Genomic DNA, 72,089 nt, shown 5'->3' with positions numbered 1-72,089 from the left:
AGGGAAGTTGTGGGTGACCAGGCCTGCAGGGAAAGGCAGTTAGGGGCAAACAGGCTGGCAGGGGAGCAGTTAGGCATCAATCAGGCTGGCAGGGGAGTGGTTAGGGGGTGATCAGGCTGGCAGGCAGAAGCGGTTAGGGGCAATCAGGAAAGCAGGCAGGTGAGCAGTTGGTTGCCAGCAGTCCTGGATTGTGAGAGGGATGTTCGACTGCCCGTTTAGGCCCAATCCTACTGGGATCGGGCCTAAACGGGCAGTTGGACATCCCTTGAGGGGTCCCAGATCGGAGAAGGTGCAGGTTGGGCTGAGGGACACCCCTCTCGTGCACGAATTTCATGCACCGGGCCTCTAGTATATCTTAAGCTGAAAGAATTTAGAGGATAGCTGAAGTAAGAAGGTCACTCTGACCTCCCCTCACCCCTCGCCCTTCTTCCCTGAAACAGGTCCTAAAACTTCTCTGTGAAAGATGCCCTCCCTGTTCCAGGAAGGAACACATTCTTATTACCAGAGATGGGGGGTTTGGCGGCAAGAAGTCTGTGCAAACAGACCTTGCTAAACTAGTCCTTCGTTTCCAAGTTACTTCTTCACCATGTACTACTCGTAGACAAAACCCCTTTGTCTTGTCAATTCTTCACAAATTTATTGCTTCTTTGTCTAAAAGGTATATAAAAGCTTCCTGTTTTGGTCACTTCTTCAGATCTTCATTCTCTTGCAAAAGCTCCCATATATATGTAAAAACTTAATGAAATGTGTATGCCTTTTCTTCTGTTAATGTCTTTGTAAGTGACATTTTCTGACCCGGCCAGCGACCCTAAGAAGGTAGAGAAACACTTCTTCTTTAAGCACACAGTCTCTACCACATACCATGGTAGGTAGTTAATATACGTAAATCCCTTGGAACAGTGCCTGTACTGGGTGAGAGCTTTGTAAATATTAGCTATTACTACTGAGTGTCCTACAAATGTATCTCAGGTCTCATGCTATCTGCTGGGAGATGGTGTCTTACCCTGTGGGATAAGAGCTTAATCGCCAGCCCCCAGTTTTACTTGTCTAACAGTACTTGGAAGAAAAGTCAGCATTAAAAATTCCCTGAAGTAGGTGAACACCAATTCCAGAATTAATAATCTCATTGGACAATTGATCACATCCCCTTTTAACTTATTTGATGGCATATGCAACAAACAATGATCAGACCCATGTCTAAATTAACCCTAACAAATCAACGGTTAACAGAAACTTTAAGATGGTCAATATAGTATCCATCTTGTTTTGTCTTGTAATTGTTTCTACCACAGTAGCAGATTTTTCTGTTGTGCTTTTCCCCCCTGCAGTTATATATTTTCCAAGTTCAGAGCAATCATGCTATCTTTAAATAATATAGGCCTAAGAGTTGTAACATCTTAACCCACATTAAGGTGTTAGAACTGTTTGTTAAAAGATAAACTGAGGCATAATCAACCTTTTAAAAGTTTATTTGAGCAAAAATTTATTTGAATCATGGAGTGCCAAATTAGAAATGGCTGGGAGTGCACCATAGACAGGAGCTCAGGGAAGACTTTTACAAGGAAGATACTTAGAAGCAAAGCAAGGAAATTATCTGATTGGCTATAGCTTAAGAGTCTGCTTTATCTGGAAAAGCCTAGTTGGCTATTTGTGATTAGATGTCCTCAGGTTTGATTTCTTAACCTTGAGTGATTTATAGGCTAAGGTTTTGGTTTGTTGCATATGTAGCCTACGAAGGCATTCGGGCCACCTCAATCTAATGGCCTCCTTGTTTAAGTAATTTAACAAAACAAATGCAGAAGTCAATAATGCCACTGCATTAACGGAGTGGAACTCAGACCCAGAAACACGACTCTAAACAGAACTCCCCGCAAAGGGCCTTACTTACGATGCATTGGACCCTCCATGCAAGCAGTGACTATAATATCAGACAGAGTCCCTTCCCCTCAGCATTCTTTAACTTGAAATGGTAAATCTTCCTTTATGAGGATATTAAGGTTCCACAGGTTTGGAATTCAGCAGTAAGGATTTGCTTTGATAAGCCAGGAATTGCTGGTCATGTCTAGAATGTAAGAAAACTTTTTATTTTGGCTTCTATCCTTTTAAAGATCATACACACATGCTCATGAGTGGAAGCAAGCATTCTTCTGTCCAGACTCTCATGCCCAAAAGAGAAAAGTTTAGATTGATGGCATTTCTACCTACTTTATTCATCAAATATTTATTGAGGAACTACTATGTCTCAGGCACGGTTGTAGGCACTGAAAACAGCAGTGGAAAAAAAGAATGACAAAAGTCCCTGCCCTCATAAAGCATACACTGTAGAGTGTATACATTATGAAATGTATACATTGTGAGGGAACTAAAGATAACAAGTGAGTAAAATACATAATGTGACAAAGAGAAAACTCTTTTAATAGGGTGGTCAGGGCAGGATTCACCAAGCAGGTGTAGTAAAGACCTCAAAGACATCAGGGCTTTTCAGGCGAAGGACCCAAGAGATGCAAAAGCTCTGAGGTGGGGCCTGCGTGGGGCGTTTGAGAACAGCAGCAGTGCCAGTGTGGCTGGAGCAGAGTGAGTGAGGCAGGTGGAACTGGGTGCACGTTTAGAGACATAAGGTCATGAGGGGAAGCACCCAAAGCATACTGGAGCTTTTTGCTACTGTAAGGATTTCAGCTTTTACTCTGCCTAATGGGAAACTTGGGAAGTTTTGAGAAGTGAAATGGTCTTGCTTACCTTTGAAAGACGGAAGGATCACTATTATGTTGAGAATAGACTAAAGGGGCAAGGGAGACCAGGCAAGAGGTTTTTCTCTTTTTCTCTAATTCGGGTGAGAGGTCATGGTGGCTTTGACTATGTTGATATTAGTGGTAGTAGTGAGAACTGGATGGATTCTGGACATGTTTTTTTTTTATCTATAGCCAACAGGAATTGCAGATGGATGGGATATGAGGTGTAAGAGCAAGAGGGAAATGAAGAATGACTCCATGGTTTTAGCCTGAGCAACTGAAAGGCTGGAGTTGCCTTTTGCTGAGACAGGGAACACAATGAGGCTTTTAAAAAGTTTGGAGAGGTAGAGCTCAGACTTGCAATACTAGGCATGCTAAATTCGAGGTACCTATTTATTAGCTATCTAAGCAGCAGTGCTGAATAAGCAGTTTGCTTTATGATTCTTCTGTGTCCTGAATACTATATTCCTGACAGCTAAGTGTTGTGTTTTTTTTTACAGTAATGGCACATACTTGAATTGCTACTCAGTATAAAACGTATTTATGAACATCTATAAGAAGTTCAGAACCTTAGCACCACTTTTAGAGAAAGCACACTAATAAAAGTAAGCATATAACTCGTGTGCTGAGAGAGTGCAGAAAGGGTCCCAAAACAGAGCTTCCTCGGTCCACAGCAGCTGCACAGGTCACCGCAGGGCAAACAGTGCAAGCTAAACTGCAGTAAGCTCTCAAACAGCGGTGGTTTTTAGGGTCTCCTGCACTCTTTGGTACTAAGTGTAAATCGGCTTCATTTTCAAGCACAAGGCAAAAAAATGTTTCTTGTGGCAGATATATGTCTATGTTTTCACAAAACTAGTTTGAAAGGCCTAATTGCAATTGACCCCTGGCAGGCATGGCAGTGGCACCAAGAAATGGAGCATGAAAACGGAAAGGAAGAAAGGTAGGGATAAATTTGGAGCAACAGGCATGAGGACATTTCAGAAAATACAAAACTCAGAGGAGAGGGTAACAATCCAAATGCTGTTGGGGGAGTCAGGTGAAACGCCAGTGAGGGCAGCCAGCCTCTCTCCCACACATGCACAATAACAGGAAGCGGTGGGGACTGCGGTGTCAGCAGGGCACAGGCGTCCTCCCAAAGAGAGTTGGGGTCCCCTGTTGTCAGGCAGGACTGGGTCAGTGCAGCCAGGTCTTGCCTTATTTCCAGGAAAACTAGAAATCTAGATATTTGTATGAAATCTGATTTTTAAATGTTAGTGTTTAGCTCACATTTTCAAAAAGCGCTCTGTAAGCCAAAAGGAACATTTCTGTAAACTGCTTTTGGTATGTGAGCCCCCACTTCCAAAGTCTAATTTATCCATTTACATACAAATAGTTTTAATTATTGACTAAACTGAACCATTAGACCCCTACATAGTTATGACAATTATGTACCCTACACAGGAGAAACCATTCTTTTTTTGCATATGACCTGCATTTTCTGCTTCAACATGAAGTCCTAACATCCTATCTAATAAAAGAGCGAAAGCAAAGCATAATACAATAAAAGAATCCTTAGCTTTCCAGGATTAAAAAAAAAATAAAAGTTATTGACTTTTGTTACTATTTTTCATAAATCTCAAATTAAAGTTAAGTCTATGTTAAACTAACTGTGATGTAGAATAAGGCAGTCACACCCTGCTTCTTCCAAAATAGATTGACACTTTGCAAGATTCTCCTGGAAATTGTTAAAGGATGTTCAGCTTCAGAAAATATAAGGCTGATGGGAAAGGATTAGTTCTGATGAGAACGAAGAAGTGGAAGAAGAGATTTTCATTATGATTAAGGCTAGTTTTCATAGTCTTTTCTATAAGTCATTTTCTCCATCATTCTATAAAGAAATCTCTATTGAAAAGCAAGAATATTGGACGATTGAATCGATTTGGTGAAATGCTTAAGCGTAGTTTGTTAGGATCTATTAAGCTGGCATAGCCTAACCAAGCTGCTATGACTCGAGAGGGGTCTGGGAAGAGTTCTGACTTCTGAGCAACTTTTCCAAGAGACTCTTGCCCTGTGATGGCTTCATTTCTGCTCATATAGATAGATCTGGGGGAGAAGGTCTTCATTATTTTGTTTTCTAAAATATTCGAGAGAACAGATATTCCCATAGTAGAGCAATATCTGAAAACTCTTATCATTAGCTAACACCGTAGGTGGGAGAGGGCAGGGAACTGAGAGAACAAGACCATAAAGTAATGGCAGAAGCTACAGAAGTCTGGAAAGGGGATGACCTGGAGGTTTGAGAGTGCCTCTTAGCTCTGCCTAGTGCTACCTCCAATCCCCAGGGCAGTGAGAGTTACAGGTGAAGTCTTGAAGTGACTTTTCATATGGTCTCAATGATGACAAGTCAAAATGTTCTCAGGTTGTTTTAGGGAATTGGAAAAAAAATCACCTATTACTTGAGATGAAAATAGAAAAAGATTTAGAATTTATAGACAGGAAGTAGCATTTTAGTCAACTTTAGCAACACCCCCATTTTATAGATAATTTCAAATCCTTTCAGAAAAAATGTTTAATGACTAGAGAAAAGATGTGTAAAAAGCTATGGAGGAAAAAGCAATGTTGGAAGAACTTGGCTCAAGGAAAGCTGACGAATGTTTCTTGGCCACTTACCCATAAATTCAGCACGCCTTACTTTGCAAAATTTGGGAAGATTTGCTGACATAGGACTGGAAGGGGTAAGTGTGAGGTTGGAAGCTGCTGGTGAACATTCAGCCCCTCTCACAAATAAGGAAGTTCTCACTCTGCTGTGGGCTCTGGTGCAGGTGCCAGCCAGCCCTGTGTCTGCTCAGTGATTTTTTTATTTGGCACTTTGTAAAACCTTGTAGGATTTCAGGATACTAGTGTTTCCCTGACTTACTCTTCATAAACAGACCCTGTAGACACCCTTTTGTACCAATTAGCTCAACATGAAACTCCTTTTATTTAAAAAAAAAAAAAGTGGGAGAAAGGTGTCTTTCTCTTTTTCATTGCTTTATCTGGTTAGAAAATATTTCTTTTTAGAGGGTCATCATATTATTTTATTAGATTTTGAATAGTTAGTCATCTAATGGGATCTGTGTTCTCAACCCACAACACCTTTAGATAAAGGGGTGTTTTCATCAAAAGATTGAACTTTCATAACTCAAGAAGGAAAAATCCACTAAATACCATGTTGCACATACTTTTTCATTTGTTTCAAAGATCTGAAATAGACAGTAATTTCTTGGTGCTGGACAATTTTTCTCTACCGAGTTAGATTACCAGCCAACATTCCCACTTACAAATATTATGGTACTTGAATGAAGCTCATCAGAAGTGTGTATTTCTATACCAGTTCAAATACTTTATAGAGCATTTCTTTGCATAAATCCCCTGGGCCTCTCTTCTCCTTCTCCTTCTCCTTCTCCTTCTCCTTCTCCTTCTCCTTCTCCTTCTCCTTCTCCTTCTCCTTCTCCTTCTCCTTCTTCATGTCCAGATGTTGTCTTAATAGCTCAGTAGTTACAGGAAGCAATTCTGTTCAGCAAAGATAGACACAAGAGGGAAGACAAAATGAGGGCCTAGCCAGGAAACAGCACCATGGAAACAGACATAGAGCAAAAGAAGAAGCAACCTTGGATTTGGTTCAGGTTGAGCCTGCTCATGGCAGGACTTTTATGGAGGGGATTCCTCTTTCTTTCCACTGCCCAGACAATGAGTGCAGAAATGCCACCACAGAAGCTGAAGATGGTACTAGTAGGTCAAATGGAACTGTGTGGGCATACCCCATGCCCACAGCAATACACAATCTATGGGTAAGAGTGAGCTTTGACATCAGATTTCCTTGTCACTGCCCATAACCAACAAGTCACTTAACTATTTGGAGGCTCCGTTTCCTTGTCTCTAAAATCAGGATGATAACATACCTGCCTCATTGGGTTATATGAAGACTCAAGGAGATGGTTCAGGAAAAACACATAGAACAGAGCTTGACACATGTCAAGGATAAAGCAATCACAGAATTCCTTTCTCTAAAGTATGTACTGGTATTGTATGACATGTTTGGCAGGTTCCTCACTCACTATGGATTAGGCAAAGAGGAAAGGATAATAGAACATTGGTATGAGAGGAGGGAGAAGGGAAAACTGGCTGGAATAGAACAACCCCAGTGAGAGGGAGAACACAAATAGCTCAGGCAGACAAAGAAGCAGAAAGAACCCTTAGATAAGGTAAGCCCCAGGCATAACCATGTGTATCATAAGAAAATCATTCCACTTTAGCATTCTAGTCCTACTGCTCTGTTTTGTTTTTTCATCTTTATTCTATGCTTAGCTATACCTGATGCATTTCATCATGTCCCTTCCTTCCTTACAAAAATGCCTATCTTGTTTCTCCTGCCTCCTCCTCCCTTTTTCTTGCTCCCTCTCTGCACCCATTTTCTTGCTCTTCATTCTTACCTCCACTATGATTTATTTCTCTTTTGCTGTTCTTTTAAAGTGTTGCTTTCTCAAAAAAGAAACTCTCTCTCTCTCTCTCTCTCTCTCTCTCTCTCTCTCTCTCTCTCTCTCTCTCTCTCCATGGACCTGGAAAAGAGTGTGGTGATTGTGTGGCGGGGGGGAAGGGGGTGGAGGTGGAAGAGGGCATAGAGGGGATAAATGGTGATGGGAAAAAAAAAAAAAGCATTGCTCTCTCTTGCCTGCTAGCTACTTTATTTTTGTTTCTTCCAGGTCATAAGACTATTTTTTCTTTCTCCAAAAGCAATCCTCTTTTCACTAACCACTTAACAAATTCCTTTTTAATCTTTTCTTTATATCCATTATTATCTGCCCACTGGTAGTTCATTATTCTTGGCTAATTTTTATTATTTGTGCCAGTTGGAGATACCAATCAAGGACACTCACCTGCACATGAGCTAAATACAAGTGTTTGTGTACAGGCCTTTAGAGTTTTTGTATTTCAAAACCTTTATTAGAGAACATTGCTGTGTGAACAGTGGGCCTGACCAATGTCATCTTATGAGAGATAACTAACAAGCACAATGTACTGTCTATAATGATATTTAAAATGGCTTTTCTTCCAAAAATATTTGAAATACAAAATTTTTAAAATTATTTAGGACTATTTAAAAAACGATTGCCCCAATTATTCAACCACCAAAAGTGATTTCTCTTGCCTTTGCCAAACCAATTGAAGACAACAGTGGGTTTTAGGCTTAGATTATCTACGGATTGTTTATACTATCTTACTGAGCCACCTCATTGTCAACCCAGACTTTAATCTAGGAGTGTAGATATGCATAAATATAAGATTTAATGGAAAGCAGTTCTTCAAGGATCTAGAGTGGTCAGGAGACCGCCATGGGTTGGCCATGTTGGTTGACAGGACCTACTTCTACTGCCACAGGCTCCTCCTCTTTTTCATTTGCTAGAGGGAAAGGGGCTGACTTACTACAATAGGATTGTCAAACAATGGTCCTTGCCTCCAATTCAAACACCAATAGGAATGCCCTGTGGAGTGCCAACAGTTTGACATAAATACAGCAGGGCTGTGAAAACAGCAGGGCTGTGAGGCTGCACAGGGGCCAGGCCCCACCCCCTTCAGCTCGGCAGCCCTGCTCCATTATGGTTGGCTCTGCTCTGCCCAGCTGTTTTGTGCCAGTCTTTGGAAATGTCTTCAGTGTTTCAGCTCCAGCTGGGGAAACGCAGTCTTCAGTTTTAGGTAAAATGTGAGCTCCCTGAGCCAGAGGGGATCTGGCTTTTATAGAAAGAAGTCACATCATTGGTCCCTGATTGGTCAGAATGCAGGCGCTCTGATTGGTCAGAGCTGAGCAGCTCTGATTGAATGGGAAAGCCTCAGAGGAAACCTTTATAAGGGCTGGCTCAGATGGCAGACAGTACAGGCAGCCTAGCAGAGTGCATTTTGTGTAAGAGGCCCCAGTGCAGAAATGGCTGCTAGGTAATTTGAGCCCAGGCAGCCACCAGGAGCCCCCCTTAGCCCTCAGGGTTCAAGGCATAGAGGAGAAAGAATTAATTTGTTTGCACTTTTTGTGAATCTGGATAAGTTAATTCTTTAATTCTGGCCTTGAGTAATGACCAGACTCAAATCAACCTTCAGGAAACTACAGTAAGAGCTATTCCCAAAGTCCCAACATGTCAAAACTTGCCCATTAAGTGGCATGTGCTTTCAGGAATACCTATTCCTTCATCTCTGAAATGGAGGAAATTTTATAATAACTTGGGTTTTTTGGGGGAAGGATTTGTCAGCAGTTGAAAAACCTGGATTCTGAGCCTAATGCCCCCTCTACCCTCACCTGTGGTTCTGGGCATGATGCCATTTAGCTGTTTTCATCTCATGATTCTCATTTATGAAGTAAGTTTGTCCTAGGTATTAAGCTACTGAAGATAGCCAGAGCTGAATGGTCTCATAAACATGAGGGGCTTCTCTGAAAAGTTCATTTTGTAACATGAAATATTATTGATGGCAATAATGAGACTGAGGTGGTCATGGTGGAGACCTGGTCAAATCCCTTACCCAGGCTTGACAGCAGCAACTCCTCAGACTCCAGAGCCAGAGAACTTGCCTTGTCATGTCTTAAGTGTGTGATCTTGTGCAAGTTAGCGAACCTCTCCATGCTTCAGTTTCCTCATCTCTAAACTAATAATAGTCCCAGGATGATTGTGAAAATTACACTAGTTTACATAGGTGAAGTTCTCAGACGACTACCTACATATGTAAGTGCCTTATATAAGAAGTAGCTATTATTTTGAGGCTACTCAGGCAGCTAAAGTGTTACCATGGCCATCATTACTCTTTGGGAGAGTCCTTTAACCTTAGACCCCTGCTGTATTCTTCCCATCTAACCTAGGTCTCAGAAGCCTTCAGAACCAGGGTCAGTTTAGCACCTTTGGGTTTCCCTGATGAGCAGGGCTATCCTATACCAGACTCTCCTGAACTTTCCTCATATCAGACCTATTTTTGTGGGAGACCCAAAGTTGCATCCCTGCACTCAGCCTATGGAGGCCTGGAGCCAGAGGGCCCAAAGATGCAGGACTGGCTCGTACCTCTGAGTTGCATGGGACCTCAGCGCTCAGGGCTGCCTAGGGAACTCAGGCAGGGATTGTTCCAGATCCTGTTGCTGTGTCTGAATGTCCCTTTCTCTATAATATCTCTTTAAAAGCAAAGTAATAAAGGACGGGTCTTCAGATTTTTGCGTTTTCATTTAATATCCCATACCCCTTAGTTTAAATTTAAACATTCTGTACACAACATCAGTCAGAAGCCAGTGTTCAATCCTCTCTGTAGATGAAACATTAGTTAATAAAACTAGGCTCCACTATTTATTCATTTATAATATCTATTTTTTTCTCCCTGAGTGACTGATAAATCATGTCTACAGACCACTGGGAAAATACCTGATGGGGAAATCTTTTTGGATTCCAAGTTTTCATGACCTTTTATCTTTTAATGATGTCTCATTTTAGCTGATTATTTTAATTAGCTTTATTGCAAAATGCCTAGATAAGCAGCTTTAAGAATTGTGAATACTTCTGAAACCCAAAGGTAGCACGGAAAACATCTGGCCCTTCCATTACTTCTGGCCTCTCCTCACTTCAGAGGCCCCTCTCTTGGGCTCTGGAGAGAGCCTCAAGATAAAACGTAGGTGCCCCTGCCTCCCTGTGGTACTGCCCTCAGCTGCTTTTGGAAACCCCCTCCAAACTGGTCTTTTCCCTCTCTACTCCCTCCCACTCCACTCTCTCTAACACTCTGCAGCTAAATCGATCTACGTTCTTTGCTTCGCAATTTTCTCAGGTCAACTCACTGCTCAGAAGTCTCCAGTGGTCACTGTTTCCATCCACACAAGTGGAAACGCCTCTCTCTGGCTTCCACTGCAGTGCATGACATAGATGCACCCCACTTCCCTCCCCACCACCTGTTTTCTAGACCTCCTCGGTTCCCATCTCTGGTCCATGGGCTGCTGCCGCTTCTTCAGTGCTTATTCCCACTTCTCTGCCTTCATGCAGATTGCTCCCTCAGCCTGGAGTGCCTTTTCTTTGCATTAAAAGGAGTCTGCCCATTTTTTTTTTTTTTTTTGAGGCTCAAATCATATTCTGCCTTCTCCAGGAATCCCACTCTGACTCTTCCAACAAACACAGGTTCTCTTCACCCTCTAGAGTTCGTTGGCATTTAGATTCCATAACTTACACCATATAGGGCTTATATGGTCCTCTGTATCAGTCAGGATATGGCAGCAAAAACATGGCATAGTAAGAGTTTAACTAAAGGACTATGTACACAGATGAAGGGAAATCAGCAGGGGAAAATGAACACTACAGAGCTAGCAACAGTAGGAAATGCTCACTACATCTAGGCTTGAAGAAACAAGGGGACTGAATGGTGTCCAGATCTCCAACAGAGTAACTATAGCTGCAGAAAAGAGCTCTCTGCAGGGAGCTGTCTTCGGTCAAGGGCCATGGCCAATCTGTGACAAGTTGGCATGGGGGGAGCCAGAGAGGTAAAAAGCTTGACCTCATTGTCTTTGAGCCCTTGAGTCTCTTGCCAGGATATTTCATTAGCTAAATCCAACTAGAAGCTAGTGGGAAAGGGAGCCCACTGATGCCGTCCGTCTGTAAGGCCCTCTGAGGCACAGGGCAGGGTGCAAAAGAGTGGATCTGAGAGACAACGGGAAATAGGCAGCACATGTTCTTTACTGAAACCCAAAGGTAGCTGGGGACCCTATCTAGTCATGCCACCATTTCTCCCTCCCAAGCTAGACTGAAAGCTCCTTGAGAATAGAGACCACGGCTTGTGTTTGCTTCTTACCTTCCATGGTGCTTAGTACAATGTGAATTGGAAAACGTATAAAAACACATATACACATATGTAAAACTTTAGACAATAAATAAATAAATAAATAAATATAGAAATAAACAATTGTTCCCTAGTAAAAAATAAAAATAAATTAATTAAATGAAAAAACAAACAAACATCCCCCCCCCTCACCCCGCCACACACACACACACACACACATACATTACAGATTGTTTGAAAAAAAAAAAAAGTCAGTTGTAACTTCCCACTCTTGGTTTGGTATGTTTTCAAGCATCTAAGCGAGGTTTTCCATCTCAAACTGAGTTGAACCCAGATTCCTTAACATGGCCTGGATCTTCGCTATCTCTCTGATCTCCTCTCTATGCGGTTCCCTCTTGCCCACGTACAGCTCCAACCACCTGTTTTTCTTGCTCCAAATATGTTTTCATTTCAGGACCTTTGCATCTGCTGGGCCCTCTGCCTGGATTATTTCCACATGCTTTTCACTTCTTTCAAGTCTGCTAAAATGTTGCCTCATTAGGGAGCCCTTCATCAATGACCCTAAATAAAACAGCACCATCTCCCATCTCTCCCTATCCTTTTATATCACTTCACTTTCCATATATTACTTACCACCACATGTGATATTTGTTATTCTCCTTGCACTAGAATACAACATCCATGGAGCAAGGACTTTCTGCTTTGTTCCAAATATCTAGATCAGTGTCTGACACATACCAGGAACTTGATAATTGGTTATATATCTACTAGAGGCCTGGTGCATGAAATTCGTGCATGGGTATGGTTCCTATGCCTGGCAGGTGATCTGGGCCGATCAGGGCCTCCCTTCCCCAGCTGCAGGCTGCCTGCCAAGGCCTTCCTTTGTTCCGCACCGCCCCCTGGTGGTCAGCGCACATCATAGTGAGCGATCGAACTCCCGGTCTCCCAGTCGAACTCCTGAGGGGACACTTTGCATATTAGCCTTTTATATATATAGATATTGATATAGAAATAAAAAATAAATTATACATAATATAGATATGTAACATATAATTTATATATAATATTGATGTATCCTATATGATTAATATGTAATATATGATAAAGTGAAGTTGAGTTTCTTTTCATTGGTTATGGGCAGTCCTGACAGTTTGATGTGGACGTTTGCCCTGAGCCCATTTTTAGCTAAAATAAATTCAGTCCCATGCAGTAAGTTTTTATTGTGTCTGTGCTAAGGCAAACCAGCAGTAGTGCCTAGTGCAGCCCTCATAATGCTCAAGGCTTCTCCTTCTCACTTATTCCTTCCTAGCTACTAGATGGCATTACTTTTGATTAGAGTGGCATCAACGGTCCTGAGACCTGTCATGTCCCCTCTCCCCATACTTTTCTCCAGTGTGCAGAATTGCAGCACCGTTTCTCTTACAGCAAACTCCCTAGCAGAGAGCTGCTCTCAACGTTTCTGTTACCACTTTTCCTCATTCATTCCTCACCTGGTGCAGGGCCCAGCGTGACTTCAGGTGCCCTGGAATCAGCCTGTTCCTAGCTAGTTGCTCCCAGTGCAGCCTCATGGGCCTGTTTCCTGGAGCCTGACTCCATTGGCAACTGCTCCATGGGGGTCAGTGGCTGGGGACCCTATCTAGTCATGCCACTCCACTCCTTTGAAGCTCCTGACACATTGGACACCACTCTGTTCACATTTTTCCTGGTATATCAAAGGCAGAATTTGAGTAGCGGGCCCACTGGGCTCTTTGTCACGGCACTCCCACCTCCAGGATACAACTTTCTCTCTCTCTCTCTCTCTCTCTCTCTCTCTCTCTCTCTCTCTCTCTCTCTTTCTCTCTCTCTTTTTGCTTATTGAGTTTTAACATTAACTCCGTCCTTAGGATGCATGTGGAAAAGCAGACGAACTGTCCCCAAGAAACACTGGACAATACCCCTAATCTTTCCAGATATCTAGCTTAACTTAGGGGACAAATTCACTCTCTCTCACCTAGGATAAGGAAATGGGCCCTGTAAGTACCCTGACCAAAACATGGCCAACATGGCCAGAAACTTCAGATCACCTACTTTCTAGTGGTATAGAATCTCTTCTGATTTCCACACCAGCAGTGGCCACAGAGGCAAATACAATACCTATTGGCCATTTGGTTATGGCATCCATGTCCCCTACACCTGAGGAGGTTATATTAATGAGTTTCAGGCCCATTGAGTTCATGTTCTTCTCTCAGTGGTTCTGGACCTTGGTGATGGACACATGGAAGGTGCCATCAGTAACAAGTGTTCTTCTAATGAAAGTTAGGCACAACTTACCCGCAAGTCTGTTACCCAAAATGAGTCAGTCTCTTAGTAATTTTCCTAGTTGCTTTAAAAGACCTTGTATCTTATTTTTACATTCCCACAGCTGGTAAAGTTTCGGATAACTCTTAACCCATCATCTGTAACCCTGACCTTGTAAAGATGGAAGTACCACACCTCTCTCCCCCGCCCCTGCCCCCACTTCAAGTTTCCTGGATTCTGAATTTCTTACGCTTCTTGAATGCACTGTGCTTTCTTATACCTTGGTGCCTCTGCTCATCTTATTCTGCCTAGAAGGTCCTAGGTTGGCTCATCTGACTGGCAAACATGCAGGCATTTTAAAAAACCACAGTACCTTTGATGTCAGGCACCACTTAAGTGAGCTCCTAGTTCCCTCCTGTTTGCCACCATTGTGCCTTTTATATGCCTTGATTTCTGCCCCATCACGTCATAAAATGTCTTGTCTTCTTTACTGAATTGTGAACTTCTTAATAACAATGACCAGAGCCAGGAATTATTCATTTAACTGGGTAGCCCCAGTATTAATAATTTCAAAAATATATGAGGTGCTTACTGTTTATTGCTTAATTGAAGAAAGAAGTCCTAATGGATTGCCAGACTGAAACCTAGCCCACTACATCTGATGATTCATCATATCCCCTAAGCCTAGCACACAATAAATTCTTTGTAAATGTTTCTGGGATAAAGAAATGAAATGACTGAACGTATTTTGAAACTAGTAACTTTTTTGTTCAGTTCTGATTTTTCTGTGATCAGTACTTTTCCCAGTGAAAAATCAACTTCCTTCTTCAAGGCTCCATTCTGAGTTCCCTGAAGTTTCTTTATCTCCAGTTCTGCCACATTCTGCCTACCTACTTGTTATCTGAATCTGGATTTTCAGAACAGATGGAGTTTTTACAATAGGCAAGAACTGAAGAGCAGATGCTTACTAACTGAATGAGGCACCCGAAGAGGCTACTATTTAACATAGATATAATCCTGGTCCAGTTATGTGTTGAAAAGATTGCCCATAATAATATTTGTGGGAGGGTTTTATAAAGAGGTGAATGTACAGTATAAATGAATAATGCATTAGAATAATAAAGTTTGAGGGTAATAAATCTTTGAATTTACTCAGCTCATTCTCTTTGGAAGCTCAGGGAGTACATTTGTACATCTTTCTATTTGACATTAATTTTGGTTGAGGTCATCAATATTTCTCAGAGTGAGAGAAATCCAAATAATTGTAAATACTAATATTTAGTCAGTAAGAACTTAATCTTGAGAGGTATACCATTTATAATTAAAATAGTTAAAAGTTAGGCTAATTGCGAATTTTCTTTAGGGTCAGAAACAAAAGTATAAAATGGAAATTGTACTTATCACGTCTTGAAACAAATATACTAGAAAAAATTCCTTAAACGTGTATCTTTTTTTTTCTTTAATTAAAGTTAATGATTCTTTGTGTCCCTTTATAAAACAAAAAAGCCAGAGCTCCTTGTCCTCATGTTTGTTAGGTCACCGAAGGAGGAACGCACGAGGCCAGAATGGTGATGGATTATGAATTTATTCGATCATCCACATACCAGGTGACTGAGCCTGGATGGCTCCAGCCCCCAGTGACGGGAGTCAGCAGCTTTTCAAGGACTGTTGGTGGGCTTTTTTCTGGATGGAGACTTCTTTATGCATACCTGGAGGGGAGATAATGGAATGTGGTCACCACAAGTGAAATGTGTTCTCAGCAAAGGGAATGTCCATAGTGAAATGACCTCAAAAGCCAGTTCCCGGGGGAGGGATATTGATTCAATTGCTTGGTCAAACCCAAATACCGTTTAATGTACAGAGTACTATAATTCACAAACTTATAGAATTTCTCATAGAATTATTTGAATTCATGGAAAAAGCACTAGTGTACTTAGCTTCCATTGAAGTATTGTAAGAATAATTTAAGTGAGAAGGGGCATCAGGTTATATTAAAATTAAATTATTGCTTCAATATTTTTCCTTTGAACATCAGTGGTTAAAAAAAAAAAAAAAAAAAAAAAAGGAAAATGGGCCAGCCGGTGCTGCAGGCTCCAGCTCAGTTGGAGGTGTAGAGGAGGCAGCCAGTCAATGATTCTCTCTCGTCATTGATGTTTCTATCTCTCTCCCTCTCCCTCTCTATCTGAAATCAATAAAAACATATTTTTAAAAGAAAAATGGTATGACAGTAACTGTTTTGAACAAGAAAATAGGAAAAGTGATGCGAGGCTCTTAAAAATCCAAGGTGGTATATTAGAAAGCATAGTGGAATTACAGTGGGAGTAAGGAAATGGGTTCTAACTTACTCTCTGCTATTAAGTAGCATCTTTTCATTAGTTAATTCTGAACGTTAAATGTTTCCCCAAGTGAATTTGAACGTGATAGTCCCTGATGATAAGCAAAGGGGATTATTTCTTTCTGGGGTTGAATCAGGTCATCATTAAGGCATATTATTAGATTGATTATTTCAGTGTGATTCTACTTTATTAGGAGATCACCAAGAGGATTTTTGCACCTGTTCCCTCTGCCAATGCCACCTATCTTTAATACCCCTGTAGGAGCCCTGGAGACTCTGAGAGGGTCCCACTTTTCCTTGGATACACTCCATTTTTTGACATCTGTACAAAGCTGAGGGTGATCTCTCTGGGAGATTGCTATGACAATTTGCAAACAATAGGGATGATGGAACTCCGCAGGAGGTGGCCTTCTTCTGATCTTAATCTGCACTAGTTCAGGCCTGCAAACTTGATCCATCCAGGGGCTGGCTGGCAGATGCCCAAGGCAAAGAGCATGAAGGATCCAGGTCCCCAGGAGAACTTCAGAAACTTGGCATATCTCAGGAAGGAAATGCACAGCATAGCTTTTAATCCAGTCGTCAGGAATTGCCTGCTCTTCCCCGCCCCAGCCCCCTCAAAGGCTGAAGTGACAAAACCTGAGACCTTTGACAAAGGCATATACCCCACACACTACAGGGCACCGTGTGAGTTGGGCGAACAGTTTTTCAGTCTGCAAGGGGAAGAGAGGCTGTAGATAGCAAGTTAAAAAGGCAGGGGAATTTTCCACGTGTCTTGGAAGGAATGGGGAGAGAGACTTGTCTCTGGGGATGAGAGGAATTAAAGGTGTCGCTCCCTTGCTGCAGCGAGCTTAGAGGAAGGTGTGTCGCTCTGCCTGTGGCCTCGCTGGGGAAGGGCTCCGGAGTTGTAAGGAAATGAGAGGTGTGTCTGATGTTTATTTTTGCCTAGCAACCCACAGCCAACTGCTTACCCAGCAGCCGTCCACACGCGCTTTTCTGCCTCCCCCTGTCCTATCGACTGGAGAGCGGTCACTTGGCGTCAGTAAATCGGGAGGGTGTGTGTGGTGGAGGTGAAGGTGGGAGAACAGCCCCCTCCTTCGCCCAGGCTCGGGGGTCACCAGGCTATACTGCGACCCTCCACCGGGCTTGACTTACAGAGGTGACCCTTGCACAACTAAGTTATTTACAAGATAAATTGGGGAGAGGGGGTGGTTAAGCCACGGAAGGAGGACAGTATTGTTTGTGAGCAGCCATTAGGTTAGAAAGCTGAAAATGTGTTTGGATTTGGGGGCGCGCATAGAAGAGGAGGGGTCTCTGCAGCGATTTTGGTGGGAGGCGAGCAGCGGTAGGGGTGCTGTAGGGAGGGGGGCTGCAGGGGCTGGAGAGGCCGGGGTGGGGAAAAGGTCGTTAGCAGGGGAGCAGTGCAGATGGCAGAAGGGAGAGGCGGAGGGCCAGCCGAGGCTGCAGAGTTTTCCGGGGAGTGGAGGGGTGGCCTTGCAGATGACTGGGTGGGAGGAGGGACTCCTGTGTGTGGCGGGGTGGGGGTGGGGTGTGCGTGAGTGTGTGTGGCGGGCTGGGGGGAGTCCGGGGCGGGGCCTGCACCGGCGGCCACTGGATCGGGGGCGGGGCAGCCCTCCCCGGCCGCCCAGAGCGCGGGCGCCAGAGCGAGTGTGCGCGGGGGCGCGCGCGCGCGAGCCGGGAGGAGGCTCCCGAGCGAGAAGGTCCTCGCGGCTCAGCCTGTTCCCCCGCGCCCCATGTGAGGGAACCGGGGAGGCCCGCGGCTCAGGGAGGGCGAGGCATGTGCACGGGCCGGGGGGTGCAGCAGCCGCCCGAGGAAGAGGAGGACGGCGGCGGCGAGGAGAGCGGGGGGCTCGCGGCGGCGGGCCCGAGCCGAGGGGATGCAGCGGACTGTGTGTGTCTGGCAGTAGCTGACTCGAGGCGGCGAGGAGGCGCTGGAGGTCTGCGGGAAGGGCGGCCAGGAGGCGGCGGCGGTGGCCGCCAGAAGTAGCAGCAGGACCGGCGGCGGCGGCGGAGACGGCAGCCCTGAAATGCATTTTCTTCTCCAGCGGCCATGTTAACCAGGAAACCTTCGGCCGCCGCTCCCGCCGCCTACCCGACCGGTAAGGAGGGCCCCGCCGGCCCCCGCCCAGCCCGGGCCAGCCCTCGTGGCGCGGGCGCCCGCTACCTGCGGGACCTCGAACAAAGTCTGCGCCGCGGCGGCTCCCTGGCGGACGGCGCGCCGGCCTCGCTCCGCTCATTGTTGCGCGCGGGCCCCAGGCTGCTCCGAGGGGAGCCTTGCGACCCTGCCGGGCGGGGTTGGTTCCTGGCCTCCCACCGTCCGGGCTTGGCGAGGCGGAGGCGCCCCGGCCAGCGGTCCCACCCGGCTCCGGGCCTGCGCCGCCTGCAACGTGGGCCGCCCAGCCGTGCCCAGCGCGGCTCCCGCGGGGTCGCGAACTCGCGCACCCGGGCCCGACTTAACTTTGCAGCTGCCCGAGCCCAGCCCTTGGGTGAGCGCCGGGGATCTGTGTCCCGGACGCCTGGTTTTACTGTTCCCGTGTCTCCCCCCGAGGAGAGCGGGCTTCGCCGTCCTGAGGGGTGGGGCGGGGCCACGGGGTCCGGGTGACTTTCTCCCCCCTGACCCTCTTTTGTCTCCTCCCGCGCGTGGCTCCCAGGCCGAGGAGGGGACAGCGCCGTTCGTCAGCTTCAGGCTTCCCCGGCGCTCGGAGCGGGCCCCCCCCGGAGCGGAGTGGGGACCGGCCCGCCCTCCCCCATCGCCCTGCCGCCCCTCCGGGCCAGCAACGCTGCGGCTGCAGCCCACACGGTGAGACCCTGCCCGCGGGCGGCCTGGGGTAAGGGGTGCGGGAGGGGCCGGGGCATAAACGCCCGGACTTGTTGGGTTCTGACGCCAGAGAAGAGAGGTCGAAGTGCCAGTGTCTGTACGCCCCTGGCCAGTGGCCTCCCCTGGACGCCGCCCTCTGGAACTCGGGCGAGTCCGGAGCTGCGGCCACAAAGGAAGATTCGTGGCGTGGGCCCCTCACTTCCCCTCCGGAGCCCGCCCACCCCTGCGCTCCTCTTCCTCTGAACTTCCCTCCTTGCGGCTTTCCTTCTCTTCCCTCTTTTTTTTTTTTTTTTCTTTTTTGTCCTTGCTTCCCAGAGCTCCTTTCCCTGACCGGGTAAACATCTCTCCTCCCCCACGTTGGATAGTGGGTATTTATAGAAACAGATATGTGTTAGGGGACAGCCAGACAGTCCTGCCCGGAAAATCGATCCCCCAAAGAGCCTCCCAGGCCCGGCTCCAGCCAGCAGGGAGCACCCTCATTTGTCCTCCGCGTGTGGAAGCATGTTTTATGAGTGCTACAGGTTTGAGCACAGCAGAAATTGTAATTAACATTAACAAACATAAGAGCCGCAGTAGCAGTCAGAACAACAAGCCACCCAGTTGGATATTTGAAAGCGAAGGGCAGGGCACCTGATAGATGCTGGGGTCCCTCTGAGGGCCAGAGAGAAGGGAGAGCCCATCGAGACTGGTGGCTGCAGTGATTGGCCGGCTGGATTTGACTTCAGCATGTGCATGTTCTCGGCTCCCAGTGATGGCCCTTGGATGGTGCCTGCCAGCCTAGAGGAGGTGTGCACTTGGCGGAGGTGAAGGTTTCCAAGGTCGTCTTTCCCATTGGATCTTCCAGAGGAACTGTCTAAGATCGTTCTGGATGAGGGATGCTTGCTAAGGATTGAGCTCTGTCAAGTGGAATGGAGTGCTGTAGAAAAGGCCATTTCTAGCCTACAGAGGAGTAGCTCTGAGGGTAATGCATTATGGAGAAACTTGTTTCTTAGGGGAGGATGGCTAGAGTGGAGTCTGTCCTCTGAGACCTGGACAGATGTGTACAACTTTGATAGGAAAACGTTTTGTTGTTATTCTTATTCGTTTCTCTCTTCCTTTGTCTTTCCTGACACATCCAGATACAGAAGTTTAACTCGTCTGTGTTGGACCGTTGATGGTGGAAGAGAATCTGCCAGTAGGCTGGGTGGTTTCTTATGGTTGAATGTTCTTGTCACAGTGACATTTTACTTGAGGACTTGCCATTGTTTTTAAGGGTTTGGGTTTATTTGGAATCATCTGACAAGTTGGAGAACATAACATCCATTTTCCCATGTGTGGATGTAATCACATGACTTGCGGAAAAATACTTGGTTTGCATCAGGATTCCAGTTTTATAGGGGTTGGCTTTGCTTGATCAGAGCCTCTCTGCAATTGAAATATGTCATGGGATTAGGGAAAACTGGAGGAGTAGCCTGTGGTCGCCCGAAAAGGAACAGATGTGAGGATGCTTCTTAGGACTCCTCATGAGGGGTACTTGTATTTGCTGTGGCATCTGTCTGATTTAACTCGTTTTAACTTACCTGTGAGCTTCAGTATGCTGTTGATCATTAGAGGCTTGGTTTTTGAAAGTGTGATTTGGGGTTTTGTTGTTTAATTTTTATTTTATTTGCACAACATGGCAGATTTCCTAGAATAGGGAAGTATAAAAGGACCACGTCATTTATGTGATCCTACTCCTTCATTTTACAGATGAGGAAACTGACACTGGTTTGGTCAAGAGCCCCTAGCCAGTTCATATCAAGGCTGGAGCCCAAGCCAGGCCCTCCTGAGTCTAGCTTTGACATACTGCTTGACACGGCCAATTCTAGGAAATTGTATTAATTTCATTATAAATGCAAGAACTTTTGCAGATCTATATTCCCATATGGCTTTTAGGTTTTTGTAAGTGTTTAATTCCACAGCAATTGCAGCTGGGAAAAGCTGTTCTAGAAGGAGTGGGGGAAAGGGCATTAATGAAAGGAAAATAATCTTGTCATAGGAGCCTGCCCATATTTTCCCTTGTAAATAACATAGTAGGTGGATAAACATATAGTTATAAAGATTATGAACTTTGGAATTTATCTAGTCCATTGCTCTTTGTTTCCTATCTCCATGGATATATTATTGCACAGTTAGTCATTTTGTTTATCTCTGTCCTAAAAGTATATCCAATAACTATCTTTTTAACTACTAGGTTTTTTTTCATGTGGTGTGGGAGATATTAATATACTTAGTTTTTTAACTCCCAAATATTAGTATGGTATCACTTTTAGAAGTGTCTTAATGTTTAAAGCATTTTCAAGGTGCTAGTTTACCTTTATGAAGTAATTAGAATTGAAGAAGAATTAAACAGACTTTTAAAAACAGTAATAACTTGAAGAAGAAGTACACATTTGACTAGGGCCACACAGACCATCAGTTGTTTGAGGAGGAGCTAAAATTCCAATCTTTTGGACTCAGTTCTATTCCCATAACACTATACAACATTTCTAAGATGACTTCAGAGAAGTTCTTAAATGCCCAGAAATGTTAGCACAGTGTAATATCTGCTGTTTTCCATTTGATCATAGGAAGAGATTAAAACTACAAAACTGGTCAGACTATTGTTCTTAACTAATTTTTGATACCTATTTCGTGGTCAGAGAAGGCTGTGGTAGGTCCCTCCATTTTAACACTTGCATTGTAGGTATCTAACAATTACATTCTCTCAGTGTACATTTTTAAATGTGGCAGGCACTGTACTAGGAAAGCATTGACAAACAGGAAGAAGACACAGTCTCAGGCTTCATGAGGCCGAGTGAGAGTTCTCAGAATCCTTCAGTTTATGATGCTGTCCTGGCATATGTGTTCTGGAAATGTTTTGCCTTTTCTAGGGTCTCCTCCCCTCTTTATAGACCACTTAATGGTGCTTCCAAATTTGGTTTTGATGTTAAGAGTTTTACAAAGTTTGAGACTCAAAGTCCGCCTTTCCCATGAACTTCTTAACGCCTGGAAAGTTTTTAAGGCATCACATGTTTCTTTTACATGTTTAGTTGATGTATCTGCTACAGGTACTTTGTAACTGCTGCCATTTGCCTCCAGGTCTCCCCTGATGCGCTACAAGCTTAACATCTTGTGACGTGGGTCATCAGGGACAATTTGCAATTCCCTGGGCATTAACTTCATGTTTTCTTAGGAGGGTGCAAAGGTACTTCTCAAGAATAACTCAGCACCAAAGGACTTGTATGCATGCATATAAGCCTAACCAATGGACACAGACACCAGGGTGGTGAGGGCATGAGTGAGGGGTGGGGGAGGCAATAGGGGATAAGGACACATATATAATACCTTAATCAATAAAGAAAATAAATATAAATAAGAGACCTGTGAATAAAAAAAATAATAATTCAGAGATGTGAGTTAACAAGGACATAATGACATGCCTTTTTCCATTCAACAGATAACTATGAGTGCTTACTGAATGTTTGGGTTTATATCAATAGGGACTTTAAGAGATAAGAGGAACCCTGCCCTGGAATGGCTCACAGCTGAGTGGGTACATCAGGTGGTAAAAGAATCGCAGTAAAATGAAATGTGTTACAATATATCAGCACAGTAGAAGGGAAAGGGAGTTTCACAGAGGAGGTGAGAGTTGAACTGGACATTGAGGGTTGATGAGGAGTTTACCGCTTAGGTGTGGTTAGGAAGGAAAGGATGATAATAATAGTTCTCTTTTACTCAGTACTACCTTACTTATCCTCCTAATAGCCCTACTGAAGTATCTTTGTTACCTCCTTTTTACAGATAAGGACACTGGTTCAGAGAGTAATTACTTTGCCCAAGGTCACAGTTAATCAGCGGTGAAACGGACTCATTTCCCTTGTGTCTGCTTGAAAATCCCTGGTCTCCTCACCATTATGAGAATAACTTCACCAAAAGCAGAGGAGCATAAAAAACAATGGTGTTTGCACAGGTCTTGGGGAATCCAGCTCTGTTACCCTTGGAGAGAATAGTGCGACTTGTAGATGACTTTGGAAGGACTTAGGTCATTTAGGCTCTATGTTTTGGGATCTTGTGTTCTTGCCTGTGAGTTCTTGTATTGTCTGTGGAAATGGGTGCAGTTGTGGGCCTTGAGCAAAGGCGAGGGCAGTGTCAAGAGTGACGCTGTTGAATAGTAACTGTAGGAGTACTATGGAGAGAAGAAATTTGAGGAATTCTAGACTTAGAAGCAAGGGGTCAAGTTAGGCTGTTTGAGTTGTCCCAGTGAAAGACAACAGGAGTGTGAGGGGGGACAGTGTGGGATAGAAAGAAATGATGAGGCTTAGGATGACTTGGGAAGGTGAGTGAGACATGGAGGAGGACATCCAGGTGTGTAGCTTGAGTGACGATGTGGAGGTGAAGCCTTTTGTTTATCAGAAATTGAGGGTGAGGGAAGGAGGAAATAGTTTTGGTAGAAAAATCATGAGTTGAGTTTGAATTGCCCGTGGGAAAGGCGGCTGATCTGTGCTTGGACATATGGGTCTTGAACTCAGGAGACATAGCTTGGGCAGGTCTGAGCTAGAGGTGTAGCTGTGGCAGATGTTAGCCCCTGGGTGGCTGCGGTAAGGATCGACCAGGAGAAGCCCCGGGAGTTGAGGCTTGAACCCTGTGGAACCCTTGCACCCACCTCGAGGTAGGTGAACTGATGCTGTGGAGGAGACCAAGAGAAGATCGTTGGAAAGATAGGAAGTGATCAAGTTAATGGGCAAGCTCTCTTTAGTACTACTCACTAAACTTCTGTGATTGTTTTTTAAATTATGCAGAACATTAAAATTGCTATTGCAAAAACAAGTCAGTTTCAGGTGCTCAAAATGTTTTACTTGGCTATCTTTTAAGGAATTCCTAAAGCCCCAAAGTTAATTTTGTCCCTAATGAAACCTCCTGCTTTTTGTAGCATGTATGCTGGTAATGTAGGTTTTCTTTTGACATCGCTCCGTGCTACCTTAAAGAGAATGGTTCTGATATTTCTAATTCCAGCTCCTTTTATTTCCTGGTGCTTGAAAGACCACAGTGGGGAGAGGGGTGCAGGGAGTGAGGCTAGGGAACAACAGCAGTGAGCAAACCTGTACTAATTTTGTATATACCTAAGGCTTTCCTCATTTTTATGGACTTCTTGCTTTTGGCATAGAACAACAAGGAAAAAAAATAACCTGTCCAGCTACCCTTACAGGAGATAAGTTCACTTAGCTTGGAATATCATCTATGTATTTACTAAGAGGGGATCAACTAGAAGTCTTCCAGAAATCTGTCTGAGAAATAAAATCCCTCAGTCTGTGAAATCACAATTCAGACATGCCCAAGTACTATACTATAGTCTACTTTGTTTTGGAAGAATGTAGAGAGAAATCTCACTGCTCATGGCATGTGTCAGTGAAAGAAAATTTGAAGGTCTTAGTCTGCGAGTAAGGTCTTGAATTTCATTTTATAGTCTAGGCGATCTCAAACCATTTCCTGAATTGTTATATATTACATATGCAGAGCACTTCCTGTGCTTATAGTGGTAGATAAAGCCCAAAAGGTAGGGCTTAGGAAGAGATAATAGAAAAAAATACTGATGGTAAAGGACTTCAACGAGTTGATTGTAAGCTTGATGGTAGGGACTGCCACTTATGTGGCTAGACCTCAGCGAATGGTGGTGGGATGAATGAGATGGATTGTGAATGACAAAATGATCTTTATTTAAGATTTCATGTAAAAACCATCTAGCAGGGTGCTTTAAGACGTGTGGGTGGTTGTGTAAGGTGTCAAGAATTCCCAACTGGGAGTGGATGCTGGCTGTTAGTCCTCTCCCACCCCTCACCTCTTTGCAATGATAATGAAAAAAGAAAAGAAAAGAAATCCCAGTAGATTCTCAGTGGAGGTTGGGGGGGCCTTGGCTTACACCATCCCTTCTGTTTAGACAGCAATGTTCAGGGATGGCATGTGTGCCTGAAAATAGAAAAGCTGAATATCCCAGCAGCCCAGAGAAATACAGCTCTTAAGAGAGCTGAGCCATTGACCAAAGGAAGGCCCAAAAAGCTGCAACAGTTGGTTTGTTGGGCTGAATGGCCTTAAATGGTCATCACAGTTAGTGAAGCCCAGAAACTTTTAAAAATAGGTTAGGGGTTTGCAGTGTGTATCTGCATGGTAATCTCTCAAGCCTAAAAGTACAGTGTTCTTTGCCACTGGATCATGCATTTTCTTAGGTGTAATCAGATTTCCAAGTAGTGAAGACTGGTATGAATGAACATACCAGTGCTTTCAGAATAGAGCTAACTAAACAATGGAGAAAGAGAAATGGACAAGACAGATGTCCCTGCCGTGGGGTAATCAGGAGCTATTAGAGGAGGCAGGAAAGGTGCTAGGATCTGGGGGAGGTGGAGCCAGTAGAGAGTCTCCATGCTCATGCTTTTTCTGTATCCCATTTCCATTTCGATACCAAGTGTGGATTGAGTGGAATGCCTGTGTTGTGCCAGGCCCTGTGCTGTTAGGTATGGGATTATAAGCAAGAATGATATTCTATACCTCCACAGGGAATTTATTCTAAGGACCCTCAATATGTACAGCAACCTGCTCGTCTGTTAGGTGCAGCATGTATGGGGTCCTTTTTTCAGGATCCCAAGTTTTGTAGCCTTACCCAGCCAACTAACCTCTATTTCCTCTATTTTGTCAGAGGCTGTCATCATCATATCCGCTGTCCCTGTCAGGGTGTTCCTGAGGTCCCTCTTGGACCATTTAGTAAACCTGATGCTGACTGTAAATTCCAACCAAATTGGGTTTGGTAAAGGTGGGGGTTGGGGGTGACTTATAAAATATCCCATTTGAACAGACAGACCTCTTCCATCCTATTCATGTTTCCTTTCTGCATTCCAGATTGGTGGCAGTAAGCACACAATGAATGATCACCTCCATGTGGGCAGCCACAGCCACGGACAGATCCAGGTGCAGCAGCTGTTTGAGGATAACAGTAACAAGCGGACAGTGCTCACGACACAACCGAACGGGCTTACATCAGTGGGGAAAGCGGGGTTGCCGGTGGTGCCAGAGCGGCAGCTGGAGAGCATCCATCGACGGCAGGGGAGCTCCACCTCTCTGAAGTCTATGGAAGGCATGGGGAAGGTGAAGGCTACCCCCATGACGCCCGAACAAGCAATGAAGCAATACATGCAAAAACTAACCACCTTTGAGCACCATGAGATCTTCAGCTACCCTGAAATATACTTCTTGGGTCCAAATGCAAAGAAGCGCCAGGGCATGACAGGTGGGTCCAACAACGGTGGCTACGATGATGACCAGGGATCCTACGTGCAGGTGCCCCATGATCACGTGGCTTACAGGTACGAGGTCCTCAAGGTCATTGGGAAGGGAAGCTTTGGGCAGGTGGTCAAGGCCTACGACCACAAAGTCCACCAGCATGTGGCCCTGAAGATGGTGCGGAACGAGAAGCGCTTCCACCGGCAGGCGGCGGAGGAGATCCGGATCCTGGAACACCTGCGGAAGCAGGACAAGGACAACACCATGAACGTCATCCACATGCTGGAGAACTTCACCTTCCGCAACCACATCTGTATGACGTTCGAGCTGCTGAGCATGAACCTCTATGAGCTCATCAAGAAGAATAAATTCCAGGGCTTCAGCCTGCCTTTGGTGCGCAAGTTTGCCCACTCCATTCTGCAGTGCTTGGATGCTTTGCACAAAAACAGAATAATCCACTGTGACCTTAAGCCCGAGAACATTTTGTTAAAGCAGCAGGGTAGAAGCGGTATTAAAGTGATCGATTTTGGCTCCAGTTGTTATGAGCATCAGCGCGTCTACACGTACATTCAGTCCCGTTTTTACCGGGCTCCGGAAGTGATCCTTGGCGCCAGGTACGGCATGCCCATCGATATGTGGAGCCTGGGTTGCATTTTAGCGGAGCTCCTGACCGGGTACCCCCTCTTGCCTGGGGAAGATGAAGGGGACCAGCTGGCCTGTATGATCGAACTGTTGGGCATGCCCTCCCAGAAACTGTTGGATGCTTCTAAACGAGCCAAAAATTTTGTGAGCTCCAAGGGATATCCCCGTTACTGCACTGTCACGACTCTCTCAGACGGCTCTGTGGTCCTCAACGGAGGCCGTTCCCGGAGGGGGAAACTGAGGGGCCCGCCAGAGAGCAGAGAGTGGGGGAATGCACTGAAGGGATGTGATGATCCCCTCTTCCTCGACTTCTTGAAACAGTGTTTAGAATGGGATCCTGTGGTCCGCATGACCCCCGGCCAGGCTTTGCGGCATCCCTGGCTGAGGAGGCGGTTGCCAAAGCCTCCCTCCGGGGAGAAGACGGCAGTGAAAAGGATAACTGAGACCACTGGTGCTATCACTTCCATTTCCAAGTTACCTCCACCTTCCAGCTCTGCTTCCAAACTGAGGACTAATTTGGCACAGATGACAGATGCCAATGGGAATATTCAGCAGAGGACAGTCTTGCCAAAACTTGTTAGCTGAGCTGAGTCCCCCGATGCTGGTAATCTGAAAGATACAATGTGGCTGAGCCTTATTGGGTTGCAAAGGAGTAGCTCAGACCTGTTTTTATTTGCTCAATAACTCGACTCATTTGTATCTCTTCAGCACTTATTTTAATGTAAGAAAGTCATTTGTTTTGTTTTTATAAAATACATGGGGACAATGCTTTAAGTTTTTATACTTTCTGAAGCTGTTTTTTTGTGTTCTAAAAGTACAATGAGCCTTACTGTATTTGGTGTGGCAGAGTAATAAACATCAGTGGCAGGCCATTGATCACTTCATGACTGCCATGCATTTACAGATTGGTGTCAGAGACATTCACTATGTTTTTATGGTTCATAGTATATTCTCCTCCAGGTGATTGCCCCCAAAGACCCCCTTCTCTCTCCATGCTCAAGACTCATGCACAGGTGTAGCATGTCCTGCTTCTGTTTTCCGTAGGTTATCTGGGTGGTAGTTATGGAGGGAGGGGAATGGTCAGGATGAAAACGATGTTCTAATAAATATTGCACCTTAGAGGTTGTTTTTTTTTTTTCCTGAAGTAAATCATGCTCAAACAATAAAATTCCCAAGGTTTAAATGACCAGTTAGCATTCTGACAGTCTCAGAGCTGGCCAACCAGACCTGGTGGATAAATGGTGGAAAAGTGTGTGTTCCTCTAAATCTTCTAATATGATCAGCAAGCTGTTTTGTAAAGAAGCCTCATATTACAGAGTTGGTCTTGCACCTAAAATTAGAAATGTATTCCATGAATTGTTCCTCCTCTCTCTGCTTTTCTCCTGTTACTCTCTTACCACACATCTGTTGCTTGCATTTAGTTCTTTTTTTCTCCCTCCCTTCAAGTAGATATCCCAGACCGTTAATACAGAAAAGAGACATTTCAGCTATGATTATGACCATCGTTTCATATTCCAATTTAAAAAAGAACAGCAGCCTAGCTACGTAAGATGGGGATTTCCACAGTTCCAAAGAAGGTTTAACAGATTAGCGTGAGTTCCCACTTGCCAAGTGCCACTGTAGGGTTCTCTTAGCCTGGGAAAGTATCAACTCTTTCTTAAAAACGGGGAGGGGAGGGCTTAAAATCTTTTGGAACAGAAGTCATTGTGGCTGTTCTGTAAGGCCAATTTGAACAACAAATTTAAAGGAGGAAAAGTTCAACCTCAAGTTAAATGGTTTGAATTTAGTCTTCGCATCATTAGAAGAACCACAGAGATTGCATTCTCTCTTTTTTCCTTTCGTTTGGATTGCACTAATTGTTTTTGTGAGAATGACACTTTACCTGGAAAAGTAACAGAGTTAAAAGTAAAAGAATATTTTCTTCTCTGAATAATTATTTTCACAGTGGAAATTTCAGTATTTTATCACTAATGTATGAGCAGTGATATATATCAATTGCAAGGCACGTGAAAAATTTTTAGTATGTGCAATTAAATATAGAAAGATGTCTGCCTGTTTGGAAATAGGTTTGGATAGTAAAAATTAAGGTAAATACTCTTTTATATGCACAGATATTATTGTATTGCCTGTAAATTGATTTATAAGTACTTAAAGCATGGTCCCCAGTGAGGCCAAGAAAGTTTCCGGTTAAGTTTTGTTTTTTGGTTTTTTAAAAAATATTAATCCTAGAGATTCTCTTACTTAAAAAAAAAAAAAGTAGTTTTGAACAAAACACTTTACTTATTTTGAGTCTTTGTCAGTTGATGGTGGAGAAAAATGCTCAGGAAATACTACGAATATTTGCCAAAAAAAAAAAAAAGTAATAAGATTAGCTTATTAATAAGATAATGATGTTGATGTTTGCTTTACTATTTAAGGGTATTACTGATAAATTAATTTGTACTTCTGTATTTAAAAATTACAGCTTCTTCCCCCTAGTCAAATTCTTTACCATGTTGTACACATTTCTGTGTAATCTGTGGAAGCGCAATGTGTTAGTAATTTGCATTTTAAATGATGTTGATGTGATGATACTCCCAATCAGGGGCTTACAAAATTTAAGGATTATGTATTTATTATTAAAATTTTGGCTTAAAGGCATAAGAAGTGTCAGACTTGATGTGATGGCTTTGTAAAAACCACAAGCCTCTTGATGATGGTTAGCTTCTTTAGGTCGTTAAAATAAGAACATAGAGGCTGTTTTCCCTTTGCAACGCTCCTCTCCCGTGTTCGGTCTCAGCTCCACGTTTAGTGATAAGTCTATGAACCTGAGCCTGCCATTCATATGAATTTCCCTTTTAAATGATTATTCATGTGAAAAGTCATAAATGTACTAATATTGTTTGTCTTCCCCCACCACACAAAACTGGTTTTTAACATGTCAACATTGTGACTTTCTTTATTTACAAATGTAACCGGAAACTTTTAAGCCAAACTAGAATGTGCAGCGCTATGGGGCTCTCCCTGCCCCCCAAAATACAGTGAAATTTGTTCACAAGAGCCACCCTGTTCAGTGTTTAGTGATAGAGCCACTTTTCAAAAAGTCTAGCTTAATTATAACGTCAAAAAGAGGAAAATGTTGCATCTTTGCGATTTTAACATAAATAACTGAAGGGCTCTGATAGGCTACTAGGAGTTGGCTTGGAAACAGTCCTTGGTCTCACAGGTTACCATTGTCTATGTCTGAGCTGTTTTCAGATTTAGGAGTAGCACCGTGTTGTCTTGTCTTTGGTTGCAGTCTCATCTGGCTCCGCTTCTTGCACCACCAGAGTGTGCATCACCACGCAAGTGAGTCGCTACAACAGTGGAACAACAGTGATGCGAGACAGTGTAGATTAACATAGAGGAGAAATCGTGCCCTTAGTCTTAACAATGTGCCTTTTGTTCTGAATGCCATGTTGTAGGGCATGCATTTTTTTTTTTTTTTGGCCTCTTTTTAACTCTTTGAATACTGGGCAGTAAGGATGGAACCCACCTCTGCAAAGATACATCTGTCTTAAATATCCAGTTACTTCTAGGCCTTAATAGAAACCATAAGGCGGGAAGCATCATCAGGCACTGAGAAAAGTAACCATTGCTTAGTTACACAGGGAATTCCTATCGTTTAAGGGGTTAAAGATGGTCTTTGTTGTATCTTAACATCAGACTGAATTTTTTTAAATGACATTTTTTTTGTTATGCTAACACTAGACAAAAAATCGACTATTTGTAAAAATTTACCTCAAATCCATTTAATTTTCTAGTGTGATTAATCCCAGGGCATTTGGTATGAACCAAAGTGCATTCCTTTTCTATGTGCCTGGCTCTAGCGAGGATGGCCAGGGATTTTTACAATTTGGGTGCAAGGCACTTAAGCCACTTTTAAACTTAATGGGTGGTTTGGAGTCAGGTTAAAGGACTCCATCAGAATGTTAGGAACACTTTAGGAATCAGTAGCATTGGGCCATATTGGAATCTTAAAAGTGTGAATTATTTTAAAGAGAGCATTCATTTTTGTAATTTTTTCATCAAGAATATTTCTGGTAAGCAGAAGATGTTAAAAAACACACACAAAAAATCTGATTTAGTTGGTAAAGGTTTTAATATTGCCCAACGTAATGCTGTGGTAGCATTTAAAACAACAACAGTATTTGTGAACTCTGTTTCTTAGGGGCTGTGCATCTACCTGCTATGGACATATATAAAGTTAATTGTGATTATACTCAGCTCAACTGCTACAGTTATGTCTAGGCAGTGGCTTGGGTTTTCATCGAGCAACAACTTAGACACGTGACTGTAATATGCTGCAACTGTGTGTACTGAAAATATGTGAAAATGGTTGAATGTGGACTGTGTATATATGTATGTAAAAATTTCTGTGAGATGCTGCTGTCGCCACTTAACATGAAATATGTTCTAGTGGATTTTAATCCTAGTGGCCAGTTCTATGATACTGTATGTATTGTACAGCTGATGACAGGAGTAAGACTGTTCAGTGACTATTTGTTAAATTTTATTGTCGTGGCCAGAGATAATTTCAGAATAAAATTTTAATGTCCTACCTTACTTTTTCTCCCCTTTTCTAACTGTAATTTTACTCCTGATCTATTTCTGGTATTCTTGGTCCAGTAGCCTTAAGAAAGTATAGAAGGCAAATATTTTCAGCAACAATGGATTTCTTATTCATTGTTAATGTGCACACTCCAACACTCCCAAGTAGGAAAGACTAATAGTTTCCGTGGGCAACTCTTGCTGGACAACTCTTGCTTTTCTCAGAATATTCTATTCCTTTATCCTTAATATCTCTATGTTAATTTTCCTTTATCTGCCACATTCTCTATTATGCTAGAACTTCAAATCTTTTTTTAAACCTTCAAGGTGACAGTTAAACGGTGGGAGCAGAGTCTGTAAGTTAATCCCCACAGCCTTCACTCTTTTTTATGCACAGTTCTGGTAAATTATATGCTCTTACCAGCTCCCCCATATGGGGCTTTCGAATGCTTATGCTTCTGCAGTTCTTGGTGGTCTCTATGGCTCACATTTTGGGGGGTTTTAGTGTCTCCATCTATCATGGCTGGATCAAAAAATAAGGCCTGTGAACTGCAACTAGCTCATAATTTGTCAAGTTCAGTTAATACCAAGCTTAGAGTTTACTTACAGATAGATGACAGCAAGCAGATGCTCTAGTAATTTGTCAGACACTGCAGGGGTATTATGTAGACAAATATTTCCCTCTTGTGTGAAGAACTACCTCACATTTTTATTTACACCCCTCCTGCCACCAACAGCCAAAGGATGACTTAGTGTGGCTTCCTGCTGCGGAAGTGGGATTTGCTAAAACAAGAGCATACTGTGGGAATTCCCAAACCCACACATAGCCTCATAGCCTATGCCACGGACTTCCATTCTTGCTTCTCTTGTTACTTAAGAGTTCTTGTCCTGTGAAAAAATACCAACCAACCAACCAAGAAACTCTATGCATATAGAAACAAAGTTTTAAGAAATGCACATAAGGTATAACATTGAAACTTGGTACTAAAGCAGCAACCTAAAGTAGAATGTCCAGATCTGACTTCCCTCAGATCTGATAATAGTTCCCACTCATTCTCTTTTTTTGCAAAGCTTTCTTTAATTTCTGTAATCTTTTCCCTTTGGGAGTCAACAACGATACCAATAAATATTCTTGGAGCTTAAAGGTTGCCTTTAAACTAGCACTTGCGAATGTTCATAGCTGGCATTAATGTATTGGTCTTTTAGAGAGAGGGAAGTTCGCTTGATTATTTTCTGTTTTGGATGGAAAGCATGAAGAGACATTGGAAGAAAGGGTATTTGCGGCTTTGTTTCACTGTTGTTTTTAAAAAAAGTTTGAATTGCACTGCATTTCCTTTGGGCCATTAGGCAAATAAACACTTGTCATTAGTGATACTTAACACGGCCCACAATGAAAAACGACTGCACATACATAAAAAAAAAAAATTGCATCTTACTGCAAATTCTTTGGTTTCTTCTGTTTTGCTGTGGTTACATACTTACTATCTGTGTGTGCTACACTTGATATATGGGGGAAGAGGCATAATTACCATTCCTTTTCATCTCAGGAAGTTTAATGGGCAAACTAATGAATTAATATTTACTCCTGAAGAAAGCTGACATTTAGGGCATTGACTAGTCATCTATAATAACAAGCAGCAGGATGTGTTACAGATATCACCGGTTCCAGAGCATTGCTCCTTATGAAGAAAGCTTTGCAGGTCCCATGGTGTTGTACATCAGTGCAGCCTTATACATCCCCATGAGCTATAATTATCCTCACTTGATACTGGAGGAAACTAAAGGGACTTGCTCCAAAGTGACTTTGCAAAAACAGTTTGGGCTTCGGATTGCAGTCCGATAAAGAATTTTGGTCTTGGGGCAGTGACGGAGAATCACTAACAGCACAAGTACACACAAATTTAGAAAGAGGGCCCATTGAGCTAGCAGTGGGCATTATACCATTATTTGAGTGAATCGTGTATCCATGCCCAGGAATACTTTTTAAATGGAGGGGGGGGGGAATCTCTGTAAGTGCACCGAATAACTAAAATGCATGTGCACTCACCCCTCCGGTTAATTGTGAAAGAGGGACTTTTTATATTGCCGTAGGTGGGGAGGTCATTATAGTAGCTTTATTTCTGTTCTTAAAATATGCCTTTTCCATTTGAATGTGTGAGGATATTCTTGACTCTTTATTAATTCTCAGGGATTAAACATTAAATTTTACTGACTGTAGCAGCAAGTAAATCTCTTAAATTCGAACTTACTCGGGTGTTCTATCCTTTGCCTCCATATTTAAGAAAACAGAATGCCTTCCAGGGAAATATATAAAACTTAAAATTCCAAATACAACTTTAAAACACCAAATTGTAAATAAACCAATTTTACAAACTAAAATATTGTGGGTTTTTTTTTCCTTGATTTTTATCCCAAATTACTTCCCCTCCTAAGTTTGAGGAGTTTTGAATATCTAGACTGTTCTTTCGCTTGCGAAATGAAGTTTGTTATTTACCAAACAAAACCCAGGAGCAGGCTCAGGACATTTCGGTAAGAGCTTATTGAATTGCTTTCCATTGTTTGGGGGAAATGTGGTCAGTGTGCAAGCAATTTATGTAGACTTAACAGGAAATAAGTGTATGGGTAACTTTGGGCTAATTTGTCATCCTTTTATTTGAAGAGAAATATCCAACCTAATTTCCCCTTTCTTTCCCTCGATTTCAATTTATTGAAATTTTGGCTTGGGTAGCCTTAGATTAAAAAGGAAAAAAGACATCCATCTTATTAATGTCTACTGCAGATGGCACTCATTTGTCAGATAGTTATTAAATATCTACTACCTGCCAGGTACTACTCAGGCACTAAGGGTATATAGTGGTGAACCAAACAGACGTAGTTTCTGTCCTTACAGTTTTTAGACTTGTTGGGAGGGCAAGGCATTATGCAAGTAATTATATGAACAAATTCACAATAGCAAATGTAATAAGTACTATGAAGGAAAAACAGGTGGTGCTGAGTGTGTGTGTGTGTGTGTGCAATGTGTAATGGAGGGGAGGAGGTCGTATTGTCTTGAGTGGCTCAAGAATGGCTTCCCTAGGAAATAAATAGCTGTTGAGCTGAGGAAGGGAGCATGCACAGAAACCGTGGAGCTAGAGGAAAGGACGTTCCTGTGGCTGGAGCCCATAGGAACCAGGAGAATGAGAGAGGATGGGGTGAAATGAAGCTGGCGAAGCGGTTGGCCCCAGACCATGCCAAACCAAGCCTTGAAGGTCTTCATTAATGTGCAAGGGCAGCAACCAAGGGGTTTTAAGGAGGAACATGCCGAGCAGCTTGGAACCCTGGCTGTGTTCAGTAGAGGGTACTGACAAGGGTAAGAGTAGATGTAAGAGACAGAAGATTAGAACAGACAGCAGGGATGGGGATGTAAGGAAGAGGATGGATTTGAGCTCTCTTTAGGAATCAGAAATATTCAGGTAGAAATGACAATAGTGTTCCTTGTGAATGAAAAGTAGCTGGTGCTATTTTAGTGTCTAGTTGCATCAAAGGAAATTACAGTGTCTGATCTTTCAGAGAAAAGAGAATGGTGAAAATTAATGCCTTTATTTACATTGTATGAAGTACTAGTAAGCTATTTATCTTTTGCTGAAACTTGAAGCCTTGAAGTAAAATCTTATTAATTGAATTAAATCTGTTCAGGACATTTTAGATTTCAAGGGATTGTAAAATAATGATGATGATGATGATGATGATGATGATGATGGAGAAGCTATCTTCTTGGTTAGATTTCCCTCCTTCTTGCCTTTTTTAAAAAAAATTAAACATCTTCTCAATAGGGGATTTGGAAAACCAAAACCAAACAAACAAACAAATAAAAGGAAGAGAAGGGGAAGGAGGAGTTCTGCTCTTGGACTTGATGTCCAATCGGAAAGATAAGATTAGACAGAAAGCATTAAACAATCTGAGAACAATAAAAGGCAAAATTCCATGCAAGTGAAGGCAGTTTGTGCTGCTGTTGGATAAGAACAGCTTCAGGGAGGTAGGTCTCTAGGCGGGTCTTGCTGGATTGCAGACGGATAGAAAAGGAGCATTGTAGGAGAAGAGAATTGCTATAATTGAAACATGTCGCGTATCGTTCATTCATCTGATCATCCAATACTAATTGAGCATCTATATACAGGACTCCTGGCATAATGCAAGGGGTGGCAAAGAGGCTGGGCTTTTTGCAGAGGGGAGGATAATTCCTTTGGGAAGGTGGAGCCTTGTTGTCTAGTGGATTCCTCAAATGTGCCCTGTTCTCAACGCACAGGTGCTCTCTGCCTTCCCCAATCTCAGCCGCATCCTGTGGGACTCAGTGCAGACCTCACGTCACTTCCTCTGCAAAGCCCCTCCCTCACCTAAGGCTGGGCCAAAGCTAACACGGGCGCTTTGCATTAGCATCTGGGAGGAATGTTTGCTAGCTACCATAGCAGCTGAGTAGAACTGAGCGTTGAGGAAAGCGGTGGAATCCCTTCCCCGGCTTCCCTCCATCTTTCCCCCTGGGCTCAGGCTGCAAACAAAGTATGTGTGGTGTCCGGAGATAACATTTTAGTGGGAGAGGTAGATGTTAAACAGATCATCACAACAATGTTAGTTATAATTTATGAGATGTGCCATGAAGGAGAAGTAGCCAGATTTTGTGAGAAAGAAGAATAGACCGGAGGTCAGCGAAGGCCCCTGTGGGATGGCAGCATGTTTGAGGCACTCTGAAGGGAGAGGGCAGCTCAGCCGCCCAGGGAAGAGCAATCCGGAGCCTGAGCTCTGGGACACAACAGAAGGCCACGCACCTGGCATCTGGTGAGCTGAGGGGAGAGGAAAGCAAGGACAGCCCATGGAGAGGCTGTGCCCACCGCATTGAGGAACTGGGAATTTGTTCTCATTATACCAGGAAGCCCTGGAAGTGTTTAAAGAAGATCTTTAAAAAATCATTATCCCCCGCCCCCACCTTTGGAGGCAAGTAGAAATGGTGAGGCTCCATGAGACTGAGGAGGCCTAACCACCTCAGGGAAGGTAGGGGGAGATAACTTGATGGGATTAGTAATGGTCCCAGTTCCAGGGGTCTGCTTCGGAAGTGAGGTGAGGTGTGGGTAAGACCATGCAGGATTCTGAAGATACCATTTGTGGTGTTATTTTATAACTAAAGTGGCACAGGTGGAAAAAACCTGTTTTTAAATGTAACTATATAAAATTACAAACAAGCCTTAAAGGTTTTTAACTGACAAATTTGAGAGGTCTGTTTGCCTACAACATCTCAAGATTCACAGGTTCAATTAATCTATTAAGCACTTTTTATTTTTATTATTTTTTTTAAATATGTTTTTATTGATTTTAGAGAGAGAGGAAGGAACGGGAGAAAGAGATAGAAACATCGAGGAGAGAGAAATATCCATTGGCTGCCTCCTGCATTTCCCCCTTACCCCGCTAGGGAACGAGCCTGAAACCCAGGCATGTGCCCTGACCAGGGAATGAAACCTGCAGTCTTTCGGTGCATGGGTCAGTGCTCAACCCCTGAGCAACACTGGCCGGGCTAAGGACTTTTTACATCAGTAGGAAAACTTTAAAAAACACAATGAAAAAATGGACACTCCATTAAAAACGAAAACAAAACATGTGGCATATTTAAATAATTTATGTGAGAAACATAAATCGACTCCCCGAAAGAAAACATTTAAAATTGTGAATCAAAGTCATGCAAATTAAAGCAATGAGTTTATTTTAACCCATGAATGAAACACTGCTGCTCCCTGCTAGCAGGGTGGGGGGTGGCTCAAAAGGCTCGATCGCTGCTGCTGGGGTGTAAATTAGCAGAACCTCTATGAAGGGCAGCACGGCCATCTGACTAAGAGCTGGCAATCTAAGAGCTTTAGAAATGCTCCTTTTACTTTCCTTTACTTGACAGTTCTACTTCCAGGACTCTATCTCAGAATAACCCAAGATGTAAACAAATATTTATGTACAAAAATAATCATAATCATATCAAGTAGCACGAACAGAAAAAAAATCTTGTAGCTACCAATAGAGGATTAGGTAATAAATTATGATAACTTTATGTTTTGATGTACAAAATGTTCACAGTATAATTTTCAGGGGAAAAAAACTCCATCCACCCCAAACAAAATAGGAAAGAAAACGAACTGTCCTCCCTTCAAAACAGACTGAGGCAGAGCAATGGCATAGGAAACACTATCAGAAGAAAACAGGCCAATGTGTTAACAGGGAGCTGAACTTAATTTTAATTCTCTTCAGCAGTTTTTCGTCAATTTTCACAATGAGCATTCACATTTTAATAATATTTTTAATACCCAATACATTATTAAGAAGAAAAGTGTTTGGAAGGGAAGAAGTAAAATGAAAAGAAGACTCTATGGACCAAGTGAGCAGAGGACTTTCATGATGGGGAATTCACTTCCTGTCTCACTGACCTATTGCTGAACCATTTTTGCTCCTACCACTTACTGTGCTCTTTCTCATCTCCAGTTTCCACTACCCAGACTGTGGCTTTCCTCCTCTTCCTCCTGGCTAATTCCCACTGTCCTAGGTCTTGGGTAGTCAGTGCTTCCTCGGTCCTTCTGGTCCCCCCACCTCACGCAGTCTTCCTCAGGCTAGCAAAGATACTCCAGGGGAGGTCTCCCATAATAACCCCAACACCCACTTTCAAAACCTTAAACTTCACTGTCAGGACTGGTTTGATTATTAGCCTTTGTGTTCCCTGGGAGCATTAAGTAGTGCTTGGCACATAGTAGGTACTCCACAAATATTTGCTGTTGACATTAAGGCCTATTTATGTTTTTTTTTAAATTATGGGCATCTGTAATACTCTATTATTTGAGAGTATTACAGATGCCCCTCCCCCCATTATCCCCTCCACCTGGATCTCACCCTACCCCAGGACTTTGCCACACTATTATCTGTATTCATGGGTAATATAAGCTCCTTGGTTAATCTCTTCCTACCTCACCCCACTCCCTTCCCTCTAAGATTCGTCAGTCTCTTCCATGTTTCCATGCCTCTGGTTCTATTTTATTCATAGGTTTATTTTGTTCATTAGATTCCTTGTTTGTTTATTTTGATTTTTAGGTTCAATTGTTGATAGGTATATATTTATTGCCATTTTATTGTTCATATTTTTTTATCTTTCTTCGTCTTCTTCTTAAGGAAGACCCTATAACATTTCTTGTAATCCTGGTTTGGTGGTGATGAACTCCTTTAGATTGTTTTTTTTTTTTATCTGGGAAACTCTTTATCTGACCTTCAATTCTAAATGATGGTTTTGCTGGGTAGAGTAATTTTGGTTGTAGGTCCCTGCTTCTCATCACTTTGAATATTTCTTGCCACTCTCTTCTGGCCTGCAAAGTTTCTGTTGAGAAATCAGCTGACAATTGTATGGGCACTCCCTTATAGGTAACTAACTGCTTTTCTCTTGCTGCTTCTAAGATTCTCTTTGTCTTTAACCTTTAACATTTTAATTGTGATGTGTCTTGGTGTGAGTCTCTTTGGGTTCCTCTTATTTGGGGTTCTCTGTGCCTCCTGGACTTGTATATCTATTTCCTTCACCAGGTAAGGGAAGTTTTCTGTCATTTTTTTCAAACAGGTTTTTGATTTCTTGCTCCCTCTCTTCTCCTTCCAGCACCACTATGATATAAATGTTGGCATGCTTGAAGTTGTCCCAGAGACTCCTAGCATTATGTTCATATTTTTTTATTCTTTTTTCTTGTTGCTGCTCTGATTGGGTGTTTTTGCTTCCCTATATTACAAATGGCCGATTTCAAGTCCTTTACTCTACTATTGATTCCCTGTAAATTATTCTTCATTTCAGTTAGTGTATGCTTTATTTCTGATTGGTCCTTTTTCATGTCATTGATGTTCTCTCTGAGTGCCTTGAAGTTGTCACTAAGTTCCTTGAAGCTCTCATTAAGTTTCTGGAGCATTTTTATTACCATTGTTTTGAACTATGTATCTGGTAGGTTGCTCGCTTCCATTTAATTTAGTGCTTTTTCTGGAGGTTTCTTCTGTTATTTCTTTTGTGACATGTTTCTTGTCTCTGAATTTCGGCTGCTCCCCTGTGTTTGTTTCTATGTATTGGGTAGAGTTGCTATGTTTCTTGGAATTGGTAGAGTGGCCTTGTATAGGAGGTGTGCTGTAGGGCCCAGTGGCTCAGCTTCCACAGTCAACTGAGCTGGGCACTCTAGCTGTGCCTCTGTGTTAGCTGTGTGAGCTGTCCTGTTGTAGTTGAGCCTTGATTGCTGTTGGCATCACTGGGAGGGATTCACCTCTCAAGCCAATCAGCTGTGCATACCAGCTTCAACTACATCAGAAGAGCTGCTGTACAGGAGACCCCCTTTGGAGCAGGACTTGTTTCAGTGGGGCTTTGGTACTCCCCAAGTCTGCCCCTTGAGTGTGTTGCCCACTCATGGATGTAGTATGGTTGCAATCTGGAGTGGTCTGAGTCTGACCTCTGGGTGCATTGGCTCTGGGGCCTCCCAGGAGGTGCAAAGTCAGTTACTATTTGTGCCCAGCCTGGGGCCACCCAACAGGAGCTACAGAGCAATATGCAGATGGCTGTTATATGTCTTGGGTTTGTGAACCAATGCAGGCTGCTGCTAGTGCTGGATCTAGGGCCTTTTATTGAGAGGTATGGGGCACACTTAGGCCAGCTGCTGCTTGTTTGAGAGATTTTAGAAAAGTCTGAAGCCTGAGCCAGGACAGAATATTCATATGGAAAGACCACTGTAAATAGTTGTGGTGTCTCATAGAGTCACCAGGGCCAGGTGAACAGTGTGAGATGGGTTGATGAAAACTCAGATATGATGACTGCAAGTGGGTTCAGCCTATCTATGTTTGAAGGAAGTGAGGAAGAGGTTGGTAGAGAGGGAGAAATTAGAAATGTTATATGCCAGGAAGACAGCTAGGCATCATTTCTAAAGCCAACTCTGAATGCTTGACAGTGGCTACCTGGAACCCTGTCTTGGGTTTATGAAGTTTCTTCTGGGTTCAGTAGGAAATAATGCTACAATTAATTAGAAATGTCTGTCATGGGCATAGGAAGAGCAGGTTAGTGGTTGCATACACTTTTCTGTATTCCAGTGTGCATTGCTTCAGTTTTTGTCTTAATGCAAGGACATTGTGTTCAGGATATGACTGAAACTAGATATTAGTTAACATATAGGTGCTTAGTGTTTTGTTTTGTTTTTAGGAACCATCATAATAGGAACAGTATAAATGCTGTTTATATCAGCACAGCTTATGAATTTGTTCTTTAATAAGATGTGTGTGTGTGTGTGTGTGTGTGTGTGTGATGGAAGGACAGAAAGTATTCCCTTGTCATCTTACTCTCCTTTCTTTTGCACTTTCATTGCTTAATCTTTAGGGTGTTATCAGAATGGTAGCTAATTCTGGCTAAAAAACATTAACAAGCTTCTGCCCGACAGTAAGAGGTGGTCTAGTACAGATGACAAGGTAGGGGGAAGCTACCGTTGTTTTCTTTCTGCAGATACTTTCTGTGTCCTTTTAGGCTTCAAATCTGCAAATCTCTTACTCCCTGGGATAATTATTTCCCCTTGAGAACAGTAAGGCCTTTTATCAAGATGGTCTCATTCCTGTGTATCCTGACACACAAATGATGAATAATGGGTCTGATTAACCCAGTGACCTTCATGAATGATAAAAGGGGAATATAGAGATGTGAGCTTTTGCCTGCTCTGGGAATCAGCTGCTCTGCACTTTTCAGAGGCATACTCCTTTATAACAACTAGTGCTGTGCTTATTTCTTCTCTTTCATGCATCATGCTATCGTAAAATGTGGATTTTAAGACCCAGTACTCAGGTCCTTTCCCAGGAGCTGCTAGTGCAAACCACTTAACAGTGTTCAGAATAACCTCGGGGCACCTGTGAGTTGCCACAGTGTTGCAGCTGTTACAGCTGCAAGGTTTGGAGAGCCTGCCACCACTGCCACTTGAACCTTTTACTCTGAGTAAGTGAGAGGTATGGGGCACATTGAGGCCAGCTGCTGCTTGTTTGAGAGATTTTAGAAAAGTCTGAAGCCTGAGCCAGGACAGGCTATTCATATGGAAAGACCACTGTAAACAGCTTGGGTGGTGTAGTGTCTTCCCCTGAATGGGTGCCAGAGAGGAAGGAAGACTGGTTCTCTGTTTGGAAGTGGTCCAAGCATCAATTACAACCACTTGCGGGTGGGGAGTAGGGGGAAGGCCAAAGAGTCACTGTCCCCTGCAGCCTTTCCTCTCCCTGGCTCTATCTGTGGTCCAGCTCATGTTGTTCCCTCATTTGACCTCTGAGCAAGCATATCACGATGGTGAGTCTGCAATGCAAAGTAAAGCAACATGGCAGGCAGAATAATGGCTCTACCAAACATATGCATGTCCCCCTTCCTAAAACCTGTGACTGTGTTATATCACATGATTTGTGTTCCCCCTAAAATTCATATGTTGAAGCTTGTGGTGTTGTGCTATAATAAGAAATATATACTTGGTACTTGTCCCTGGTTATTGGCTCAGAGCTCCTAAAACTCTTGTAGTTTCCTGAGTGATAGGGGTGATAGTAAAATCTTTTGTAAATACTTGGTCTTATTTCCCAGTTCCTGACATAAGAGCTTTTAAGACCCTTGGAATCCCCATAGTGATAAGAATGTCTTTTTGTATGCTAATGAGGTGACTGATGGCTGAGGGCCCTTAGGTAATGTCAGGATAGAGGCTGGGAAGACCAAGGCATGGACTTTCAGCTGTTACCCCTGACCTCAGGGGAGGGGAGAGTGGCTGAAGATTGAGTTAGTAATCAATCATGCCTACATGATGAAATCTCTATTAGAATCCCTAAACCACAGGGTTCAGAGAGCTTCTGGGTCAGTGACTATGTCCATGTACAGAAAGCTTGGTATATCCTAACTCCACAGGAACACAGCTTCTGCTCTCGGAACCTTACTGGACCTCACCTTTGTAACTCGTCATCTGGCTGTTCATTTGTATTCTTTACAATCTATCTTAATAAAAGGGTAATATGCTAATTAGACTGGACATCTTCCTGATGTCCTTCCAGACGAAGCCATGGGGGCCAAGGCAGAGGCGGTTAGGGGGCAATCAGGCAGGCAGGCAGGCGAGTGGTTAGGAGCCAGTGGTCCCAGATTGTGAGAGGGATCGGGTCTAAACTGGCAGTTGGACATCCCCCGAAAGGTCCTGGATTGGAGAGGGTGCAGGCCGGGCTGAGGGACCCACCCCCCCCACCCCCCATACACGGATTTCATTCACCAGGCCTCTATTATTCTTTATAATAAAACTAGAGGCCTGGTGCATGAAATTCATGCATGGGCGGGGGGGGGGGGGTGTCCCTCAGCCCAGCCTGCACCCTCTCCAATCTGGGACCCCTTGAGGGATGTCTGACTGCCCGTTTAGGCCCGATCCCACTGTGTATATATATATACACATATATTTAAAATACATTTTATTGACTTTTTACAGAGAGGAAGGGAGAGGGATAGAGAGTTAGAAACATCGATGAGAGAGAAACATCGATCAGTTGCCTCCTGCACACCCCCTACTGGGGATATGCCTGCAACCAAGGTACATGCCCTTGACCGGAATCCAACCTGGGACCCTTCAGTTTGCAGGCCAACGCTTTATCCACTGAGCCAAACCTGTTAGGGCAAAAGTCAAAATATTTAAGGACTGTATTTTAATGTAATTCACAAAATTTTAGAAAACATAATACCTGCCTGCAAAGAACTTTTAAATAATAGTTAATTCTCCCCTTTATCAATTATTACTTTTGAGTGTGTGTGTGTGTGTGTGTGTGTGTGTGTGTGTGTGTGATTTTCAGGGATCACTGGTAGTTTCAGGATGCCCAACACTGAAGGCAGCTTCCCATTACTGTATTTTGAAGAATGGCTTCACCATTCTTTCTGGTTTTCTATTCTCTCTTGTCATTTTTATTAGCTACTAAAGAAACCAACTCTTACATCCATGCTGATTTCTGAAAAGGCTAACTTTCTACCCATGGTTCCTAATGTTTGATCATCTCTTGCAAAAACAAACAAACAGAAAAACAAACAAACTAACTAACTAACTAACAAATCCCCAAAAAGCCAGAGGACTTAGTCACGTGTACACACATGCTCCTCTCAGTTGGAGGGAGGTGATTTTCTTCCTCCAGCCCCCCTCTATTCTTTGGCCTTCTGTGCCATTTTTGATTTGTACCAATTGCTTGTATTCACTCTTTCAACACCTTCCTTAGTAACTCAATCTCCCCTGCAGCTTTTGATCATGCTTATTAAATCCCCCTTTTCTCAGGGCATACATTTTGAAGAATTTTAGAAGAAAATATCAGTATTTAAAATTGAGACTTAAGATGATTATGTGCTTGTAGCCAGATGTAAATATTGTAGTTACGCTCTGCTGATCATTTTTAAGCAGCACTAGAAATTTTAGCAGTGGTTTGAACTGGTTTATGCTGCAAGCAGTTTTAATAATGATATCCTGAAATGCCTTTACCCTGTACTCAAGTATAAAGGGTAGTATAAAACAATAATCCAATTGAGCATATGCCTCCCCCTAACTTTTACATCTCACATTTCAATATTGAGGCCAAATTTGGCTGGAGTAGTTCAGATTTTCTTATGGTTTTGAGTTCTTTAAATGTTGCTACATATATTTCCAAACATGACCTCATTGGAGAGTCAGTGTATTTGGCTAGCAATTAAACAAGTTTATAAGCTGATTAAAAAATATTCATATGATAGCCAAGTTAAAAAAGAACACTTGTGCACAGAGCTGAGGGCCTCTTCTCATTGGTCTGTCTTTTGTGACATCAGGTGTATAATGTCATTTCTCCTACATGATCTATTTCTGCTCTTGGGCAAATGAGCATGTTGCTGAGACTAAATCATATGAATGTTTCAATTATTTTTCTCTAACATCAGCCATTCATGGAAACCACCTGGGTATCTGAAATTATATTTATAGCTTCACTCTATTATGGTTTTGCATTATTCATCCACTAAATATTTATTGAGTGCCTTGTTCACCAATGCATCTCAGTGTCTAGCATAGGAATAAAAGTTAACACTAACAGTTCCCAATAATTAGGGGCATTAATTATGTGCTAGGCACTGCTCCCTATAGCAGCTCTATGGTAACCATTTGTTATGCCCATTTTACAGATGGGGACGCTAAACCACAGACAGAGGAAGTAACTCACCCAAAGCCTCAGGGCTAGGAAGTGACAGAGCTGGAATTTGAACCCAGGCTTTGTACTCCGGATTCTATGTTTTTAACCACAATGTTTATAAACAGTTGATGGAGTAAGGCACTACGGATTTCAGAATATATCAAAACAGAACATGAAACTTTCAGGCCTGTTTATGAGTACCCCATATGCCTCATCTACTTCCTCCTACCAAAAAACACAGCCAGCATCACTGTGCTACAACGAGGTGGCAGGACTTCTGCACACAGTCCTGGAAACCGGACAGTTGAGTTATCCCAGTACCACGGACCTGCCACAGAGGATATGGTCAGGGGTGATGAATGTTTGTAATGTGTTTAAGGCATGGTTGAAAGACTTGGAAGAAATAAAAGTTCTTATTAAATAAAATAATTATTGCTCTCATAATGTTACTAGTTTTGTGTTTTTTTTTTTAAATCTTTGCTATCGAGGTACTGTGTTCTTGGTCTAGCTTTGAGTTTGTAAAATAGGTGCAAGAGCAGATGTGATTGCTAAGACTATAGCATTGACCTCTATTTAAAATTTATAGGCCTGTGACACACGGTGCTGAGGCTTTTGATCAGGATCTTTGAAAGTATCACATGCATGCACTTCAAGTAACAGATCATTCTGATTGTTTTATAGTCATTCTTCATACAAAGGACCTTTGTAAGTAATCAGACAATCTTTAAAAGCTTTGATTTATAATACTGATTTTAATTTGATACTTTATATTATTGTAATCCCAATGATTTTCAAAATAAGGACCATGGTTGATCTAAGCATGAGATTTTAAGTTTATGCCATTCCAATGTATGACTAGAGAGGAGGGGACAGGAAGCAGTAGTCACTGAAAGTTGTCTGTGTGCCAAGTTCTTGGTTTAGGGACTTTTCCTTCACCATTGTACTTAATCCTCACAACAGCCCTGGAAGGCAAGTGTCTGTATTTTTAACTGGGAAAAACGAGGGTTCAGAAAGTTTACATAACTCCACATCTGGTGAAAGCTAGAATGAGATCCATTTCCTGGTCTGTCTTTTCTCACAGTTGCTGCTACAACTGCATTGAGCTGACTAAGCAGCCAGGGTCAGGGGAGGCTTCCCAGGGGAAGCAGGGTTTGAGCTGAGCCTGGAAACCTGAGCAGGAGGCCTCCAGGTGAGTGAGGAGAGCAAGGGCATTTCAGGCGAAGAAAAGAAAGTGTGAAAGAGCATGGCTGCCTGGGGAACTAAAAATAGCTGTCCAGGGAGAGCCCAGCACAGGTTTTAGGGGCCTCACAGAGGGTCCAGCTGTAAAGGCAGAAGATCCCAAAGGCCACGTAGGACCTGTGGGAATGGAAATGCCTTCTCTCCAAATTCCCATCCATCAGAGGAAGTGAAGTAAAGGTGGGGTAACTAATGAGTGTTTTTCTGAGATGGCTTCTTAACTTCCAGCCAACTTTTCAGCTCTGATTCCTCATAGTCAACATTCCACAAGTGTTACTGGCATAGGCCACTTGGCCCAGAGAATGGAAAAGATGCTAGGCTTCTTGCTTCCTGGAGCTTGGCGGCATCGTTTCGTGTATGTCTGAATCTACCTTCGTTAATCAAAGTTAAAGGGAAAAAATGTGCTCTCACACATTTCAATGCTTTTCACCCAAGGAAGCTCCATGAAAATAGAGACTGCAGGTCTTTCTAGTGTATTATTGAACCACTAGTGCCTTGTACATGGCATTTTCTTAAATTAATACTTTTAAGAAACAGACAAAGAGAGAGATAGATTGTGAAAACTTCTATCTATTTTTTGGTCTTCTAATACATCTGATTTATAAATCTTTCCCTATATATTAATATACTCAGAAGCTTTTTTTTTTTTCTTTTATAGTTTTAAAATATGCTCTTCAAGGAACTGGAGCTAGGGGATGTTATATGGAAGGGGCACACATCAGAAAAATCTTTGTGTTAGCTGAGAACTGTCCCATGTAATTTTCAAACACAACATTTGAAAAACATTTTAAAGCTCTGTCTGCTATAAGGGATGTCACCATAGCTGGGATGTTTTATTTATTTGTTTATTATTTTTTAGAAAATATATTTTTATTGATTTCAGAGAGGAAGGGAGAGGGAGAGAGAGAGAAACATCAATGATGAGAATCATTGATCGGCTGCCTCCTGCATGCCCCACACTGGGAATTGAGCCCAAAACCTGGGCATGTGCCCTGACCAGGAACCGAACTGTGACCTCCTGGTTCATAGGTCAATGCTCAACCACTGAGCCATGCTGGTCGGGCCATAGCTGTGATGTTTTAGACTGTTACAATGCTTGCTTTTGTTTTCTTTTATTGCTTTTTAAATATATACATAATTTAATTAGTAGTGATTTAATAAAAAATTTTGTTGGTGAGAAGTGGTAAATGTGTTAGAATTTTAAAGTTGCATTTCAAATACATGGAAAAATATATGTAGAGCGACATATACCTATATAGTGTGTGTTCACTTGCATGATTCAATGAATTTAGGAATAATTTATCCCAAATATCTTCCTCGGCATGTAGTACCACTTTTTACAAAATTCTAAACCTAAGAGGTTTAAAATGACCTTTATTTAAGTGACAAAGCAATTGTGTAAAAGCTGTGCTAGAGAGCCTGGAAATTCTTGGATTGGAATTATTTTTGCTATCTCCCCATACTTTTAAGGCTTTAAAAATGTCACCATTATACAGTCTTCCCCGCAGCTGCTGAAGGGATGACATTCATTTCATGTGTCTGAGACAGTGAAGTAAGGATGACTGGACAGTGTGGATGTGTGAGTAGGGAGGACTATATTACTCTGAAAGTCCTCTCTAGCATTTGCAGTGCATTCTTTCAGAGATAGAGGAAGTTCGGGAGAAAATGATAAGAATGAAAAACTACACATTCAATGAGACATAGTTAGTGGGACTAGAAATATGTAATCTGGAGAAGATAGGAGGATATAAAACTAGTTTCAAATATTTGTAGAGTTAATAAGTAGAAGAGAAATTAACCTTTGTTTGTATGGTCCTGTGGGCCTTAAGTGGAAGCTGTAAGGAGTCTTTTGTCTCAAAATAAGAAAGAAAAACCAAAAACAAAGCACAAAGATATCCAAAGACACAATAGGAATTCTTGTTCAAGATGGAAGCCAGAGCATATACAGACGTCCCTTTTCTGCTTCCAGATGCCGTAGAAACATCAGAAAAGAGGAACAGAGAGTAATAAATTGATGACAGTGCTATGTGCAAGGGAAAGGGCATCAGAGACCTAAAGCGATAGACAAATGTCTCGAAAGTAAAAAGTACTTGAAGTCGAATTAACAGGTTCAATCACATTCACAGGAGAAGCCTGCTGTAGGTAGTTTTCCTGGCAGCAGACCACAGAGAGGCTCAGGACGTGGAGTGTGAGAGGGAAGTTGGAAAGCAATTATCTGTGGAATAACTGTGAGTCATAGCCCACGTTCCCTTCCCCGTGTCACATGCTCAGGCTGGAACCAGAGGACTGGTCTTCACAATAACTGAGAATGGTCTGCATGAGAGGGAGCCCAAGAAGGAGTGATGCCAACTTTTAATAAAATATTCCTCATGTTGGCTTGGAGGTGGAGAGTTGGCGGGGGACATCCTACTCCTCCTCCTTCCCTCAAGGTCTGAAGCCAAGCCTGCAGTCAAAAGGTCCACCCATGTGGACAGAAGGTGAGACCTAAGCAAAGAGAGCTCTGTGTTAAGCAAGCTGGCCTGCTTCAGTTACAAATGCAAATTGATTGCCAGTGATCATAAAAATCTGATAAAAAATAAGGATAAAAAGGCAGGTGGAAATAAATAAGCTGACCCTGGAGGATAGATAATTCAGGAAACAGAATATATCTTTAAAGTTATTCTACACAGATTCCTCATCAAAGGAAATTTCAAGAGAAAGGATTTGTAAAGCAAAAATATGTCGCTAAGAAAAAGAACAACCAAAACCAAAAAGTGCTCTTAAGATGAAAAAAGAATTATTGAAAAAAATTCAATGGAGGAAAAAAAGGGGAAAAAATCTCTTTGATTGTAGAGCAAAAAGTGAAAGGAGTAGAAAATAGGGATGGGAAGGTGAAATTAAGAGATTAGAGAACTTTCTGAAAGTCCTAACATCCAATATGATATTTAAAATGCGAAAACGGGCCAAACAGGTAAGAAGTGGGGAGAATTTCTAGATGTGAAGAAACAGGACTTTAGATTATAAGGACCTTGAGAATGCAGAAGAGGATGTATAAACAAACCTCCCCCAAGACATGTTCTTGTGATGTTTTAGACACTGCAAATAGAGGGAAGATTCTAAATGCTAAAATAATAGGTCACTCAAAAAGAAATGAGAATCTAGTTGACTTTAGCTAGATCATCAGCAACTCTAGATACTAGAAAAAAAATCAAGAAGCATGCTTGGAAAATGTTGAAGGAAAAATGTTTTTGAGCCTACCATTCTCTACCTAGCCAAACTATCAATCGACTGAGGAATTTTCAAACATGCAAGAACTCAGACCATTTACCACCCACAGACCATTTCTGAAAGAATTGCTCAAGCAAAACAAAAAAGAATCCAAGTCTGAGGAAGTCATAGGCTCCAAGGAACATTGGATCTAACCCAGACTTGTAGTAGAAAGTAACTCCAGGATGGGAACTCTGAAGCAGGCCTAGAAAGCCAGCATTCAAATACAACTGGAAGTTAGAAGCCCTATGAAGAATCTCTTTTGGGAGAAAATTAAGTAGCTGGGTGATCTTGTGACCTGAGGCAATGTCTTATTAAGTCATTATGACATGGTACCATCCTATCCCTCTCCAAACTTTGAAGTTATTTTCTACTTCCAATAGGAAAGGTTTATTGACAAGAGTTCCATCTTCTCTGCAGGCTCCATGGCACTACTTGGCTCTGCAGTGAATGATACTCCCATACAAATATTATTGTGAACATTGTATTTTAGTTTAAAAGTTAATTTATAGACAGTACTAAAAAAGTAATCGTAGCCCAGCCGGTGTGGCTCAGTGGTTGAGTGTTGACGTATGAACCAGGAAATCATGGTCACATTCCAGGTCAGGGCACATGCCCAGGTTGTGGGCTCAATCCCCAGTGCAGGAGGCAGCTGATCAATGATTCTCTTTCATTGATGTTTCTATTTCTCCTTCTCCTGTCCTCTCTGAAATCAATAAAAAAATACATTGTTTAAAAAGTAATTGTAGTTATAGGACAAATGTAATAACAATAGCATGCTTGAATGGAAGTTTGGAGAGAGAGGAAGACAGATGAAGGCAACCACTATTCTGGTTTCTGTGAGAATGATTTAGTTTTAAGGTTTTAGAATTTTATATAGATGAAATCATACAGTATGTACTTCTTTGTCTGACTTCTTTCATAAGCACAATTATATTGAGATTCATACATATTATAGAGTGCATCAATAGTTCATTCTTTGTGTGAATAAACCACAATGCAGAAACTCACCTGTTGATGGAAATTAGTTATCTCCCCGCCACCCCCAATTTTTGAAAGTTGCAAATAGAGCTATGTAAACATTCCTGTACAAGTCTTTGTGTGGATACTGGATTTTATTTCTCTTGTGTAAAAATTTAGAAGTAGAATGGTTGAATCATATGATAGGCATATTTTTAAACTTTTAAGAAATTGCCTAACTGTTTTTCCAAGATGTTCTACATTCCCACCAGCAGGGAGTTCCAGCTCCTCCACATCCTTGCTTTAGCCGTCAGTCTTTTTAAAGACATTCCCTGGTGACTATTGATTTCGAGCATCTTCTCACTTTTTATTTGTTGTCTGTAAATCTTCATTGGAAAAGTGTCTGTTCAAATGTTTTGGAGATATATATATATATATATATAAATTGGATTATTTTCTTATTATTTAAATTTGAGAATTCTTTATATATTTTAGCTGCAAAGCCTTTATCAAATATATGACTTTATTAATATGCCCAAACATATTTTCTTCTCATCTGCGGCTTCTCATATTCTCTTACAGTATCTTCTGAAGAACAGGCAGTTTGAATTTTTAAAAAATATATTTTATTGATTTTTTACAGAGAGGTAGGGAGAGAGATAGAGAGTTAGAAACACCAATCAGCTGCCTCCTACACATACTAGGGATGTGCCCGCAACCAAGGTACATGCCCTTGACCGGAATCAAACCTGGGACCCTTCAGTCCATAGGCCGATGCTCTATCCACTGAGCCAAACCGATTAGGCCACAGGCATTTTGAATTTTGATGAAGCTCAATCTTTATCTTTTTCTATATCATGCTTTTGGTGTTGTGTTTACAAAATCTTTGTATAACCCGTAGTTATTAAGATTTTCCTGTGTTGCGTCATCTTAGGTTTTACATTTAGGTCTATGATCAATTTTGAGTTAATATTATGATGAGTATATGGTAAGATGTGTGGAAGAAAATTATTAATTTTTGCATATGTATATTTAATTATTTCAGCACAATTAGTAAGGCCATGTTTTCTTCACTAAATTACATTTGCACTTTTGTCAAATATCAGTTGTCCAAATTTATGTGGGTCTATTTATGGATTCTATTCTGTCCTATTGATCTATTTATCTTTGTTCTAATAGCACATTATCTTGATTCATTTTAATAAGTTTTGATGTATTAGTCTGTTTTGCTGCCATAACAAAATGCCATATTACATATTAACAAGTTAAACATATTAACAAGTTAAAAAGAAAAACTTTTAAAAAAGTTTTTCTTTTTAACTTGTTAATATGATGGAATGACATTGATTTTTGAATGCCATAGACTGGATGGCTTAAACAACAGGAATTTATTATCTCACAGTTCTGGAGGCTGAAAGCTTGAGATCAAGCTGCCCACATGTTAAGGTTCTGGGGAGAGATCTCTTCCTGGTTTGTTCTCTCAGGGTCTCATCTAAACGGAATCACCATCTCCAAATACTATCACATTGTGGGGTAGAGCTTCAACATATGGATTTGGGGGCATATGCTTTAGTCCATAGAACTTGAAAACAGTAATGTTATCCTCTTACTTCGTTCTTCTTTTCCAAAGTTGTTTTGGCTGTTATAGATCTTTTGGATTTTCATGTAAATTTAGAACCAAATATTTCAATTTCTACAATAACATTTCCTGAGATTTTGGTTGGGTTGCATTGAATATGTAGATCTATTCAGAAAGAATTGCCATCTTAAAAATATGGTGTCTTCGGACCCATGAACAAAGTATAATTCTCTCATTTATTTAGGTCTTCTTTAATTTTTCTCAGCGGGATTATAATTTTCAGTGAATAGGTCTTGTATATATTTGTTAGATTTATCCCTAAGAATTTCATATTTTTGATCCTACTTTATGGTATTACATTTCCAAATATTTGTAGATGCTATGTAGGAAATAAAATTGATTTGTGACTATTGTTCATGTATTCTGTAACCTTGCTACACTCATTTATTAGTTCTACCTTTTTCACAGGTGCCATCTGTTTTTCTAAATAAACAATCATGTTGTTGGCATATGAAGACAGTTTTACTTATCTTATCTGGGTTTCTTTATTTATTTTTGTTGTCTGATTGCACTGCCTGGAGCCTCTTGTATATTGTTCAATAGAAGTGGTGAAAATGGTCATGCCTGTCTTATTTCTGACTTTAGAAGAAAAGCAGTAAGTCTTTCACCATTGCACTTGGTATTAGCTGTAACTTTTTATATGCCCTTTATCAGGTTGAGGAAGTTCCCTTCTATGCCTAGTTTGGTGAGAGTTTTCATCAGGAATGGCTGTTAGAATATGTCAAATGCTTTTTCTGAACCTACTGATAGAATCATATAGTTTTTCTTTTTAACTTGTTAATATGATGGAATGACATTGATTTTTTAATGTTAAGCCAATCTGGCATTCTTGGGATAAACTTCTTTCAGTTACTGTGTATTGCCCTTTTTATGTATTGTTGGATTTGATTTCTTAAAACATTGTTTTGAATTTTTGCATCTATGTTCATGAGAGATATTGATCTGTAGACTTTTTTCTTTTAATGTCTTTAACTAGTTTTGGTACCAGGGTATTGCTGGCCACATAGAATAAGTAGGGAAATGTTATCTCCTCTTCAGTTACTTTGGAAGAATTTGTGTAGGTTTGATAGAATCCTCCACTGAAGCTATCTGAGCCTGGAGTTTTCTTTGTTGAAAGATTTTCATCTAATAATATAATTTCATTAATAGATTTAGGGCTACTCAGATTATATCATTACTCTTTCATCTTTTTTTTTTTCAAATTATTGTGGTAAGAATGTTTAACATGACATCTATCCCTTAACAAATTTTTAAGTGAACAGTGCAGTATTATTAACTACTAGAGGCCCAATGCATGAAAATTCATGCACTGGGGCAGGGTGGGGGGAGTCCAAGAGCCCTCAGGGGATGTCTTACTGACAGTGGGTAGCAGGTCTAAGCCGCAGTCTGGCCTCCCTCTGCAGGAGGCGACCAGGATGATCAGGGGAAGGCTCCGCCCCCATCACCCCACTGCTGTTGCCACTGCCGGTTGCCAGCCCTCCTTGGCTCTCGCAGCCGCTGTGGCTTTGTCTGGAAGGACATCCAGAAGTCTGGTCTATCTGGTCTAATTAGCATATTACCCTTTTATTAGTATAGATAGGCACAGTGTTGTACAGTGACTCTCTAAAACTTATTCATCTTGCAGAAAATTTATACCATTGAACAGCAACTTTTCACTTCCCTCTCCTAAGTCCCTGGCAACCACCACTCTACTCTGTTTCTTTGAGTATGACTATTTTAGATACCTTATCTAAGTAGAATCAGGCAGTATTTGTCCTCCTGTGACTGGTGTATTTCATTTAGCATACTCGTAATGTCCCCCAGGTTCATCCATGTTGTTACATATGGCAGAATTTTGTTTTTAAGGTTAAATAACATTCAATTGTATGTATATACCACATTTTTTTATCCATTTATCCATCAATGGATAGTAGATTATTTTACTATCTTGGCTATTGTGAATAATACTGGAATAAAAATGGAAATGCAGATATCTTTTTGAAATTCTGGTTTCAATGGAATATATACCCTGAAGTGAAATTGCTGAATCATATGGTAGTTAAATTTTTAATTTTTTGAGAAACCTCCATGCTGTTGTCCATAGTGACTGCATCATTTTTACATTCCCACTAATAGGTCCCAATTTCTCCACATCTTCACCAACACCTGCTGCTTTACTTTTTAATATATATATATATATATATATATATATATGTATATATATATATATATATATGCCCTACTAACAAGTGTGAGGTAATATTTCATTGTGGATTTGGTTTACATTTCCCTGATAATTAATGAAGTTGAGCATCTTCTCATGTACCTATTGGCCGTTTGTATGTCTTCTTTGGAGAAATGTCTATTCAAGTAGTTTGCCAATTTTAAAATTAAATTATGTTTTTTTGCTATTAGATTATAGGAGTTCCTTATATATTTTGGATATTAACCCCTTATTAGATGTATGATTTGCAAACATTTTCTTCCATCCTGTAGATTGCCTTTTTACTATGTTGATGGTTTCCTTTGCTGTGCACAAGCTTTTTAATTTGATGTAGTCCCACTTGTCTTTCTTTGCTTTTGTTGCATGTGCGTTTGGTGTCATCCAAAAAAAAAAAATCTTTGCCTAGACCAGTGGTCGGCAAACTGCGGCTCACGAGCCACATGTGGCTCTTTGGCCCCTTGAGTTTTTAGCAAAGGCCAGCTTAGGAGTACCCTAATTAAGTTAATAACAATGTACCTACCTATATAGTTTAAATTTAAAAAATTTGGCTCTCAAAAGAAATTTCAAACGTTGTACTGTTGATATTTGGCTCTGTTGACTAATGAGTTTGCTGACCACTGGCCTAGACCAATGCCATGAAGCTTTTCACCTATGTTTTCTTCTAGTTTTATAGTTTCAAGTTTTATACTTAAGTATTTAAGTAATTTGAGTTGATGTTTATGTATAGTGTAAGATAAGGGTCTAATTTCAGTCTTTTGCATGTGGATATCCAGTTTTCCCAACACTGTCCTTTCTCCACAGTATATTCTTGACACCTTTGTCAAAGGTCAATTGACTGTATTATGCCTGGGTTTATTTCTGGGCTCTTTATTCTGTTCCACTGGTCAGTTGTTAAGCTAGTACCATACTGTTTTATTTGCATTATTCTATTCTATTCTATTCTATTCTATTCTATTCTATTCTATTCTATTCTGTTGTAATATATTTTAAAATCAGGATGTGATTTGTTCTTCTTGCTCAGGATTGCTTAGACTATTTAGGGTGTTTTGTGGTTCCATATAAAATTTAGAATTAGCTTTGGTAGTTTGTTTCTCTAAAAAATGTCGTTTCATCTAAATTGTCGATAATTTTGCCCTACCTGGTTTGGCTCAGTGGATAGGGTGTCGGCCTGTGAATGAAAGGTCCTGGGTTTGATTTCAGTCAAGGACACATGCCCATGTTGCAGGCTCTATCCCCAGTAGGGGGTGTGCAGGAAGCAGCTGATCAATGATTCTCTCTCATATCATTGATGTTATTATCTCTCTCTCCCTCTCCATTCCTCTCTGAAATAAATAAAAATATATTTTAAAATAAAAATAAATTGTTGATAATTTTGGCATGGAGTTGTTCATAATATGCCCTTATTATTTTACTAGAGGCCCGGTGCACGAAATTCTTCCCTCAGGCTGGCCTGTACCCTCTCACAGTCTGGGAGCCCTCGGGGAAGCGGGCCTAAACCAGCAGTAGCACATCCTTAGTGCTGCCGTGGAGGCAGGAGAGGCAGCAGTGCTCCCCCTGTGGGAGCACACTGACCACCAGGGGACAGATCCTGCATTGAGTGTCTGCCCCCTAGGGGTCAGTGTGCATCATAGTGAACGGTCGTTCCACCGTTCAGTCAATTTGCATATTAGCCTTTCATTATATAGGATTAATATCTATAAAATTTATAGTGATGTGACCATTCCCATTCCTGTTTCTTTCCTCTTCTATTCTGATCAATCTGGCTAGATAGAGGCTTATCATTTTTACTGCTCTTCTTTAATATTCCACTTATAGATTCTCTGATTTTCTGTATTGTTTTTCTGATTTCTATTTATTGAATTCCACTGTCATCTTTAGTATTTCCTTTCTTCTACTTGGGGTTTATTTGTTCTTTTTTTGGTTTCTTAAGGGGAAGCTGAGATCATTGATTTGAGACACTTCTTCTCTTTCAATAAAAACATTTAGTTCTATAAATACTCCTCCCACCCCCCCACAAGTACTTCTTTGGTGGCATCCCACAGATTTTTATGTGTTCTGTTTTCATTTTTAATTAGTTCAAAATACTTTCTGCTTTCTGTTTTGATTTCTTCTTTTATCCATGGGTTATTTAGAAGTATATTATTTTGTTGGCAAAAATTTTGGAATTTTCCAGAAGTCTTTGTTATGGATTTCTAATTTAACTTGAATATAGTTAGAAAACATACATTGTTGGATTTGAACCATTTGCATTTAATCAGATATATTTTATGGTCTTGGACATGGTCTGTCTTGGTTAAAGTAAAGTGTACACTTAAAGAATGTATATACAGCTGTTGTTTGGTGAGGTAATCCATAAATGTTGATTAGGTCATGTTGGTGGATAGTTTTGTTCAGATCTTCTATATCTTTACTGATTTTTCTCTCTATGATTCTACTGATTATTGAGAGAAGGATATTGATATTTTCATCTTTGATTATAGGTTTGTCTATTTCTCTTTGCTTTATGGATTTCAGATTACTTTTTTAGGTATATAAACATTTAGGATTGTTATGTAATCTTGATAAACTGACTCCTTAATCATTATGAAATGAACTTTGTCTCTGGTGCTATTCTTTGCTTTGATATCTGCTTTGTCTGACATTAATATAGCCACTTCAGCTTCCTTTCCATTAATCCTGGCATGTTTTTTAGTCTGTTTGGGCTGCCATAACAAATTACCACAGCCTGGTGCCTTCAACAATAGAAATTTATTTTTTTCACAGTTCTGGAGACTGGAAGTTGAGGAAAATGTACCAGCATAGTTGTGTCTGGTGAGGTCTCTCCTCCTGGCATACAGATGGCTGCCTTCTTACTGTGTCTCACATGGCCTTTACTCTGTGAGCTTGCAAAGAGAGATTTCTGGTGTCTCTTCCTCTTTTTATAAGGACACCATTCCTATGAGATTCGGGCTCCACCCTTATGATCTCACTTTACCTCAATCACTTCCTTAAAGGCCCTGTCTCCAAAACATTGGGAATTAGGGCTTCAACAGAAAAGTATTAGGGAAATACACTGCAGTCCATAACAGCATGGTTTATCTTTTCTGTCCTTTTAGGTTTACTTATTCTTTTATATGGATAGAGCATTCTTATAGGAAAAATATAGTTGGATTTTACTTTTTTGCCCAATCTTGACAATCTCAATTGGGATGTTTAAATAATAACATTTAATATAACAATTGATATGTTAAGGTTTAAATTAATCATCTTGCTATCTGCTTTCTATCTATTATCTTCCTTTTTTCGATTAATTTAATTAATTTTATGATTCCACAGTATATCTTTTTGTTGGTTTATTAGCTATAACACACAAACAAATGTGTGTGTGCTTTGGGGTTTATAGTATACATCTTTAACTTAGTATAGTCTACCTTCAAGAGATATTTTTCTGCTTCCCATGTAGTATTTTATATATATCATTTTGGATAGTTACTCTTGCTATGTTTTCAAGTTCACTAATCTCTTCTTCTGTAATATTTAATCTGCTGTTAACCCTACTCGTGTATTTTTTCATTTTAAATATTTTTCATTTCTAGAATATCTTCCATGTCTTAACTTTTGTTTTTTTTAAAAAAATATTTTTATTGATTTCAGAGAGGAAAGGAGAGGCAGAGAGAGAGATAGAAACATCAATGATGAGAGAGAATCATTGATCGGCTGCCTCCTGCATACCCCCCCACCCCCACCCCCACTAGGGCATGCACCCTGACTGGAAATGGAACTGTGACCTCCTGGCTCATAATTCGACACTCAACCACTGAACCACACCAGCTTGGCTATAATAGTTGTTTTAATAGCTTTGTCTGTTAACTGTAACATCTGCCTCAGTTCTTGTTTGGTTTTGATTGATGATTTATTTTTCCTCATCATGGTTATATTTTTTTTTCTTCTTTTTTTTCCTGATAATTTTTTATAGTATGCAGACATTGACTATTTTTCCACATTGAGTGTTGAATTATTTTAGTCCTATACATATTATTGAGCTTTGTTTTGGGATTCAGCTAGATTACTTAGAAACAGTTTGATTCTTTTAGGCCATACCATTAATGTTTGTTAGGCAGCACCAGGGTAGTATTTAAGGCTAATTGTGCCCCAGACTGAGCACTCTGCCCAATGATCCATGAACTGAGATTTTCCAGTCTGGCTGGTGGGAATAGGACTTGCCAAGCCATATGTGAGCACTTGATACTGTTCCCTCTAGTCCTAGGATGGTTCTTTCCCTGCTCTTGGGCTGTTCCCTCACTTGCATATATTTATCAGTAGTCTGATGAATTCTTGAGATAAACCCTTTGCAGATCTTGCCACCTTATCTTTGCAGGTGCTTGAAGGGAATATTTTTTAATTAGCTGATTAAAAGCGTTTTTCTTGCTTGGAACTTGGGATCTTGATTACTACTTTCTTCATGTATGGACCATCACTACTGACTTCCAGGATAGGAGGGAGATGGGTTGGTAATCCCTGAAAAAAGTTTGAATAACTAATTAGAAAAGTCAGTGGCCCTTTCTCTCGCAGAAATATCACTACGTAGGGCCGTGACTTTTCTTTTCTCGTATTTTATTTGGTTATCTGTCTTTTCTAATTTTTCTAGAATGAATTTACTTAACTTACATATTAAGAATATTTTTAAAACAATTAGAACAAAATTACACCTTCCCCCCAACCCCCGAAAACTCGTTTACTTTACTTATTCCATTTTTTTCTGTCTGTTTGCCACTGGGTTACTGGAAGGCATGGCCAGAGGTGTCATGAGCCAGACTTCCCAAGTTTTATACTTACTTTTTCTCTTAACTTTTAAAATATATTTTTATTGATTTCAGAGAGGAATGGAGAGGGAGAGAGAATCAGTGATGAGAGAGAATCATTGATCAGCTGCCGCCTGCACGCCTCCCACTTGGGATCCAGCTGGCAACCTGGGCATGTGCCCTGACTGGGAATCAAACCGTGACCTCCTGGTTCATAGGTCTATACGCTCAACCACTGAGCCACACTGGCTGGGCCAAAGTCTCATACTTTAACAGCAGTAAGGCCTCAGGAGCAAGCTCGCCCTTTTTCTCTGCAGAGTGATTATATTCCTCTCTTCCTGAGCTGTCACTGTACCATGTATCTCCCTCTCTCTGGATTGATATGAAGGGTTCAACCCCCGTCCTTTGGAACAAGGCGTTCTGATGTTGTCTTGTGTCTTGTGCCTCAACCCATATCCAGATTTTCTTCTCAGAATCTCACAGACTTACCCTTTCAGAGTTTTTTTTCCTTCTTGTTATTTGTACTGCCTGTTCCTATTTTATGCTGTGCTTCACTCCTATTTGTATTATTTTAATTAGTTCTGTAAGACTGTTTGAACACCCCCCGCTTCCTTTTCATCGATGACTGCTGACTGCCTCCTCCACTTGTCTCAGGCTCCGTTCCCTGCCGCACCAGCCTGTCTTCTTTGGGGTTTGCAGTCTACTATAACTGAATGCGTTGTTCTCGTTTTCTTTCTTTTTTATTTTGTGTTTTTCTTTTCCTTCTGTGGATGTCTTCGATGCCCCTTTCTTTATTTCCCATGCTTACTGACATCAGGCAAAGCTAAGGAATCTGAAACAAGACAACCTCGTCTTCCTCCACCACAGCAGTATTCCACTGGCATCTCTCTTGCATTTCCAATTACTTCGTTTACTCTCTTTTGTCTTTTTCACATCCAAATTGTAATCAATATTTTTCTTCCTTCATCTGTATCTTAGAACTGCTACAACAGAGCCTTACATATCATAGATATTTAACAAATATTTATTGAATAAAAGAATAAATGAGTGAATGAATGAATATTTTGTATTACCATCTTGGCTGTTGACTCTTTGCTTTTATTTTAAGTCCTGGTAGCTGGTCCAGTTGGCTCATCATTGTTTATGGATATTTGTATTTAGTTGCCTTACTTCAAGCCCCATACAAGCCACACATTTCTCATTCTCTACAGGAAGTGCTTTTGTATCCTGAGCTTTTGAAACTATAATGATTTTCCTTACCATGAGTGTTGTACTTTTTTTTCAATATTTGGAAAGTGAGGGCTTTTATGCATAGAAAGGAAATATATATTTGAGTATCAAAATAATATTTATTTAAGTTAAATTACAAATTTGAAACAATAATTTTCTAAGGCCTTTAAGTTCACTTTGAAATTCTGATTTTCCTTAGAAACCAAGCAACTTTAATTAAAATGAAAGCCATCCTTTCACTTACTTAATTCAATTTTAGCAAGTTGAAATTAATATACAATTAGTAATTTTAATAAGCCATTAATTAAATTCCAAAAATGTTTGAAAACATTTATAATTTAATACATCAAGCAACTCCAATGCCTGACAAGGCTGACTTAAACCTTAAGCAGTAAAGGATAAATACTTGTAAATTTAAAAATTCACCCATAAAAACATATCAAATTAAGACATTCAAAGACTTTATAAACATTATGAAATTATCAGAACTTTGCAACTTAAGACAATGAGAATAAAATTAAGTATAAATTTCAAATTAAAATCACGAAGCTAAATTTGTTAGATTCTGTAATACTATATCAGATTTTCTTAAACATTTCTAACAATTTAAACACACAATTTATAACTTCTATTTCTAAATGTATAACTAAAGAGTCCAATTTACTTCATGATCACGGTCAGCTATGCTGAGGTTACTGGCTTGATAGACTTAGGGTTGTGATATAGTTACTTACTAGATGTTTGAGACCAGGACATGAGTCAAGGGGCTACAAACTTCTGCCCGTGCCACAGACAGAGTATAGTTCCATCTGCCATGCTCATGGGGAAGCCAGGCTCCAGTCCTATTCTTGGCATTGATTTGGTGGACTGTGTCCCCTGGCCATCTCACCCCCAAATTATACCCTTACCTAGGTCTTTGTAATATCTTGAAACATTTATCTCTTTTGGGTAGATTGAGTTATGTACTCCCATTTAGTTTGTCACAGATTGTCTTTACTACTTGGTTAGAGTCTTCATTTCTTTTAAACTTTTTTCAATTGATTTTTTTTTATTCTAAATGGAAAAAAAAATCTCATTCATACTGAAAGTAGCAAAAGTAACAAAAAAAGTAACCAATTAACTGAAAAGTTCTAAGAAGTGGCAGGTTCAGGCATAACTGAATCAAGGGATGCAAGCAATGAAATAATTTCAACAGGAAGACCTCTCTGGTCTCTCTGTCTCTCCTTCCCTCCCTTCTTCTCTTTGGATTCTTCTTGTCTAGATTTGGAGTTAATTCTTAGTTTTGTTCTGGGTGATAACAACAAGGCTCCAAGCAGCTCCAGGCTTACATGCTACTGACAGCCAGCAATCTCAAAAGGGTGGGCTAACTTTCTGCACCCACATCAATCCCTCCAGGAAACCCTGATTGGCCATGCTTGGGCTACGTGTCTTCCTCCGGATCAATCACTGTGGCCCAGGAAATGGGGCATTTAACACCCTGGGTCACAAGTCCACCCCTGTGGTGTGGAGCATGGGACCCCTTGATTAGTAGGTTCAAGAGAATCATGTGGAATTGGCCAGGGACAGTTGTCTGCAGTAGAGGATGCCAAGCAAAGAAGTGGCAGATGGCACAACAGTCCAGAATACACTCAGATAATTTTATGAGATTCATGTACATCAAGTCTCTGGCTGTTCCTGCTGCCTGCTGTAAGCCTTGTGTGTCCCAAATGGAAAAGCACTTGGCAGCTGATGACCTCAATCCCTTCTTCCTTGGCACAGCGCTGTGTCATTTTTGTATTGCTCAGTTACAAATCTGTCTTCTGCTTTTCCTGGAACTGCTAATACATTACAGTCTTTATCCAAGTCATACGAGGTCTCCTATATTTGTTTTTAACGTGGAATCACCATCAAGTTTTTCCAGAATTCTATCTTCTTTCCTACAGATGTATGTTATCCACCGTAATGCCTGTTTCACAGCTGAACCAAATTCCTAGGGATCTGAATTACTGAAAAGACATCTCTTTAGACTCATCCCAGTTCATGTAATAAATTCATTCCCAGGGTATAATCATGCCTCCAGCCGCTTTTAACATGAATCCTTATGATGAGGTTTCCCTTCAAGAAGTCTTTCCTGCTTTTGTCTTCTCCTGTCAGAAGATGCAGGGCTGCTTATAGTTTCCTTTCCTCCTGGGATAAAGAAGGAGGAGGAGGTTGTAATAGTAACGTGATTAATAGTTATTGAGTAAATAAGTGCTGGCATTGTGCTAGGTATTTATGTGCAGTATCTCTTTTAATCCCAACAACATGCTATGAGGCAGATATCAAATCCCCATTTTTTAAAAATTTCTTTATTGATTAAGGTGTTACATATGTGTCCTTCTTCCCCTATTACCTCCCCATCCCCCCCACTCATGCCCTCACCCGCCCTGTTGTCTGTGTCCATTGGTTAGGCCCATATGCATGCATACAAGTCCTTTGGTTGATCTCTTCCCCTTACCCCCACCCTCCCCTACCTTCCCTCTGAGGTTTGATGGTCTGATCGATGTTTCTCTGTCTGTTTTTGTTCATCAGTTATGTTGTTCATTATATTCCACAAATGAGTGAAATCGTGTAATGCTTATCTTTCTCTGACTGGCTTATTTCACTTAGCATAATGCTCTCCAGTTCCATCCATGTTGTTGCAAATGGTAGGAATTCCTTCTTTTTTAACACAGCATGGATTAAAAAAACTGTGCTACATCTACACAATGGAATACTGCATTGTGCTAAAAAAAAAAAGAGAGACAAATCCCCATGTTCACATAGAGACAATCTCAAAGTGGTGACTTATCCAAGGTCACAGGGAGTGAGATGTCTAAGATTTGAAACAAGGTCAGCCCAACCCCAAAGGCCACCTTATCCCTCGTTTCACTTTCCTCAGTTTCGGTTACCCACAGTCAACCACAGTCAACCACGGCGGTCCAAAGATATTAAATGCAAAGTTATAGAAGGAAACAATTCATAAGTTTTAAATTGTGTGCTGTTCTGAGTGGTGTGATGAGATCTCTCACTGTCCGCTCTGTCCTGCCTGGGACGTGAATCATCTCTTTGTCCAGCACATCCACTCTGTACTCACTGCCCTGCTGCTAGACACTTTATATTTCTGTTATCAGATCAACTGTCACAGTATCACAGTGCTTGTGTTCAAGTCACCCTTATTTTACTTAGTAATGGCCCCAAAATACAAGAGTAGTGATGCTGGCAATTAAGAAATGTCAAGAAGCCCAGCCGGTGTAGTTCAGTGGTTGAGTGTCGAACTATGTACCAGGAGCTCATGTTCGATTCCCAGTCAGGGCACATGCCCAGGTTGCGGGCTCGATCCCCAGTGTAGGGCTTGCAGGATGCAGCCAATCAATGATTCTTTCTCATCACTGATGTTTCTATCTCTCTCTTCCTCTAACTTCCTCTCTGAAATAAATAAAAATACATTAAAAAAAAGAAATATCAAGGAGAGAAACTGTAAAGTGTATCTATGTATAAGTGAAAACATAGTATATGTAAGGCTCGTACTATTTGCACTTTCAGGCATCCACTGGGGGTCTTGGAACGTATCCTTTACAAATAAGGAAGAACTTCTGTAACGTTTGGTTAAAAAACAATTATATCCATCCATGTATATATTGACTACTGTCTCTGGTGGCTTTTCCTGGAAGAGCAAAGTTGAGTAGTTGAAAGAGATAATAGAGCTGGCAAAGCTTAAGATATTAGCTATCTAGCCCTTTACAAAAAAGTTTTTAGACTCCTAACCTAGTAGATGCAAATTTCTGATATAAAGTCTGTATATAGCTGACCTTTAAACAACATGGGTTTGAGCTACGTGGGTCTACCTACATGCAGTTTTTTTTTCAATAAATACTACAAATGAATTTACTCTTCCTTATGATTTACTTGATAACAATTTATTTTCTACGGCTCACTTTATTGTAAGGCTCTAGTATATAATACATATAACCTACAAAATATGTGTTAATTGACTGTTATGTTACTGGTAAGACTTCTGGTCAACAGTAGGCTATTATTAGTTAGGTTTCGAGGGAGTAAAAAGTTATACATGGATTTTCAACTGCCCCTAACTCCCGTGTTGTTCAGGGCCAACTGTAGTTAAGTTTCCTCTTAAACCAGCCCATTCTTCTAAGTATAATAATGTGCCTAATAATTTGTTCAAATATGGCAATGTGGTTTTGTGACTGTATATTCTGATTGTTACCATTTCCCCAATTACGTTAACTTCTGCTAGATTAAAATGTTATTCTATACAACAGAATTATGCTAGAGTTCAGACAGCACAGTGCGAGAGCCAATGGCAAGACACTGCCCACAGTGAAACCAGTAAAAGAGAGGAGGCTAATACCACTCGGGAAAGGAGGCTCCAGCTGCCTGAATCTCCTCCAGTGCATACATTTCCCAGCTGTGGTGCTGACAGACAGATTGCCCGAATGCCACGGGTAGGCTGAGCCAGGCAAAATGAGAGCATGAGGAAATTTTTCTAGTGAAAAAATATTTTTCCTTACAAACTTGAAATATTTTCCCTTTTATGTTATATTCATTTTTTCCCTTTTGAAATAACATGTCTTCACCCTCTACGGAATGTGTTTTCCCTCTTTAGATTTCTGCAGCAAATGAAAATTAATTTTCACCTGTTTCACATGGACAGTTCCACATGCTTATGGTGCATATTAGAAGTTAAAAATGAGTCCGGGTTTTTTTTTTCCAGTCGATGAAAATGGTAAAATGGCCAAAGTGAGATTTTAAAACACTTTTTTCTACCCCTTGCCATTGGAGTTGGGGGCACCAATAAGCAAAGCTGTTTGAAGGCGATGCTGAAGCTCTGGGTCCGTGGGCTGTTTTATGGCTCGTCTCCCCATCGTGGGGGATGAGACCCTCGCCTGGCTGTGCAGTAGTTCTGAGACCTGGGACAAGTCCTCCTTTTGGAGGGGCACTCAGTCATCATGAATGTCAAGCAGGAGTAGCGATTGCTGTTGACAGGGCTCTTGAGAGGACTGAACAAAAAGGTTTTGTAAACTGCTGGAAAGCCTGTGTGCGTGGAAGGTGTAGTTATTGTTTCTGTGTCAGTAAAACCTCTTGAGAGCCTCCACGAGAGGCTAGAGATGGAGAGGGAAGGAAGTGAAAGTAGAATCAAGCGCTTTGTTGCTATTTAAAAGCCACCCTAGTAACAAGCCTTGCAGGCTAAAGAGTTGAAACTAAATGAGGCTTTCAGTCTTCTGTGGGTTTCGGTGATTCCCATTAGCCTGAGGGCTCCCCTTTTGTCTCTCCCCATGTAGCAGGCTTACACCCGGGGTTGGCACCAGATGAAACGCCGCTGTGCACACAGAAACCGCTTGTGCATTCTCCAGGGTCTCTCCTTGACTTACTTCCAGTTTTTCTTTCTTAATACTCCTGGCATGTTCAAAAGTGAAATGCCAAAACAGAGTTACAAACATTGTAGTGCATTTTTTTTAACATTTAAGGTTTAAACGAGTAATTTTAACACATGCATTTAAATAAGTGCAATATAATTATCTCCCCCCCCCAAAGATTACAACATTTATAAGCAATGTTTATGTAGGACACACTATAGAGCGTGGGACCCAAATTTAAGGGCGCGTGATGAATGACTCCTTCCAGTCAAATGAGGGAATGCACTGCATGCAGAGGCTTATTTAGGAATGCTGTCAAAAGTCTTTATTTGAGACTCTTTCTAACCTGGAAAGCTGGATGAGAAGCTCTCCTGCCCTCGGTCCCCCAGCAGCTCTGCCCCCAAACCCACCACTGAGACCCAACTATTAGTATGTAATTGCAACTGTGAAGCAGGGAGGAGAAAAGTAAGGTGTGATGGAGAGGTCGATATGGATTCCTTCCACAAATAGTTTTCAGGTGCTTACCATGTTCATAGGTCATGAATGACAATGTCCTTATTAAGCTCATATTCAGGGTTTGAACCCTAGCAGTTCTATTCCCCACTCGTGTTAACGACCCTTTCTAAGCCTGTTTGCTATCGGTTACCTCATGTGTGAGGAACTTCCTTGGTGGTTGTGAGGATTTAATGACATGCATGTAAAGTTATCAGAACAGTGAATGAGCAATACAAAAGTTCTGGCCTTCAGGGAACTTAAATTTCAACTCCCTCATTGCATTTTGCTCTCCATTTTCTCCTCTTTAAGCTGGTCTACCTGACCCCAAACACCTGCCTTATATTATCTAAAAATATTTGGTAAAACATGGATAACTATTACTCTACTGATGAGGAGGGATAAGAAAAGCAACAGTTGTATTAAGGAAACTCTTAAAATGTCATTAATCAACCACTTCACAAGCAACATGTTAGGTTCAGTGTATGGGGCTGTTGGTATCATAGTGAGGGTATGGTTCAATGCTCTTGGACAGAAAAGACACTCGGTACATCATGTAAACCTTTTGTTGAAGTATAAAGTGTGTATAGAGAGTGCACAAGTAATCAAGTGTACAACTCAATTGACTTTCACACAATGAACACACATACATCATCTGTACCCAGATCAATAATCAGAATCTTACCAGCCCCCAGACACCTCCCTGTGCCCCCTTCTACTCACAATAACTCACCAGTGGGGTAAATATTTTTCTGATTTCTACAGCCATGGATTACTTTTGTCTGCTTTTAACCTCTACAAAAAGGAATCATGGCATATACTCTTTTGTGACTGACTTTATAAATGTTATATTATGCTTATGTGAGATTCATCCATTTTTGTGTATAATTGTAGTTTATTTATTCTTATTCCTGCATATTACTCCACTGTATGAATATCCATGATTTTTGTACCCACTTTACTGTTGATGGACATATGGGTTGTTTCCAGTTTGGGACTATTACAAATAATACTGCAGTTGACATTCTTATACATGCCATTTGTTGGCTATATGTGTGCATTTCTTTGTGTGTGTGTGTGTGTGTGTGTGTGCTTGCACGTGTGCATGTGCATGCATTTCTGTTGAGTATATACATAGGGACGGAACTGCTGTGTATAAGATATGGGTATATTGAGTTTTAGTAAATACTGTCAAACAGTTTCCCACTGTAGTTGTAACAATTGACACAATGGTCAGAAGAGTATGCGTTCTGGTTGCTTTACAGTGTCTGTCTTTTCCATTTTAGCCATTTTGGAGTATATGTGTGCTATCTGCATTATGATAGTAATCTACATTTTTCCAAAAACAAGTGAAATTGAATGCCTCTTCACATATTTAGTTTCTGTTTGGATATCTTTTGTTGTGAAGTATCTCCTCTGATATCTGCCCATTTTTCATTGAGTTCTGTTCCTTTTTCTTATTAATTTGAAGGGATGCTTTGTGTATTCCAGGTAAGAGTCCTTTGTCAGATACGTGCTGAAACTCTCTTCTCCCAGTCTGTGGCTTATCTTTTTACGCTCTTAATGGTTTTGAAGTAAAGTTCTTAATTTTAATGTAGATCAATTGATCAATATTTTTCCCCTGTATGGTTATTGCTTTTTAATGTCTTAGGAAATCTTTGCATGGAGCGGTTCTTGTGGAGGCAGCTGGTGCAAGAGAGGGAAATTGTTAAGCACTGTGTTGCCTTGACTAGCAAACCATTCAGTCAGGATAGCTAAAGGCAGCCCTAAGAAATGAAAAGATGAGATACCTGTTCATGCCTTCTGTGTGAAGACACGCTGGGAGGGACATACAAAGAACAATCCAGAGACCCCTGCACACTTTGCATTTTCCAAGTGCTCTGAGAGGTGGAATACAATGTGTGGGAAAGAGAAATATAGAAGAGAGAGAATGCGCTATGATCACAAATGAAGGATTGGAGACCAGCTCAGGGAGGCCAGAAGAAAGATCACAACATCCCCATTACCCTCATATGGCCATCTGTCCTCTTCCGCTTCTTCTTAGAGCTCTGTCAAAGATCAAATCCACAAAGGTATGCATTTTCATTGGAGCTATAGCCCAAAAGCTGGTGACATGTTATGGTATACAGCATTTCTAATGTCCCCAAAGAGATACTTCATCCTAATCCCTGGAATCTGTAAATGGGATAAGACATTACTCACTCATTCGATTGTGTGGTATTCAAGGCAGAGCTGGACTTATGAGGAGATTATCCAGGTACCTATGATTTGATCAATCAAGTCTCTCTAAGCAGAGAGCTTTCTCTCGCTGGTGGTGAAAGAGGAAGTTAGAGTTTGAAGAATGAAGGGGATTTGACTTGAAGGTGCAGGAGGTCACATGAGAAGGAATTCAGGCAACCTTAAAGAACTGAGAGAGGGCCCTGGCCAAGAACCATTAAGGAAACAGTCCTATACCCACAAGGAACTAAATCCTGCCAACAGCCTGAAGGAGCCTGGAAGAGATTCTTACTTAGAGCTTGGCTGACAATCTAGCTTGATCTAGATTATTACTGTGCTAGATTCTGACCTATAGACTTATGAGCTAACAAATGGGCAATGATTTAAGCTCCTAAATTTGTAATAATTTGTTACACAGTGACAGAAAAATAAAACACAAGGAATAATCTGAGTGGTAGTGAAAAGCCACCTCATAATAAGGTAACAAAGTTGAAGGACATGAATAAGAAGGGTATTGCCAAGTTTAATCTAAAGAAAAGTGATGTGATAAAGGGTCATCTAACATTCCCAAGGAAAAAGGTGGAGGAGGAGAAAGGGATAAAGAGGTTGAGGAGGAGAATAATTAATAAAACTGTTTTACCACCTCCATGTGAATACATGTAGGACAGATGCCATAATTGACCCACCTCCCGAGATGTGAGAAGGTGTCTGTTGCTCTCACTGAGTTTAATTCCACAACTGAAAAATGATCCCATTGCAGTTTTTGAAATGCTCTAGAAATTGCCAGTGGTTTCCATGATGTGTTATGGGTGTCACAAACACCCAGAAATTCTTTCAAAATAGTTTATATTTCTAAATATTTTTAAAATAAGAAAACACTCTTTTGTTTTTCCCACTCCATGAATGTAGGAGATTCATGTGAGAGGAGAATGTAAAATGTTCCTGGAATTAAATATATATACACACACGAGAGGCCTGGTGCATGAAATTTGTGCATGGGGGTGGGGGGCTTCCCTCAGCACAGCCTGCACCCTCTCCAATCTGGGACCCCTTGGGGGATGTCCGACTGCCGGTTTAGGCTTGATCCTGGGGATCCCTCTCACAATCCTGGACTGCTGGCTCCTAATCACTCACCTGCCTGCCTGGCTCCCAACTCCCTCCCCTCCCCCAGCCTAGTTGCCCCTCACTGCCCCCCACTGCCGGCCTGGTCACCCCCAACTGCACCCCCCCCCAGCCTGGTCACCCCATGCAGCCTGCTGTTCAGTTGTTTGGTTGTCCCTCACTAACCCCCCTGCTGGCCTGGTTGCCCCACACAGCCTGCTTGTTCAGTCGTTTGGTCGTCCCTCACTAACCCCCCTGTTGGCCTGGTAGTAGGCAGCCATCTTGTGAGGGCGTGATGGTCAATTTGCATATTACCTCTTTATTATATAGGATATAAATTTGTAATTTACTTGTAATGTAATGTTATCTATTAGAAATCCTGAGTTATCAATTGCATATATCTACAATTTGTAAAAAGAACAAAGCAAAGTAGGCAAACTGTTGTGGTCAGTGACTGGTACTGTGATGTGGTGGGGGTGGTACCTTTGGAAGGTCCTGAGGGATGAGGCCAACCCTGTCAGCACTGCTCCAGGTTGTGTCCTGTTTCTATTTACAGTGACATAACAGTCTGCTGATATTCTTAGCTGTGGAAAGGGACATCGGCGGCATGAGAAGTGTTCTGATCATTTTTCGTTAAATCTGGTAGTTTTAAAACAAACTGTAAAAATCTTCATTGTCAGAAGAAAAATTATAATCACTGCTTTGATGTCCTTAAACACACAAGCCACAGCTTTCTGTTACTTTCTGGTATTTTTAGCAGCTAAGACCTTCTTTTCATTGAAGCATAAAATAATACAAAAGTGCATGGATAGCCAGCACGGAACTCCATGAGTTTTCACAAAGAGAACACACCTGGGTGATAACCACCCAGAATGAGCAGCCGCCAGTTCACCCCTCATTCCCACTTAAAGCTTCCCCTTCTCCCCAAAGATGACTTCCTTCCTCGTTCCTAATATGAAGGCTTGATTTCTTTCAGAATGCTGAAATGCTACTGGAGGAAAATAGATTATATTTCTTAACTGGGAAAAAGAAGCTTTACCTCAAGGTCATGGGGGACTTTTCCTGTTTTCCTTCAGTTTTATGGCTTTGCTGTTTGCATGTAGGTCTCCACCCATCTCATTTTAATTTCCCCTATGCTGTGAGGCCCGGTAAAGCTCCATCCCTGGCCCAGCCTGGAGCCTGCCCCGGGGACTTCACCTGGCCCCTCCCCTCAGCAGGTCCTGAACTCTGTCCGGTTTTCCTCTCCTGAAACTGCTGAAAACTCTGAGATGATTTCAGAGACTTTCTGCGTCTTTTTTGGTCTCCACTCCTCGTACACCCCCAATTCAGGAAATGCTGGGAAGGGAAATCAGCTATGTGTTTGAGGCCCCCTGTGTCTCTTTTAGACTTTCTCTGGTTTCTCTGTCCCCAGACTCTCTGCTTTGCTGGGACCAGAGTGGGGGAATGTCCTGGATGGAGTGGCTGCTGGAGTCATCTCCGTGCTCTGAGGGTCTACACGCTCCAGTCTCAGCCCCTCCAGTTCTCACTGCTTCAACAGCTCTCTGCCGCCTTCAAACAGATGGTGTCTGCATTTAATTGGACTTTTCTTGCTTTACTGGACAGAAGTGCTGGTCTGCTGCAAATTACCCCTGCAATAACATATGCATTAACTTTTTAAAAAATTTATTAATTTGAGAGAGAGGAACATCGATTTGTTGTTTCACTTATTTATGCATTCATTCATTGATTCTTGTATGTGGCCTGACCTGGGATTGAACATACAACCTTGGTATATTGGAATGCTGCTCTTAACCAACTGAGCTACCTAGGCAGGGGCAACAGATACATTTTTAATTGTAATTGTGGCAATGTTATGAAGAAAAACCCCCCACACAGAGTGCTGTTATAAGAGGGAATATCAGGAGTCTCTGGTTTAAGAAGTTCACCATTTCCTGTAGCAGCCACTGTAATGTATCACTAGTGGACCTGAGCCTTCAGCACATGGACAGGGCATCAGCGAAAGAACCAGCAGCTCAATGTCTAGTCCCACTGTTCCCATCAGTCCTTCCTAAGTGATTTAGCCTCTCTGGGTCCCAGTTTCCATGACCCTGGCATTTCTCCACCTTAAACACAGGGGCCTATCTTTTAAGTGCTTTAAATCCTTGGAACAAAAGGCAGCTATTTTAAAAGAGATGCCACAGAAACTTCCTGAGCCCATTTAAAATGGTATGTGAATGCTTGAAAACCACAACAGTAGTTTTTGGGTTTATGTTGTTGTTTTAAGGTAGGGAAGAAGCAGAAGAAATTCCCACCAGGCCACATGCTACCAAAACCTACTGAGACACAGTCCCTAGTGAAGGCTCTCTGAGGAAAATATCCCTTTGCCTTCACATAGTTTCTTCGACGGCTGCTCCCAGGTCCACTCTGCAGCTTGGGTGTGAACCCAGCTTTATCAAAGAAGTCACTGGTAGGAAATGAAATTAAAAGCCATCAGTTAATATACCTAGGATTAAAGCTGAGTTTATCTTTTTTATTAAATCCTCACCCAAGAGTATGATTTTATTGATTTTTTTTTTTTTTTTAGAGAGAGAGGGAGGGAGAAAGTAAGAGAGAGAGAGAGAGAGAAACATTGATCAGTTGCCTCCTACATGTGCCCCAACCAGGGATTGAACCAAAAACCTGGGCATGTGCCCTGATGGGAATCGAACCCACAATCTTGTAGTGTATACGCTCCAATTAACTGAGCCATCAGGCCAGGGCAAGCCGAGCTTATCTTGATAATGTTTAGTGTCCTGGGATGGAATGGAATTCAGAGTAGTTTTTTCTCTCTTGTGCTTGTATTTGCAACTGACAAGGCCTGGTGATGGAGGAAGGGGCTTTGAAAACAGAGCCAGGGAGGGACAGGCGAGGGTGGACGCAGGCTGGGTAGTCACCGCCAGGAGTGGGACCATCCTTAGGCAAAGAGAAGGATGTGCCTGCCTGC

At 41.5% G+C, this 72,089-nt stretch overlaps 1 protein-coding gene across 2 annotated transcripts; it reads left to right on the top strand.

The window, feature by feature from the left end:
• The first annotated feature begins 17,801 nt into the window (after positions 1 to 17,801).
• DYRK2 (dual specificity tyrosine phosphorylation regulated kinase 2) lies at positions 17,802 to 35,274 on the top strand. Of its 2 annotated transcripts, XR_013960289.1 has the most exons (4): positions 17,886 to 18,260; positions 18,813 to 18,961; positions 25,868 to 27,611; positions 30,168 to 35,274. XR_013960289.1 is itself a non-coding variant. In XM_080662737.1 (3 exons), exons 1-3 carry the CDS (start codon positions 18,212 to 18,214, stop codon positions 27,473 to 27,475), a joined length of 1,806 nt encoding a protein of 601 aa, XP_080518863.1. In that variant the 5' UTR covers positions 17,802 to 18,211; the 3' UTR covers positions 27,476 to 35,274. The 2 variants fall into 2 exon arrangements, 1 of the variants encoding a protein (XP_080518863.1); XM_080662737.1 differs by having other exon boundaries at positions 17,802 to 18,260; positions 25,868 to 35,274.
• The last annotated feature ends 36,815 nt before the right edge of the window (positions 35,275 to 72,089 follow it).

The sequence above is a fragment of the Plecotus auritus genome (genome assembly GCF_963455305.1).
Source record: "Plecotus auritus genome assembly, chromosome: 3".
Lineage (NCBI taxonomy): Eukaryota > Metazoa > Chordata > Mammalia > Chiroptera > Vespertilionidae > Plecotus > Plecotus auritus.
Note: the sequence above shows the minus strand (reverse complement) of the source record. Positions and strands in the feature narration are given on the sequence as shown.

What these genes read in the sequence shown, in the direction of transcription:
- DYRK2 (XM_080662737.1), top strand. Translation starts at nt 18,212, where the DNA reads ATGTTAACCAGGAAACCTTCGGCCGCCGCTCCCGCCGCCTACCCGACC. An exon ending in TCCCGCCGCCTACCCGACCG is followed by an intron (nt 18,261 to 18,812) that starts GTAAGGAGGGCC and finishes CGTGGCTCCCAG; the next exon opens with GCCGAGGAGGGGACAGCGCC. An exon ending in CTGCGGCTGCAGCCCACACG is followed by an intron (nt 18,962 to 25,867) that starts GTGAGACCCTGC and finishes TCTGCATTCCAG; the next exon opens with ATTGGTGGCAGTAAGCACAC.